Source organism: Oryctolagus cuniculus, chromosome 15, assembly GCF_964237555.1.
Source record: "Oryctolagus cuniculus chromosome 15, mOryCun1.1, whole genome shotgun sequence".
NCBI classification, from domain to species: Eukaryota; Metazoa; Chordata; class Mammalia; order Lagomorpha; family Leporidae; genus Oryctolagus; species Oryctolagus cuniculus.
In genome coordinates this window covers 80,146,387-80,215,489 of record NC_091446.1, presented here as the reverse complement: position 1 = coordinate 80,215,489, position 69,103 = coordinate 80,146,387, and the positions used below count along the sequence as shown (strand labels likewise).

Sequence of the window (69,103 nt, the reverse complement as noted above, 5' to 3'; positions counted from 1 at the left end):
TACCCTCTTGGTTGGGGTAGGGGCCAAGGCAGTCACTCAGTGACCAGAGTTGTCCATCCCCTCCTCATGCAGAAGAGGCCCTGTTGGTGTTTGCTTTCCCCGGCTGCCCCAACATCTGCTTGGGGATGGTGGCATTCCCCTGGTGAAGCTCACAGATGCCTCGGGAGGGTATGTGAGGGGGCCTGGCTGTGAGTGATGGAGCCTGGCTAATTGGCAGAGCAGCCCGTGTCACCTGTTGATGTCATGATTTAAACAGTCTTCACATACACTCGGCTCTGTGCAGTCTCACTACACCAACTTAGTTCAGGCTGGAAGTTGAGCAAAAAGTTTAACATACCTTAGGATTTTTTGGGTGCAAGCAATGGAAACTTAACTGAGAGAGAGAGAGAGAGAAAATGAATCAATCAATCATGTTTTCCCTCCTCATGGAATGCAAACTTAAGGCTAGGGTTGGGCTTCAGGAGTGGAAGGGGAGCCTGGGGCACTGCAGAGCCCCATCCAGTCCTTGCTGGTGACCTCTCTGCTCTCTTTCTTCTGCACCATTTGCCTCATTTCCTGCAGAATAGCTCCTCCATGCTCTAGTTAGTCTGGCAAATCAGACCTGTAGCTAGCAGGTCACAGCCCAGTGCCCCCAGGAAGTGGAATTAACTTTCTCTGGTTCCTAGTGCCCGGCGCTGGAGCATGGGACCCACTGGTGGCTCAGGTCAGGTTCTCTGACAGGGCTGGGTCAGCAGAGGGAGGGCCTGGGATATCCAGGTGATGTGAGAGTTTCCATTTCTGCACCTGGGCAGAATTAATAGGTAACTAATGTCTGGGACAATGCCCCAGGGGACTTTCTGCCCTCACTCTCTCTTGTGCCCTACACGACTCTCCAAGTGCTCCTCTGCTTCTACACCCAGCTGGCCTCATTTGCAGAAAAGAGGTTTCCTACCCCCTCAGTACTAGCAGCAGAGGAGGCTAAGCATCTTACCTCCTCTGGCCAGGGACCCCCACCGCTCTCCTTTTGTGTTTGCTCTTTGGCTCGGGCTTTGCACAAAATGCTCTTTTCTCCCACCTTTTCTGTGCTCAATTTGCAGACACCCAGCTCAGACACACCTGCTCAGGCACAGCCCACCCCAGGGACAGGAGCTGCCTCCGCCCTCTGCCACCTGTTGTCCCACCTGACAAGGTCCAGATGGCTCCAGAGTGCCGCCTGGTGTCCAGGTGTCTCTCTCCTGCAGCGGAACTTGCTGAGCCCCCACAGGAGCTGATGGGCTGTGCCCCTTGGGAAACGTCGACTGACTTTGTGGGAGGACAAATGTAGGAGCTATGGTGTCGCTGGTGGTCCTGGGTGACAACAGGGGATGAGGAGAGGAAGGGACAGTCCTGCTTTCCCACGCTCTGGGTCCCGTCCTCTGGGACCCCTGCACTCAGGCCAATAGGGGCTGTGGGGGGATTTTTGGTGCCTCCAGTGGGCTCCTTTCAGGCCACCTGGCCATTCGGAGGCTGTGCTGCTGAGTGCCGCAGACCGGCTGGGGCGGGGAGGCTCGGACTCAGGCTGCTGCGGTGCTGTGTCCTGGGGAATTCAGGTGAAAGGAGAGGGAAGAACTGCAGGGCAGGGGCAGCAGACCCAGCTGCCCACGCGGGTCATTGGGTTTTTCCTGGTGCTCGCTCCTCCCACCCCCAGGTGCCTGGCAGGCTCTGTGGAATGAGAACACGGCCACCCTGCAGCCCCACACCCTTTGAAGTGCACAGGAAATGGGCAACTGTGCAGGGTGCAAGCCAAAGCCGGGCTTTCAGTGTTTTTGCCCTTCTTTGCAAAGCGATGCATGGCTTTTATGGAAAATTGTGAGATACAGAAAAGTCAAAAGAAGAACAAAACAGACAAGCAGTAGCCCATCATCCAGAAATAACCATGGCTAGCAGTTGGTGACTTTCCTTTCTGGCTTTTTCTCCACGGACTTCTTTTTTTCTCATTTCTGATCATGTGCTATGCATGTTAAAACTCTGCCCTTTATTATTTGTTTTACACACATACATTTAATTCTATGGCCATAAAATATGATTTTAAGGGCTCCATAATCTTTTATTTCAAAGGAGCTACTGTTGGCTGAATGTTAACTGATTGGGATTTTTTCAGGGTGTCAGTGCCACCACCACACTCAGGCCTTGAAGAATGGGGAGGTGACCAGGACCCGCTGGGTCAGGAACGGTGTGCAGCGGGGATGTGGAGAGAATGGCTGAGGTCCTGCAGCCACAGGCCATGTCCTGGTGGTGACCCTGAATGAGACCAGCCAGGAGAGCTGACACAGAGGAAAGAGCACAAGTCTGAGTTGCAGGCAGAGGTAGGTTTGCATTCTGTCTGTCACTGTTACTGGATGTTACCCATACCTTCTGGGCCTCAGTATTCTCATCTGAAATATGGGCTGATAAAAAAGGGCCTCCAAGCACTGCACTGAAAACATCAAGTAAGGCACCATGGAACAGATAGCATAGATGGTGTAAAAAGTAAATATACAGGGCCAGCACTGTGGCACAGCCCATATGGGCACCGGTTCAAGTCCCGGCTATTCCACTTCCGATCCAGCTCTCTGCTATGGCCTGGGAAAGCAGTAGAAGATGGCCCAACTCCTTGGGCCCCTGCACCTGCGTGGCAGGCCTGGAAGAAGCTTCTGCTTCCTGGCTTCAGATCAGCACAGCTCTGGCCATTGTGGCCAACTGGGGAGTGAACCAGCAGATGGAAGACCTCTCTCTCTGTCTCTACCTCTCTCTGCCTCTCCTCTCTCTGTGTAACTCTGACTTTCAAATAAATAAATAAATCTTAAAAAAAGAGTAAATATACATGAAATGTGTAATATGTGCTATAGGATATAATTTTATCCTATATTCTATAGAATATGGGAAACATGATATTAAGAAGTGGCAGAATATGAAGGCATCTTAGCAAGTTGGCAGAAAAATGAAACTAAAAGATAAGTGTATGACTGGCATTTTGGCTGCTCCACTTCCAATCCAGCTCCCTGCTAATGGCTTGGGAAGGGCAGCGGAGGATGGCCCAGGGGCTTGGACCCCTGCTACCTACATGGGAGACATGGAGGAAGCTCCTGGTTCCTGGCTTCATGACCTGGCTCAGCCTTGTCCTTTGTGGCCATCTGGGGAGTGAGCTAGTGGATGGAAGAGCTCTCTATGTAACTCTTTCAAATAAGTAAATAAATCTTTTTTTAAAAAAAGTCAGTCTAGGGGCAACATTTGGCCCACACCCTGTATGGGAGTGCCTGAGTGCAATTCTCAGCTCCAGCTCCCAAGTCTGGCTTCCTGCCAATGCAGACCCTGGGAGGCAGCAGGTGTTGGCTCAACCAATTGGATTCCTGCCATCTACAAAGGAGATCCAGATTGAGTTTGCGGCTCCCAGCTTCAGCCCCAGCCCCAGCCCAGCCCTGAGCATTGCAGAGAACATTTTGGGAATGAACCAGAAGATGAATGATCCCTCCCACCCTCCCTTCCTTCCTTCCTTCATCTCTCAGGCTCTCAAATAAAATAAGGGAAAAATAATCAGTTCATTTTAGTGCAATACATTTTGAAATCCACGCATCATCTTTTATAACAGACATTTTCTGTGAACTTTTGGAAGATTTGTCGTATGCTTGGATTTCAATTTTTTTTGCATTCAAATTATCTTTTTTAAAAAACTCTTATTTAGTAAATATAAATTTCCAAAGTACAGTTTATGGATTACAATGGCTTCCCCCATCCCATAACTTCCCTCCCACCTGTACCCCTCCCATCTCCTGCTCCCTCTCCCATTCCATTCACATCAAGGTTCATTTTCAAATTGACTTTTAACTCCACTTCCATGAGCAGTTTGGAGACCCCTCCCACTGAAGGCCTTGTAACAGCACCTGGCATGGGAAATACTTGCTACTCCTTGCTAGGCCATGGGGGGCTCCTGCTGGACTTGGTGAATGGCTGCGGGCTGGGCTGGGCTGGGCTGGCAGCAGCACTGTTCAGTGGAGCAGACACAGAGAGGAGAGTCAGAGGGCCCCGGCAGTGAGCGTGGCAGAGCCTCATGTGCAGAGCTCAGTCAAGCCCCCAGCAGCCTCCATGAGCAGGAAGGGGTCTGGGGGTTTCCCGGTGTCCTCACCCCTGCCTCCCAGTTCATCTCCCACTAGGCCCTCTACAGACTGGACCTGTGTTTTGCTATGGGCTCTCTGAAAGGCTGGGAAAGTGCTGGCACACGTATTTTCTTCTGTCTAATGGCAGAGGGGCAGGGTTGCCCTGGTGCATGCTGGAGGGACTGTCCACACAAATAAACACTCACCAGTGTTCTCCCTATGGAATGAGGGCACTCGGGGTCGGCGAGGCTCCAGCACAGAGCTGGGCTTCCAGGCTCCTCATTTGCCCAGCACCAGCTTCCTGCAGAGGGGACTGTGGAGAAGATTGGTCTGAACCAGGGCTGTGTCCGCCATTCCTGGTGTGTCCCTGGCCAGTTCACTTACCTTTCTGTCAAATGGGTGCAACCCCACATAGGTGGCAAGGTTTTTGTGTCGACCAAATAAAAATAAAATATCTTGGACAATCATTTTCTCTCCTGCTTCTTACTGTCTCTGTCCAAGAGATACATTGTTGCCCCATAACCCTTAGGCTGTCACATAAGCACACATGTGCACAAAATGCATCTGGAAGCATGTCCCACACTGTTGCTCCCCCTCTTCATGGAGGAGCGACACTGAACCCTGCCTAGGCTTCATATCCGAGTCACGGCACCATTATGTCGCTCCCCCTCTTCGTGGAGGAACGACACAGGACCCTGCGCTGTTCTTTTGTCTGCTCGGCCCTCCCCGGGTTTGCTGCTGGTTCTTCCTGGGTTGGCTACCGTCCCTTCCACCTCTGTGGAAGGGCGGTTCCCCCTGCCACTTTCCCCACTTCCGCAGGGGAGCGGCACACCGCCGGCCAGCTCTCTCGGGGGCTGCTCAGGTGTTCCTCATAGATGTTCCTGGTGCATGTTGTCTCTCTCCTCCTTTATAGTCCTCTTCCACCAATCCCAACTCTGCTACCCACATGCTGAGTACGCTGCTCTCCTCCAATCAGGAGCAGGTCCTACAGTTTATTGGTTGAACTGGAGGCAGCTGTGTAGAAGCTGTTTCCTCCTCTCCCAGCGCCATATTGTGGGAGAGCAGATGCATAGAATAAGTCTTAATTCCAGTAACTTAGTCTAGTCCGAGTTGCTCCCAGTTGCTCCCCACACCACACATGGTCACACATATCAAAGCCCGTGTGCACACACACAAGCACGCAAGGTACTCAGTGCACGGATGCCCAGACATGCACACACATGGGTACTTCACAGAGTTGGTGGGAAAATGAAATCAAAAGACAAGTTTGCTTTGGTGTAAAAAGTTTTTGAAGTCCCTGCAGTGCTTTCTTAGTATGCAATTTTCATGAACCTTTTGAGGACTTCTTGTATGCATGGGTTTCAATTTTTTTTGCACGAAAACAAACTTATCTTTTAACTTATTTTCCATGAACTTTTTGAAGTCCCTTCAGCACATGCGTGCACATCCATAGCCATGTTCACAGACACACATGCAAAGACACAAGCTTGCACACACAGGCAAACACATGCATGCATGTGCACACCCACATACAAACTCACACATGCATGCCCACACACACGCACACACGCACCTCCATTGGCCTACTCAGCTCCCTAATCACGTCATGTGTTTTCTCACTTGTGAGCTTTGGAAGCCTCTCTCTCCCCCCTCCTTCACCCCATAAACCCTTTCTCCTCCTGCAGGACCCAAGTCAAATGTCACATCGTCCGTGGGGAATTTCCTGATGTCCCAGGCAGACCTGCTGCTTCTCCATGTCCCCAGGAAACCATAAGTGGACTGGGGGATTTGTCTTACTCCACTTTGATCTCTCTTTTTTTATAAAAATATTTATTTTATTTATTTGAAGAGTAACAGAGAGAGGTAGAGACAGAGAGATCAGTCTTCCATCCACTGGTTCACTCCCCAGAAAGCTGCAATGGCTGCAGCTGTGCCCATCCAGAGCCAGGAGCTTCCTCTGGGTCTCCCAAGTGTATGCAGGGGCCTAAGGACTTGGGCCATCTTCTACTGGTTTCCCAGGCCATAGCACAGAGCTGGATCGGAAGTGGAGCAGCTGGGACTAGAACCGGCACCCAAAGGGAATGCCAGTGCCACATGCAGAGGCTTAACCTATTAGGCCACAGTTCTGGCCCCTCTCTTTACACTCTTAAAATTTACTGGCGCCCACCAAAAGTTTTGTTTATGTGAGTTCTGTTAATATTTACCACGTTAGAAATTAGAGTAGAGGCATTTCCTGTGTATTTATTTATGAACTCAGTAAAAATAAAATAAGCCCATTACTTCTCCCTACAAGCCTTTTTAATAACTATTTTCTCATGCAAAAATTTCATAAGCATGGCATTGCTTTAGGTTTTTGCTCCTTCCCCTAATGCCTGGCTGGCGGAGGACAGCAGGGCTCTCCCCTCTGCCTCTGTAATCATAGCAGCAGATTCGATAGGATAAAGCGTTCACCTGCACTGTCAATGCTCAGCTCTATTCTGCACCAAGTCACTCCCGGAAAACCCACTGCATGCTCAAGTGATAGCAAGCATGATGGAGCCAGGTTGTCCCTGAGTGATGTGATGAGAGAGTTGTGAGTTCACAGGTCCCCGTGTGAGAGGCGGTGGATGAAATCACGCAGGAGTCTTGGTGTTGGATTGTTTCTCCCTCCATGGAGCCTGACAGCCACCTTAGCCTTGACCTTGACCCTCCAACACTGTGGGCTCATTGTTCTCTGAGGGGCTGATGAAGCTGCAGGCCCTTGCTGTGCTGTGAGGCCCCCGAGGACTGCAGGGTGAATGTCCTCCCAGCCTTGTCCTGCTCGCACTGTTCTGGTTACTTCCTCTTAAATACATCTGGATCACGTGATGCCCAGCAACTGAGCAAAGCTGGTATCCTTGGTCTGGCATTCGAGGCTCTCTGCCTTTCCAATAGCGTCCACTTCTCACCTTCTCTGGGCCCCCCCACTCTGGGCTCTCCCCAAACCAACCATGCACACCCTTCTCTTGTGCTGGAGGTCCCAGGCTAAGCCCTCCTCTCTGTACTGAGTCTGCTGTGCAAGGCCTGGGAATGTGGACTTGCGTGTTACCACCTTGCCTTTGGGACAACTCCCAAGCATTCTTTAGATTTTGGACCCCACAGCACTTCTCATCCTTGGGCTGCAGGACCCTGCCTCCTCTTTCCCACCACAGCCATTAAACACATCCAGAGTGGTGCTTTGCCCATCTTGCACAATAATTATGCGATGCTTGTTAATGCCCCTAGTATCACACCTGAGTATTAGCTGACTGGCTTGAGCCTGTGCTGGGAGCCACTGCCCCTGGCAGAGCTGGTTCTGCACTGCCCTGTGATGCTTGGGGCAGGTGGAATTGCAGACCACAAGATGTCAGTGTTGTCTCAGCTACAGAGGAGTGGCCAGGGCCGTGGCTCCCATGCCTTGCCTTGCCTGGTCCTAGCAGAGCTGAGTGCTGCTGGGAGCTGATGGGGTTAGACAAACATTCCTCCAGCCGCTGTCACTCAGGAGGGAAGAGAACCATAGGGTGAGGGTGGAACTGCATCAAGAGGGAGGCACCTGTAGGGGCTGAGCCGGTGCATGGTCTCAGGCTGCACTCCATGTGACAGATGGACTAACCAAGTTGGAACAGGTACAGAAAGGCCACTTATCCTGCCAGACGTCCAGCTGAAAGCACCGTGGGGTCAGCAAGGGCCATTCAGTGGATTTGGCAGAGCCAAATTTAAACAAAATGTATGTGTCCACGCATAGTCTTTTGTCCGAGCTGTAAGCTAGCATCCGGCAGAGTAGGAGCCACTGAATACTTTCCTCTGTTGTCTCAGGTACCCATGGGAAACCGCAGGGGCTTGGTCTGTCCCGGCTCTGCACCTCCGTGGTGGCCGGAAAGCTGAGGGGTGTCCCAGGCTTGTCCCAGCCTCCAAGCCTCATACTCCACATTTCCCCTGGCTGAGCTGCCTCAAGGAACACTGAGCCACCTGCTTCCCAGGTGCAGCTTCTGCCCTGTGATCTGTGTCTGCTGCAAGGCTGCCTACAGGTGTTTCTTCTCACCCTACACGGGAGACCCAGATGGAGCTCCTGGCTCCTGGCTTCTGCCTGCTCCATCCTCGGCCTTTGTGTGCATCTGGGGAGTGAATCAGCAGATGGAAGATCTCTGTGTCTCCACCTCTCTCTGTAACTCTGCCTTTGAAATAAATGAATCTTTTTTAAAAAGTTAAAATTGCTTTGAAAGAGGTTTTAAATTTTGAATGGCAAAAATCAATGCCCAATAAATCTAATTTTCCTCAAAATTTTTTTTAGGCAAAACTTTTGCTGGCCTGGATGCCGTCCGTGGACCTCTTCCCTTCTATTCCAGATCCTAACGTGATATTTCCCAGAAGGCCCCTCACCTCAAGGTCTCACAGGTGCTGTGATTTTGTGTGGATCCTGTTGAAAACACCATTTCTGCAATAAAGTCTGGGGTGATTGTGTTATTTAAGATCTTCTAAAGGCATCACAGAAGCAGGGGAAGCATCCGAGATTTCACTGAACCGTGCAGCTAAGGCTGGGACTGGCAGTGAGGAGGGTGGGGACAGCAGAGGCAGAGGGACAGGGGTCCAGTGCCCATTGTCCCGGGGACTGGGCCAGGCACGCCAGAGTCACGGCTGTTCCCCTGTGCTTGAAATGTGAACACACGGACTTACCTCTGTGGCTGCGGCCCTAAGCTCTTCCCACCTAGCTGGGTAGACCCCCAGAGATGAGCCCAGGAGGCTCGCATGGTGTTGGAGTACAGCCCACAGCACCACAGCGGTGCTCACGTGTCACCCCCTCGCCTGCCAGGGCTTTCTCAGAACCAGAGCAGTTGTCATGCGTCTATAAAGGCCCACAGGGACAGGGACAGGACAACCAGTGATGTCACACTGGGCAGAGCATGGCCACTCAGAGAGCTTAAGTCCCACAGGGTCACATGGCTGGTAGGTGTAGCAGCAGAGCCGGGAGTTGAACCCGCAGGGTATGGCTCTGGAGACTGTGCCCCTGACTCTGTGCTATACTGAGTGGTGACGGCACCATCGTCTCTGTGGGTGTGCACCTGGATCCTGAGGAGTGAAGATTTTCCAAGGAGGAAACATCAGGGTTTTTCTTTCTGCCGGGCATGCAGTGCCCAGGAGGAGCTGGGTTACACCCTTCACAGGGGAAGGGCCAGGTGTTTGCCTGAGCCTCTGTACATGCCCATGGGGCCCACCCTCATCCATCCTTTATGGCTCTATTTCTGGTTGGGCCCACAAAACCTAGAGAGGACACTGTGTGTTACAGAGATGTGTGAGCGTGTGGGTGCACACAAGCGTGTGTGTGTGTGCATCTGTGTCTGGGGGTTGTCGGGAGAGGCTCCCTGATAGCTGACATTTAGCTTAGCAGACAGAGATGAGCAGGAGACAACCTCCAGCATAAATTTGGGTCCAGGTGGTGAGGCCAGAGGGTGGGACTGGGAAAGGACATGTCGTGTCATCAAATGGAGCAAATCTTTCAGAATTGCTAGACAGTGAAATAGTCGCATGTGAAGAGTTCAGGGTCACAGCCTCACATTCAGAGTCAAAGACTGGTGAAAAGCATGCAAGGAGGCAGCAGTGGAACCAGAGAGCCGGGGCGGAGGAGGGTCTGCCAGCCTAAGCGAGCCAGCAGTGATGTGCTGCTGGAGTGAGTGTGCAGATCCACACAGCCGAACCCTCCATCCTCTTTTCATCCGGGATAAATTCTTCCTACCAGATAAAAGTCATTTACAACGTGTCAGTATGCTAAAGTTAACATCTACCTTGACAAAGCCCCACTCTTCCTCGGTCGTCAGCGGTGAGTCCAGTGAAATAGCTTTTCCCTTGAAGGGAAAGAGGTCTTGAGGCAGGCTTGCTAGACAGTGAGCTAGCGTGATACTGAGAGACACTAGAAGCTTTAGTTGACTGTATAATAGATTCAAGTTTACAAATCATCTCATTTATATTTCCAGTTATTTTATGGGGTTTCTTTGTTTTGTGCTCCTTTCTCGGCTTTGTAACTGACAAATTTTTTAAAAAAGATTTATTTGAAAGGCAGAATTACAGACACACACAGAGAGAGAGAGAGAGAGAGAGAGAGAGAGAGAGAGATCTTCCATCCACTGGTTCACTCCTCAAATGGCTGCAACATCCAAGGCTGGGCCAGGCCACAGATAGGAAACAGGAGCTTCATCTAGGTCTCCCATATGGGTGCCAGGGGCCCAAGCACTTGGGGGCATCTCCTGCTGCCTTCCCCGGGCACATTAGCAGGAAGCTGGATCACAAGTGGAGCAGCCAGGATATAAACTAGAGCCCATAAGGATGCTGGTATCACAGGCAGTGGCCTAATCCTCTATGCCACAACACCAGCCCAGTAGAATTTTTCTTAAGAGATTTGAAGGCAGGGTTTAGCCTGATGCAGCAGATTAAATGATGTTTCAGAGACCTGCATCCCACATTCTAGCACTGTTTCAAGCTCTGGCTACTCCTCTTTTATCCAGCTCCCTGCTAATACATCTGAAAAAGCAACAGAAGATGGCCCAAGTACTTGGGCCTCTGTACCCATGTGGGAGACCCTGATGGAGTTCCTGTCTCCTGGCTTTGGCCTGGCCCAGCCCTAGCTGTTATGGCCATTTGGGGAATAAGCCAGTGGATGGAAGATATTCTCAATCTCTCTCTCTCTTTCACTGTCTTTCTGTGTGTATGTCTCTCTGCCCTTCAAAATACAATAAGTGTTTAAAAAGAATAGACTTACTGGGAAAATGATTTATATCCAAGATCTTAAGTGAACTTAAATTTTTAGCAATATTTTCACATTTTTTCCCTGTATGTTAATGTTGTCAGATTTTCTCACTTAATTTTGGATCAGTGTTGTTCATTTATGCCTTTATATTTCTAAGTACATATATATGGACTTTTAAAAAATGTAATTTTCTATTAAAAAATCCTCTGCCTCTCATTCTCTGTCTTCACTATTTTTAACGTTGTGCAGGTGTGCTCACTTTCTCTGCTTGTATTTCCTATCTTACATTTTCACTTCTGCGTGGAATTTTCCAGGCAGGAGGGTTGACACTTCTCCACCCTGCCTTTATCAGCTTCTAGGCTGTTGTGATGCATCATAGTTTACCTGCTCCCGGCAAGGTCGATGTGAAGATAATGTTCTGGCTTTAACAAAACTCATTCCTCCCAAATGGAAAAGAGGATTATAAAGATTCTTGCAAAATGATCCGAGATAGAAGATGATCCTAATGAGGTGAGCACTAGTACACAAAGCAAAGCAGGAGAGCGATGCTTCTCTCAGCACCAGGTGGGTCTTCCCCACTCGGGCCTGGGAAGCAGAAGGTGCCAGGTGCACCTGCTGCCCTTGGAACACTGCCTGCAGGCAGCAAAGCCTCAGGACAGCAGGGCCTCGTGAGCCTGAACCATCAGGCCCCCAAAATAAGCGTTTGTCACTTTCTCAGCCACGACTAAGCCCCATAAGCTTTAACATAAATCTATTAGAATACATAAAACATTCAGAGATTTTGTTTTGTATAGTGAAAAACCAAATGCCACCCATCATAAGGGACATTTATTTTTCCTTTAATGGCAACAGTCTTTGAATTTATACAGAAAGCCCTATCTTGACAGAGTAAAAGGGCATTTCTTTGTCAGTAAAACGTATTTGAAGGCAGGTAAGATCTGTCCTATATTTGAAGAAACAAGTTTCAGAATAGATTCTTTGATAGGGAAGGTTTGCTCTGTCGTTGGACGGAAGATGGGTGTTTCCGAGGTGTTTCCTGTTAGACCAGGATAGACAGCAATTCACTGCCCAATGCACCGTGTGGGTGTGAGAGCGCGTGCACACGTGCATATGTGTGCGTGTGTGCTTGAGCATGTACATGTGCACATGGATGTGCGTATGTGTGTGTGCACACGTGTGTATATGCATATGCATGAGTGTGCATGTGTGTATACATGCATGTGTGTGCATGAATGCTGAACCACTCTAATGCACTAGAGAAGACGGTCTGTCAACAGCCCATCACTTCTTTAATAGTGATTTTTAAAACCCCGCTGTTTCATGGGGTGCAGGGCAGGAAACTGCATCAGTGCAGCCACAGAGAGAACAGGGGCTGCTGGGGGAGTAAAAGGGAGCAGGAGTAGTCAGGGGTTACACCAGGTGTGAAAGCCTTCCATTATCTCTTCTCAGGTAAGGACACACCCCAACTAAGGTGTGTCCAGAAGGGTCATTGGCAGCAGATAGAAAGCCGATGGGCTCTTCTGCCCCTGGTAGAGGGCAAAGGGTTGCCCTTCCTGGAAGACAGCCGGGTGTCTCCAGCAAGGGTTTCAAAGATTCCTCAGCTTCAGAGAGACACATTGTCTTCCCATCAGAAGGAAGGTCCAGGGCCAGCGAAGTGGTGTAGCAGGCTAAGCCCCAGCCTGCAACACAGAGGCACAGGGTTGAGTCCTGCCTGCTCCACTTCTGATTCACCTTCCAGCTAATGCACCTGGGAAAGCAGAAAAATGTCTCAAGTGCTTGGGCCCCTATACCCATGTGGGAGGCCTGGATGGAGTTCCAGGCTCCTGACTTCAGCCTGGCCCAGCCCTGGCTGTTGTGCCATTTGGGTAGTGACCCAATGGCTGGAAGATCTCTAAGTAAATAAATAAATCTTTTTCTTTAAAAGTAAGATATCCCAAAATCGATGACTTCCTTTCATCCAAGCAGGTATTTTTAAAGAAACAAACACATTTAATCTGTCTGTTTAAGGCAAAGATAATAATTTAACAAGTGAGAAACTGCTTTCTGACAAAAGGCTGTGCTAAGGAAGAGTGCATTTTGAAAACAGATGTCTGAAATGTTTCATTGTTACATGATTTTCCTGCTGAAAACAATATATGCCTCTTAAAATATTTCTCGAATATGCATACCCTCCCCCAAACCTTAGAAAAACAAAAAAAGTCTTAACTCATTTTAAAAACTGTTCCAAAGAACACTGTTGTTTTTGAGCTTCTTTAGCTAAAAAAAAATCAAAACACATTACCTTCCAATTACTTATCAATCGCTGATTGACAACTGGGATATGGAAATTTGCTAACAGAATTTCAGCACAAAAGCCTTTGCGTGGTGAGCTCAGAATGTGCACCCAGCCACACGTCTCTCCCCTGCGTGCGGGCTGCAGGGGTTTCTGGGGTCTTGCTGGATACAAAGAGACACTAAAGCTAAATTCTGACCTCTCCCGAGGTTGGACCTGGCTTTCAGAGTGGTGTCATGGGGTTTGTAAAATACAACACAGAACTGGGCCCCACTGCTGTCTCATGGCTGTCCTCACCAAAAGGCAAGGTCAGGGACAAGTGACCCAGGCAGGGAGGGGTCTGAGCTTGGCCTTCTGTTGTCTTTCCTTGGCCCTCCCCCTGGCTGCTCCTTGGACAGTTTGAAGACTAAGACTTGAGAGCTTCATTTCTTTAACTCTTCTATTTTGTCTTTTACAGACGTTAAGTGGTGCAGAATGTAACAGAATGTAATGTCGCATTTTTGAAAGTCTCTTTTATTCCCAACAGATTTTGCTTCATTCTATTTGAGGCTATGTTATTTGGTGTATAAACTTTTTTCCTGAATATCAGCGCATCCTTATAGAATGTACTGCCACCAAAGGCAGGATAATTGTCTTCATTCAGGTTAACCATTTGTGTTGCCTCGGAATGTACGTTGGTGGCAATCGAGCAGGTTGGGAATTTATGTCTGGATTCATGCTGGTGTAGAAATAGAAGCGTCACACCTCTGATCCTGCTGGCTGGGGGACCCTGGGCCAGTCCTAGCCTTTCTGTGTTACTTTGTTGTACAGTTTTGAAAACAGCTTGAAACTACACTTTCGAGGCAGAGAGCAAGTGGTCTTCTTGGTTTAGGATGGTAATTTAGTGATTTATACTTGTCAGGTTCATTCAACCTAATTTTTTTCATTTTGTTTTTGCTTTGCCAAAAGTCTTCCCACTCCTATTCCTTTGCTACATGTACTGTCTTATTTGATTCTCTCTTTCCCTTGTCATGATTTACAGATTCAAAATGCCTTTTGAATTCTACAACTGAAAGGATTTAAGTGAAAATGCCTCATTGGGAGGTAGGCCTTGTGGTGCGGCTGGTTTGGCTGCTCCCTGGGAGGCCTGCATCTCATATGGTAGTGCCTGGGATCCAGTCTGACCTCTGCTTTCCTTTTGGCTTCCTGTTAATATGAGTAGGGGAGCCACAGAGGATGGTCCAAATACTTGAGTCCTGGCTCCTGGCTTTGTCCTGGCCCAGTTCTGACTGTTACAGGCATTTAGGGAGTGAGCCAATAAATGGAAATCAATCTCTCTCTCCCTCTTCCTCTCACTCTTCCTCTCTCTCTGTCACTTTAATTAAATAAATAAAAACTTAAAAAAAAACCCTTACTATAGTTTCCTTTAATCATCAGCATGAAAAATTAAATATAAGAACACACATTTCCTTTCCCTTAAGTTTCATATTCTTCAAAAAAACTTTATGATATCATGTTTTATTCATTTTTACCTCCTGGTTTTTTCTCAAGATTTATTTATTTATTTGAAAGAGTAACAGAGAAGCAGAGGCAGAGAGAATGAGAGAGAGAGAGAGGTCTTCTATTCACTGGTTCACTCCTGAAATGGCTGCAATGGCTGCAGTTTAGCTATCTGAAGCCAGGAGCCAGGAGTTCTTCTGGGTCTCCCACATGGGTGCAGGAGCCCAAGCACTTGGGCCATCTTCTGCTGCTTTCCCAGGTCACAGCAGTGTAGAACCCCAAAAGCAGTGTCCTCTTGTGACGACCCCAGAAACACAGACTCCAGACCAGACGATGCAATAGAACAGGAGGTAATTTTATTTCATTTGTGCAAATGGGCCCTCTACTGCTGCAAGCAGCGAGCAAGAGAGAGGAGCCCCGAGCAGCTATCTCACACAGCTTTTAAGGGGCAAAACCACAAAATTAACATACCATAGGGTGGCGTAAGTTTATTGGGTAACTACAATGGGAGGAGGTCGTCGAGGAGGAGGAGAAACGGGGGCTACGTGCCCTACGTGTCTAAGCTTGGACAAGGGGAGGTTGTCCTTGAAGAGCAGAAAGGGATGGCTACGTGCCCTACGTGCCTCACGGTTTCTTTGTTAAGCTTGAACAAGCACAGGGGAGGGGGCTTAGGTGCATACCAGGATGTTCTGTCACCCTTATCTCTGGGTAGTAGCCCTTATCTCTGGGTAGTAGCTATCTGCTTTCTCTGTGAACTTAGTTTACTCCCCATTTCCCAGGACTGTTTTATTAAGGCCATTTTATGGCGGCTCTTGGCCGCTCCTTTCAGCAGAGAGCTAGATTGGAAGAGGGGCAGCCAAGTCTTGAACCTGCACCCATATGGGATGCTGGCACTGCAGGCAGCAGCTTTACCCTCTACACCATAGCACCAGCCCCCATCCTGTTTAATAATAGATTTTGGTATTTCTTAGAACCATATTTACAACAATTTTTTGAAGATCTACTTATTTGAAAGGGTGAGAGAGAGAGAGCAAGCAAGCTCCCTTCTGCTGGGTCATTCCCCAAATGGCTGCACAGTCAGTAATGAGCCCGGCTGAAGCCAGGAGCCTGGAGCACCATTGGGTCTCCCATGTGGCCTGCAGGGACCCAAACATTTAAGCCATCTTCTGCTGTCTTCTTAGGTGCCCTGGCAGGGTGCTGGATCAGAAGCTGAGCAGCCAGGACTCAAAGCAGCACTCTGATATGGGATGCTGACATCACCAGTGGTGACTTGTCCCACAGCGCCACAACTCTGAGCTCTACAACAAATATTTAGACCAATCTGTACTTACAGAATCTCATTATTCACTACCAGATTTCCTGGTTTCCTTTGTCTCTGGATCAGCTCCAGTGCATTTAAGTCTGGTGTTCTGCCAGGGAGACACCGGTCATCCAGGGAAAGTCTGCATTTCCCCTACTCCCACCCCCACTTCCACTCCCTCCCCATGCTGTTTGTCCCCTGATTCATGCATACAGGATTCTCTTTATTCTTGTTACATTTAGACTTGCCAGAAGAGTTTGTTGTCGCTCCTTTTCATGAATATTGTTTGCCTGTTGGAGAGCACTCTGTCTCTCTGATGACTGCTTATCTGCCCTGTGCCCCCACCCCTCAGGTGCAGTGCCCCCAACCCTGTACCCTTCATTCCACAGCATCAGCAGTTGCTGTATGTTTATAGCTTTATTCTTCTCAGCATTGAGAGATGAGCTCTTGAGCTTTTCTTCCTCTTCACTGATTTTCTCCTCTGCAATTTGTTAACACTTTTCTTCTCTTAACCAGGTCCCTGTCCCTGTGTCTCTTGGTTTGCAGACCCTGTGTTTCTCTTAATTTAAGTGAGAAGCTGAAGCCTGCAGTTTATGAATATATTTTTCCTGCTACCCTTGAAGTAACACCTTGACAGTAGAGACTCTGTTTTCGAGCACCTGAGATTCCATCTTGAGAAAGCACCCCCTCCACTGTGATATTCTGGTCTGAAACTATTATCTAAAACTAGACAATAGCAGTACTCAGGCAATAATAGTTCACTGCATCCCACTTGGCAGAGCATAGAAGCTCCCTAGTATGATTCCTTAAGCATAAAACAAATAGGATGCACCTGGATTAATGTTAACATTGCAATTTGTTGTCAAGGTTGTAATTGATACTTCCCAAAGGCCTTAGGTCAGCTTGACCGTAGTAACCATGCATTCCCCCTCCCCCAACTTTGTGGGTTTTGCCTTTATAAACCCTGTTTCTTTGAGCCTTGGGGTCAAGAGTTCTTTGGGGCATGATCTCGGGCAATAAAGGACTCAAAAGTTGATCAGTGTGTGATGCTCCTGTGTTTGCAATCGCTCAGGTGGGACAACCTGCACACCGCTGCTTCCTTCTCTCTTTGGGTGGCCGTGTTTCTTGCTTGCCTCTCTCTTTAGAAGCTGAGGCTCCAGGTGCTCCTTCCTTCCCCACCCCAGAAGCCATGCTCATCATCTGCTGGATCCTTTAAGCCCATCCCATGTCTATTGCTGCCGTCTTGTAGCACAGGTGGACAGTTGAACACCAGACCCACTGAGACCTCTGGCTTACATGGCTGGGAATCAGCATTGCTGGATTCAGTTGCATGGGGAAAGGAAGCCTGCTGCTCCTTGTCTCAGTGTGACTGCCCCTCCAGCCTGCACAGCCAGCACAGGGTGCAGTGAGGGTGTGCGGGAGAGGGCTTCATCCTTTCTCTGGCTGGTGGACAGTCTCTGCCCATCAGGAAGATGGCCTGAGTTATCATCTCACTCCCTGCATCTTTAGAAATGGCTAGTAAACAGGTAGAGGAGAGCCTCAGACGTCTGGAGCTGCCTGTTGGCGTAATTCATTCAGCATTGCAGAGAGGAATGGTAAGCATTGCAAGAGCCTAATACGGCTGCCTCAGGGGAGAGCTTGCAAAGAGCCTCCTAGTGCCATGTGGAAGCTGTAGTTACTTAGGCACTGACTCAGGTAATAACCTGGAAAAAAATGAAGTTGAATTTCTACCTCTCTCTTTAAAGCAAAAAAAAAAAAAATTCTCGATATATTGAGTACTAAAATATTTTACAAATGAAAAAATGAAATAACCAAAAGTAAACATGAAGATACCTTTTCAATCTTAAAGTAGAAAAGGCATTTGAAAGGATTTCACAGAATCCAGCAGTCGTAAAGAGAAAAGATGGATAAATGTGACTGATAAATAAAATGATTTTTTCATGGATAAAGGTACCATTAACAAAGTGTCTCAGTCTGTTTGTTGTTGCTATTAAAAAATTCCTGAAGCTGAGAAATGTATAATGAGAAGTTTTTTGGCTCATGTTGGAAGCTGAAAGGGCAGGATCAGGTGACCCCATCTGTTCAGCCTCTGGTGCAGGGCTCACGGCAGATGGTATCAGAGTGGTGGCAGCAGGTGCAGAAGAGAGACCCGGCCAGCTGGGAAGACTGAGGGATTCAAGGCCCTGGCTTGCTCTCTTGATAACAAGCCCTCTCTGGGGAACTAACCAGGTGCCACCAGGACTACATTCCTCATTTCGAGGGTGAGGCTCCCAGTGATGTGATGACCTTGCACTGGGACCCCCATAGATAAAAGTTCCACTGCCTGGCAGTGTGATCCCATTGGAGAGGAACTTCCGGCATGTGAATGCTTTTTGTAAAAAAAAAAAAAAATTATTTATTTGAAAGGCAGAATGACAGAGAGAGGGAGAGATAGAGATGTTCTAACTGCTGTTTCATGCTCCAAACAGCTGTAAACAGCAGGGGCCCAGAACTCCATTTTGGTTTCCTATGTGGGTGGAAAGAGCCCAAGGATTTGGGCTACCTTCCATTGCTTTCTCAGGCACATTAACAGGGAGTTGGACCTGAAGTAGAGCAGCCAGGACTTGAACCAGGCACTTTGCTAGGGGATGTGTGTTTCCCAAGTGGTGACATAAGTACTGTGCCCAAAGCCTGCTCCATTCACTCTACCTTAGAAGTTTCGATTATGGGAATTTGTCCTAGGTGTATCCCCATGAAAAGCATAACATCATTTACTACAGCCCTGATTATTCTAGTAAAAGAATGCAAGCTATATAAAAGTCCGTCCATTGGGATCTTATCAAGTAAAATACGGTAAAGAAAATAATACACAGAAATACCAAGGAGTCACTTCTTTTATTTTTTAAAGATTTACTTACTTATTTGAGAGGCAGAGTTATAGAGAGGGAGAGACAAAGAGAGAGAGGTCTCCCATCTGTTCATTCACTGCATGGTCGAAACAGCTGGAGCTGCGCTGATCCAAAGCCAGGAGCCAGGAGCTTCTTCCCAGTCTCCCATGTGGGTGCAGGGGCCCAAGGACTTGGGCCATCTTCTACTGCTTTCCCAGGCCATAGCAGAGAGCTGGATCAGAAGTGGAGTAGCCAGGACTCGCACCATATGAGGCGCCAGCTCTGCAGGCAGAAGCTTAGCCTACTGTGCCACAGTGCCGGCCCCCATGGAATATTTCAAAATGAGAGGCAGTCTACCCACACAGAGAGAAAACACTCTCATGCCGTATTCAGGGGAAGAGCAAGGAGTGGTACAGTGTATACAGAAGGAGGGCTGCACAACTAGGTCACTGTGCATCTACGGCCACCTCTGGAGGGAGCAGCAAGAGACTCGGGACCATGGCTTCAAAATTTTTTACTTTTTTTTTTAAAGATATATTTATTTATTTGAAAAGCAGAGTTAGAGAGAGAAGGATAGAAAGAGATCTATCTGCTAGCTCACAGGTGGTAGCTTAATCTGCTATGCCATGTAGCTCCTGAATTTTTATTTTAAATTTTATTGAAATGCAGTGAGAGAGAGAGAGAGAGAGAGAGAGAGAGAGAGAGAGAGATCCTAACTATTAGTTTACTCCTCAAATGCCCACAGCAGCCAGGGATGGGCCAGGCTGAAAACCAGGATCCCAGAACTCAATCCAGCTCTCCCAACTAGTGGAGCCATTGCCGGCTGCCTTCCAGGAAGCTAGAATTGAGAATGGAGCTGGGACTCGGACCCAGATGTTCTGATCTGGGATGTGGGTATCCCAAGTGGTGTCCTAGCCATGGTGCTGGATGCCAACCCCAGTATCAGTGCTTTAAATGCAGAGTGGGAGAGGGGAAGATTCACTTTTTACCACCCACCCCTCTGTGCTCTGTTTTCTAAGACAGTCATATATATGTATTAGCTATTCAAAAAGAGAAAAACACGATACATATATGCACTGAAGGGTGTCACTCATTTAAGTTATTGTGGCTGGTAAGGAAAAAAAAATCACATTTTTCTTTGAAAGAAATAAAATATTTAGCTTGTTTTTAAAAATAGAGGAGTCATAAACCTGTTGTCAAGAGATGGAATCATTTTACTTCCATCAGCTGAATTATCGTGGCAATATTGGACATGGTATCTCACAGTGGAGACAAATGCAGAGTCAGCACTGATCTTTCCAGTTCCAGCTTGGTTTTTCCTGCAGAGACAGTGCTGTCTGGTCGGAGCTCCCGAATCACCATCCTCAGTCTGCACTGCCGACGTCACCTCCGTTGATCCACCAGCCCCCTTTTCTTGGGGAGCATGGTTGAAAATGAGGTTTTCCTTAAAATGCTCTAATCTCTTCCCTTGTTAATTCTCCACCCCCTGCCTGACTCTGTTCCCTCTTCCCTGTACCCCAGGCAGCTGCCCCAGCCAGTCCTGCTGACCTTGTGGCCCATGTCCCTGGCAGCATCTGCTTCTGTTCAGCTCCTGCAATGCCACATGTATGGGTGGTTGGCTCAGCAACACCCACTGACGCCTTGGTGGGGGGAGTGGCTGAGCTCTGGGTGGCATTTGAGAGCTTCACACTCTTGACCTCAGCTTTGTTTCACCCCTGCCCCCCTGCCCTATGCACCCACATCCTCTGGGTTTTGAGGGAAGAACTGGGCTGGAGCCTGCTTATGCAAAACAGGGCTGTATTGGAAGGATCCCTGGGGAGGCTTGGCTGTAGTGGCCTCGGGAACCCTCGGGAGAGGCTGGGCACCCACCTCTGGTTCCTGTTCTTCCCTGGGCACCAGCTCCCTGCGTTCCTTTCTTTGGCTCTGTTCTCCACGATGGACATGGACAGTGCCTGAGCTTTCTGCCTGCGATCTCAGCCACTAAAAATGAATGGGCTTCTAAGACCCCAGTTCCAGGGAAGAGTCTCAATGGCCCAGAGTGGTCTAGGTAGGAGGGATCAGGCAAGAACATGGCAGCTCCCCCTACAGATGCCTGGATACAGGTGTGGACGTGCAGTTCCCAGCAGCTCCATGGACGCTGTCCCCTGCAGTCCCCGTGTGGAGGGGACTCGGAGGCAGGAGGTGGACTGGGAGACACGGAACAGAGAGGAATGAGGTTCTCACAGGAAGAATCCAGTGCACCAGGGCCCTGGGGGCTTCTCCAGCATGTCCTCCACACGAGGTCGTGGTTTCTGCTGGAGTCGCCCCTGGCTCCCGGAAGTTGGGCCGCTGAGGGAAGGAGTTCCTTCTCCACCTTCATGGGAGAGACTGCATGCTGGAAATGCTGCCTGCTGCCAGTTTAGCCTTTGCCAGCCCCCCTTCAGCCTCGGTGAAGTGCCTGCCCAGGAGAGCATTGCCTGAGACTGTGTGTCTGTGCTGCCCAGGGGCTTCTGGGAATGGCTCAGTCCCTGCTGAGAAGCCACTGGGCAAGTAAAGTGATTGCACTTTTGAGGGTAGAGGCCATTGCAGGGGTAGGATGCTGTCATACCCGGCTCTGGTCCAAAGCAGAGGTGGTGGTGGGGGGTGGTTGGTGCTGAGGAACAGGCTGACATCGGCTTCAGAAGGGCTCTTCTGATTCCTGACAGGGCTGATTCTGAAGGGAGGTCCAGGGTTGTGTGGTGAGACCATTGCGATTCACGGTACCCCTGACAGCTGGAGACTGCAGAACTGGGGTGGGGCAGGAACACCTGAGGCCACCCTCAGGGGGTCTTAGCTCCTCTGGCCTCCAGGGGGCTCCCTGCTCTTCTGGCCTCTGGCCTCTGTGTTCTCCTATGAGGGCCAGGTGCCTGGGAAGGGACTCTGAGAGCCCGCTGGGGTTCAGGCTATGGGCTGCAGCCCCCCTGTCTTGGCTGGAGACTATGTGTCCCCAGGAACTAGTGCTCAGGGTAATTTGAGTCCCCAGTTTGCATAACCAATAGGGCCATTCTGGCACCCTGCACCCCCTTCCCTGTTGTAACCCCTCCCAGTGAGTGATGCCCGAGGCCCCAGACACAGTCCCAAGTGCCACCCAGCTCACTTCCCTTCTGGATGCTTTGAAGCAGCCACTGAGCCATTGGTTCCATCTGACCTATAACGTGCGCCCAGAACCCACCCTGTTGCAGGTGCGCCTCTGATTCTCTCTTCTAGGGCAGTGCCAGATCCTCTGTTCACCCACCTTCAGCGTCCATTTCTCCCCATCCACCACTCTGCTGAGGGCCACAGAGTTCATCCTTGGGCCACACGGGACTTCCCTCCTAGGAATCCTCGCACTGCCTCAGCACCGGGGTGGGGAGGGGTGGAGGCAATGGAGCACATCTCCCAGTGGCTGCAGGGGCTGCAGGCCTCTCAGGGCTTCCATGTGCCTGTGGAAGTCTGGGCATCACGTGACCTGGGTCTGGACCTGACTATGTGAGTCTGAGGCTGGGGGTGGGGTGGCCCCAGTGTGTGGACACTGACCTGAGTCTGCATTGCCCGGGGATTTGTGTGCACCATGTATGTGTGTGTGTGTGAGTTTCCAGGTGCATCGTGCATGCTTTCCGTCCCATGTGGCTCAGAGGGCACAGAGGACTCCCCCTACACCTCTGAGCGGACATCTGGGAGGATTTTTGTAACCTGTATGGAGCCACCCCAGGTTTATCCCCAAAGCAATATTGTGGAGAAAGGGACACAGCGTCACTCACAGCCTAATCTGCATTCTTTGCTTGTGTTTCTGCAAGCCCACGGAGGGGCGTGGTCCCTGGAGATGCTGTTCAAATTGGCCTTTTTTCGCCCTCCCTGCAGCTCCTGGAGAAAACCATACAGAGTTTGATATTTGCACAGCAACCTTGGCTGGACTTCTTATCACCGAACCCTCACTGCTGCCTGCTCGTTGACTCCCTCTGCCCTCACAGCAAGCCTTCACCTCTTCTTCTCTGTTCACCTACAAGCATCTGTTAACTTTCTCCACTCCTGTCTGGTGTCCACTCACAGCAGCCCAAGGATCTACTGCACAAAGAAGGCCTTTTGCTGGCGGGGTGTGGGTGGAGAGGCAAGACAAAGTCATTAGTGAACTCTGGAAGAGGCCAAGCTGGGCATGAGACAGGTGGGCAGTGGAGTGTCAGTGACTTTCCTCTAGAGCTGGCTGCTCTCCTCTCTCTCTCTCTCTCTCTCTCTCTCTCTCCCTCTCCCCTCACCCTCCCTCCCTCTCCCTCTCTCTTCCCTCTCTCCCTCCCCCCCCTCTCTCCCTCACCCTCCTTCCCTCCCCCCTCACCCTCCTTCCCTCTCCCTCTCTCTCTTCCTCTCTCTCTCTCTCTCTCTCTCTCTCTCTCTCTCTCTCTCTTCCTTTTCCTTCTCCTTTTGTCCTATGTGGTCTTAACAGAGCAGCTTACCTCTTATTCTCTGGTTTCTGCAATCTTGGGTCCTCACACACAATATCCTTTCAGTTAACAGTGGGGTCTTTGGGGCTGGCGCCATGGCTCACTAAGTTAATCCTCCACCTGCAGCACCGGCATCCCATATGGGTGCCGGGTTCTAGTCCCAGTTGCTCCTCTTCCAGTCCAGCTCTCTGCTGTGGCCTGTAAAAGCAGTGGAGGATGGCCCAAGTTCTTGGGCCCCTGCACCCACATGGGAGACTGGGAAAAGGCACCTGGCTCCTGGCTTCAGACCGGTGCAGCTCCAGCTGTTGCGACCACTTGGGAAGTGAAGACCTTTCTCTCTCTCTCTCTTTCTCTCTCTCTCTCTCTCTGTGACTCTGTCAAATAGATAAATAAAAATCTTAAAAAAAAGACCAATGGAGTCTTTGGGAGTATATTTTTCGCAGAAGGCAGCAGAAGGATTGTAACTAACAAAGTATGTCTCCCATCACCGTACGTGTTCTCTCCTGTCCGGACACACGCTGGAGCCTACACATCTCATCAGAGATGCTGGCCTCCCTGGGTCTCAGTCCACTCTAAGCTCCATGTGGTGCAGAGGGCACAATGCCCAGTAGCTCTGGGACAGATGAAGCTCCTCATGGTTGTTCACGAGGAGCTGAAGGTGGCATTGATGGTACTTGTGGCACATCATGACCCAGCCATCTTTCTGCACTGTTCTCTCCCTGGCACAGTGGGGAGGAAGCTTCTGGAAGAAATGAGAGGGAGTCTTTTGCTCTAGTTCTAGGTATAGCCCCATGGTGCTTAAATAATTCACGTGTTTGGAAAATAGCAAAATCAATGTTTTGTGTTTAAATTTCAGCCATGAGGAACACCCTTGAAGCACACAGATTAGGAGTTAGACTCCAGTCATAAACACCATTGCTCAGCCAGGTGTTGCTACCACTGGAGGCTCATAAGTTGGAGCCGATGGGACTCCATGCTCAGAGCCCAGCAATCCAGTCTGGTGGCTGGGCCTGGCCCTCCTGGGACTCCATATGAAAAGCAGAGTGACAGATAGATAGAGGGAGAGATAAGAAGCAATCTTCCATCCACTGGTTCACTCCTCAAATAGCCAGCTGGGCCAGGCTGAAGCAGGAGATGGGAACTCCATCCAGGTCTCCCACATGGCAGCAGGGGCCCAAGCACTTGGCCACCACCTGCTGCCTTCTCAGGTACATTAGCAGGGAGCTGGATTGGAAATGGAGCACCTGGGACTCAGACCAATGCTCATATGGGATGCTGGCATCCACAGGCTGAGGCTTAACCCACTGTGCTGCAATGCTGGTCCCATCCCACTTGTCTTTTTCTGGTGAGACACCAGAGGCCTGGATTTGGAAGGCTCATCAGCCAGGAGTTAGGGACAGAGCAACCATCCAGGAGTTTTAATCAGAAAGGAGTGGATTCAGGAAACTAGGAGGAAGAGCTGGGCAGGAGGCTGGGCTCAGGAGGTGCTGCTGACTTCTAGGGGCTCTGGGCAGGCTCAGAGAGCTGCTCTCCAGGAGATCAGAGACTGTCTCAGCAGCTGGCAGTGGGTACATGAGTGGTAGCTGGGATGAACCCTGGAAGCTGTTGGCACAGCCCCATATCTGCCACTTGGTGACACCTGTGGCTGCCATGGGAGGAGATCGTGGCTCCTCCCCCACTTCTGCCTTCCGGCTGTCATTGCAACCTCACAGTAGCTGCATCTCACACAAGTCCTGCAGGCAGGGGAGTCCTGGAAGTGTGGTTCCCAGGCTCTCAGCCCCACAGTCCTGGAAGGTGCTGAGAGGGCAGGGCTGTTCTGGGGACCACGGGTGTCCTTTTTATCATTAGACTTGACAAGGGGCAGAGCCCACTCCAGTGTCTCTATTAATAGAATAAGCTTATGATTCTTCACTCTGCTATGATTCCCACCTGCTGCACATTCAGAAGGGACTAGGGAGGCTAAAGTAATGGATAAAATCTCCTGGTGCCATGACACAAGCAAAACAACCCTTGCATTAAAATATATGAGAAACCAGGATGGAAATGCACCCATAACTTTGAATACTACTCATTTATTTCATGTTATCTCCTGAGGTTCTCCTATAATATCCATTATTTCAAATGTTCAAGTATTGCTTTCATCTTGAAAAATATGCTTAATAAACTTAAAAAAGTATTACTGCCGTGGAAAAAATCCAGAAGCACGATATCCATTTTGTTATATGTATAATATATAATCTATATGTATTTCAAAAACATTACTTTAATGGCTCTACATTATTTAGTCATATGGATTTAACATTTGTACATAAATCTTTGCCTCGACTTTAGTTAATTCCTTAGGATAGGTTTCTAGAAGTGGGCTGCTCATCCAGAACCATGAGTTAATTGCTTTGCCAGTGTTGAGAGTGATTACCTACCACTAGCCGCACACAAGGCTGCCCTTCTCGGTCACTTTGTGAACATGAGAGCAAACTGTTTATCTTATAAAAAACAAAAACAAAAAAGGGCCTTGTCATTTTTATGGACAAATAGTTTATGATGCTATAGTTTTGCTTTTTTAAAAAAATTGTTTTTATTTATTTGAAAGGTCTAGCAACCAAGAGTGAGTGAGTGAGAGAGAGAACTTCCATCCACTGGTTCACTTCCCCAGATGCCTGCAACAGCCAGGGTGTGTCAGGACAAAGTCAAGAAGAGCCAAGAACTCTGTCTGGATCTCCCACCTGGGTGGCAGGAGCTCAAGTACTTGAGACAGTCATCTGCTGCCTCCTAAGGGTGCACGTTAGTGAGAAACTGGATCAGAAGCCGAGGTGGGACTTGATCCCACGCATTCTGATGTGGGAGGCGGGCATCCAAGTGGCAGTTTAACCTGCTGTGCCACAACACCTGCACCATCATTTCTTTGATTTTCACCAGGGAGATTGAATTTTATGATTTTCATTATTTAGGTCCTGCATATGTCTTTTACAAAATACTTATTGTTATGTAGGTACTGTCAGCTTAAGGCACAACATTCAAAATGAACAGCATGACATATGGTGATGGTTAAGACTGCTTCCTGCCCTTCTGCTGGGTCAGGGTGCCCTGCCATGAGAACATGTGCCTATTTGTTAGAGTATACTCCAGAGTGTTGTACATCCATGTAAGCCACAACACACACGTGAACACATATGTAATGTATACACACTATTTTTAATTTTTACAAAAGGGTAGAATATTATGTACATCACTTTGAAACTTTTTATATCAATGTAAATTACAGCACTTTCCATGTAGTAGCACAAAAATTATGTCACATTTTTTTTAATGTCTGTAACACATTCTAATGTACTATCATTTATTTAACCAGTCTACTACCGATAGTCATTTTAGGTTATTTTTCATTATTATAAGCCATGCTGGAATCAATCACTTTGTATTAACTAATTTTTAAACATTTAGATTTATTGAATTGGAGTGCTTAAATGTAGATTATGTATATTTTAAATTTTAATACCTATAGCATAATGGATATTTTTGGTAACCTTAATAAGAAAAAAAATGCCTAATTCAGAAAGCTTAACATTTTATGAAATTTTTCTATACATTTTTCTACACATAGTTATATTTACATATAGTTTGATTACAAAGTGTTTGTGATTAGAAGAAAACAACTACCCTCTTCCTGAGCCATGCTGGGATTGCAGCCTGGGAGTGTGTTCCAATAGTAACATCTGTGCTGAGGAGCTGTGACTGGGACATGGGGTACCCTAAACATGATGTCTAGGGGCTGGCATTGTGGTGTAGTGGATGAGGCCACCGCCTGCTATACCGACATCCCATGTGAGTGCCAATGTGCATTTCTGCTACTCCTGATCCAGCTCCCTGCTGATGGCCTGGAAAAGTGGCAGAAGATGGCCCAAGTACTTGGGGCCTTGCCACCCATGTGGGTGACCTGGAAGAAGCTCCTGGCTCCTGGCTTCAGCTTGGCCCAGGCCTGGATGGTGCAGCCATTTGGGGAGTGAACCAGTGAATGGAAGATCTCTGTCTCTCTGTCTCTTCCTCTCTGTGTAACTCTGCCTTTCAAGTAAACAAATAAATCTTAAAATAAAATAAAACAAACCATAATGTGTAGGTGTGTTATGAGAGTGTTTCTGGATGAGTTTGTGTGAGTCAGGGGGCTCAGTGATGTAGAACCCCTCCCCAGGGTGAGTGGTGTCTCCTAACCCATTGATGGCCCAAACAGACCAAAACGCTGAGAAAGGACTTTACCCCCGTCTCCTGCCTCATCATCGAATTGGGACATCTAACCTCACTTTCTCCTGCCCTGGACCTGGAATTAACACCACTGGCTGCCTTGGTTCACAGGCCTTGGACTCAGATTCAGTTACAACAGCTGGCTTTCCTGTGACTTCAGCGTGCAGACTGCAGATGGAGGGACTTCGTAGCCTCACATTTCTTGGGAACCAGTTCTTCATAATATCTCTCCTTTTGTATACAAAGCTATTCAAAAAATTTGTGGAAATCAGAATTAAATGATGTTTATTGTAGTGCAAAAATATTTTAAATCTATGCATAGGAGGACTCTTCAAAAAGCTCATGAAAAATGCCTATTATGAAAAAACTCTTCATAGATTTTGAAATGTTTTGCACCAAAATAACTGTTTGAAGTCCCCTGGTGTATCTTCTATGGGTTGTTTCCCTGGAGAACCCCAACTAACATCAATGACTAATAATTACATATATGATCTGCAGTCACTGGTTTGATAACTTTACATAGAAACAACAGTTTATTTGTTTATTTGAAAGGCAGAGTTACATAGAGAGAGGGAGAGAGAATCTTTCATCTGCTGGTTCACTCCCCAATGGCCCCAATAGCCGGACCTGGGCTGATCCAAAGCCAGGAGCCAGGAGATTCTACTAGGTCTGCCATGCGGGTGCAGGGACCCAAAGTACTTGGGCCATCTTCCACTGCTTTCCCAGGCCATAGCAGAGAGCTGGGTGGGAAGTGGAGCAGCCAGGACTTGAACCGGAGCCCATATGGGATGCTGATGTTGCAGCTGGTGGCTTTACCTGCTATACCACACAGCACTGGCCTCTAGAAACGACTGTTGACTTCTTTTCATAACCATGTGCATTTGGTGTGGTTAGTAACACTTCCATTTGAGGGAACTGAGGCACGAGACTTTAAATAACACACCCAGGGCCATGGGACTGTGAGTGGGGCTGGGATCTGGGCTGTGCAGCCCCAGAGCACTGCAGCTGAGCCCTCTGTGTGACCAAACAGCGAGGTTTAGTCTCAGGAGTAGTGAGTCCAGCTCTTGGGCTGACAGCATTGCCTGGTACTTGTGAGATTCAGTGACAGGTCCCAGTCTAATTCTGGTGAGGAGGGGAGGGCACAAAGCTCTACTTTTTTTTTTTTTTTAACTAGCTGTGCCCTTGGTCTTTTCCCCAGAATGTTTTTATTTCCTTAAGTTTTTGAGGTGCACGACCATACAGCCTGTGAATACTGTTAATTCAATCTCTTCTTTCTTTTCCAGTTCTGCCCCCCACCCCACTTCATGTGTTGGTTCAGACTTCCAGGATGCTCTCTGGAATGCTGATGGCTTTTCCCCCTTCAGGTGAGTGCCTGTGTGGCCATAGCATTGGTTGTCTTTCTGGACAGATTAGTGACCCTGCTGAAGTTCTTGCCTTCCTGTTGTCACTTATTAAGGTCCTTGTGAAGGGATGGGAGTCTCATTCTGTTGGATGCCTGGGCAAGGGGTCTCCCACAGGAACATTAGCACTTATGGCTGCCTGTGTTCTGGTCATCTGTTTCATGTAACCAACTTTCCCAGGGCGATGGCTTGAAACAAGGGCCTCCATTTGTTTTACTCAGGAAGTGCAAGCTGGCATGGCTCAGGGGGCAGTGCTAGAGTGGAGCTCAGAGCCTCAGGTGTGGAGGTGTGGGGGAGTGGGGGCTGGCAGGGCCTGCTGTCTCTGCTACAGCTCTGAGGCCATCAGCTGGGATCAACCCAGCCAGCATGGGATGGGGGCTCCAAGTCGCTCTGATGCTGGTTAAAAAATAAATAAATACAAGCAACCTTGTGTTGGTAGCTAGATAGACATTAGCCTATGTGTGTGAGAGGCTGAAGAAAGTGGGAATTTTTCAAGAAAATGGAAACCTCTGTGCCTGTCCAGGAAGTCCATACCTAAAGCACTGCTTTGTTGGGTGGGTTTCGGCTTAGGGGACCATTTCCCGCCCTATACCCAGAGAGCTATCGGGTCCAGTAGTGCCCTGCTGAGAAGATCCTGGGGGGAATTTTAGGAATTCTACACCCAGGAAGCCCTCCACCCAGCAATATCCTGGAGAGGGAGCAGGGAGGAGAAACAGGGGCCCACACCCATGTTCTATGAAAACTGCCGTCTGAATGCAAACCAGGCCCTCAGTTCTTCCCCAGATGCCTGCCTGGCCTGGCAGGTGTATTCGATTCATGAAACATGCCTGGCTGCTTGCTGCTACACTGCCTCACACCCCCTACCCCCAACTCTGTTGTGCAAAGACAAGAACCTCCTGCAGTTACACCTGGAGTAGCCTTGGGGAAGAAACAGCCCAGATCCCCTGAGAGGCAGTCAGAGCTGGAGGGGAACCCACCCCTTAGTCCCCTCCAGGGAGCAAAGAAGCCCTGAGGCCAAGACACAGGGCTCTTGTCCAGGGAGAGGGGCTTCAGTCCTGGGGAAGCCAAAGGGACTGATGTAGACCATGCAAAAGGCTTAAATCTGGTGACACCCCGGCTGCTTGATCGATGGTGTCAGCCTTTGAGAGGGTCACACTTGGAATTCACTCCGAAGTCTGCACTGCGCATGCAGGGCGGGCAGCAGGATGTGGTTTTCAAGATAATGAGGCTGTGTAAGGCATAGACGCATGAATGAATACATGAAAGTCCTTGCCAATGGGAGCCCCGTGAGAGCTGGGTCCCTCTCTCCTGTGCACCTCCAAGAGCAAACTCCCCAACGTGCAAACCAAACGCTCAGCTCAAGTGGCAGCCATCCGGGCCCCATCCCAGTGCCATTGCTCAGCTGTGACCTTGAGCAAGTTGTTTCATCTGTCTCTGCTTGTTTGTAAAATGGGACAAAAATCATACCTACTACCTGGGAATGTAAGGCTGATTTTTATGTATTTAAAAATGATTTGAAATAGAGGGGTGGAGAGAGAGGGAGACAGAGAGAGAGAAAAAGAGAGAGAGAGAGAGAGAGATCCCAAATGGCCATGTTGGCCAGAGCTGGGCCAGGCCAAAGCCAGGAGCACACAGCAGGCAGAACCAGGGCACCTACAGAGCAGTGGCAGCAGGGCTGCTAGACACTGTGAGAGCCCCTCCCCTTGACCTTGAAGTGCTGGGGGAGTCTCTGTCTAGAGCAGCTCCTTAGTGAGTGCTGTTCTACCTGCACAGGGTCTCTCTCCAGCCTGGGTGTGGCTCCATGTCACTGTGTGCTCTCAGAATCTGGGAGCTGGGACCCTGGCTATCTCCTAGCACAGATTTTGCCATTTTCTTTCCCTTATGGGGTCTTAATGATGGGGGAGAGGAGCGATACGTGGACATCTGATGGTGTTTTACCCCTAACCCCCCAGCACTCTCCTCCTACCATCTGCACACACGATAGCATGCTCCCTAAGGCCCTGCCCAGGCCTCCCCAGCTCTGCGAGACTTCCCTTTCTGACCCCGGGCACAATTCCACTTCTTCCTCTACCACTTTATTTTCCCTTAAGGATCCTTTGCTTTTTGGATACATAGCATCATGTATTAGGACAAACACTATAATAAACATTGTTAAAATTTAATTTTTAAAAATATTTTTATTTATTTGAAAGTGACAGAGGGAGAGAGGGAGGGAGGGAGGGAGGGAGAGGCAGAGAGAAACCTTCCATTTCATGGTTCACTCCCCAAATGGCCACAACGGCTGAAGCTAGGAACCTGGAGCTCCATCCAGGTCTCCCACTTGGGAGGCAGGGGCCCAAGTACTCTGGCCATCATTGATGTCTTCCCAGGCGCATTCCCAGGGGGCTGGGTTGGAAGCAGAAGAGCGGCCACTCGGACCAGCACAGAAGCTGGCATCGCAGGCAGCGGCTTAACCCGCTGTGCCACAACACCAGCCTGTGTGTCTCTAGGATGCCTGCTCCAGGTGCTGCTGTCACTGACATTTCACAGGACAGCAAATGGAAGCTAGGAAGGTGAAGGGACTTTGCCAATGGCTCAGCTGTCCAGTGGCAGAGGCGCTGTGGAATCAGGTCTGTCTCTCTCTAGGTTTTCCTCTCCCCCACCATGCTGGACGCTGGACAAAACCTGGACACCTTGTGTCCCCTGCAAGCCTCCTGCAGGTGGGATTGCAGCCCTCTCACTCTCACCTGACCTGCTTGGCCTTTGTGAGATGGACAAGAGGATGTGGAAGGTGGCTTTGTGTCTGGGTGGGGGCAGGGTGAGTTTTAACCATATTTTCTTGGACTCTGCATTTTGTCTATTTGCTGTCTGTTCACCCCAGAGCCGCGTTCACTAACTGTGACTTTCACCTTTTGTATTCTTGATGCTCTGACACGTGAGCCCCTGAAGAACTGGGAACAGACCGTGCCTCCCAGGGCTGGCTGATTCCCAGAGACAGTAGCAATAGCCTCAGCCATGGCCTCGGGAGACACCACACAGCGTGGAAGAAGGCTGGGCCCCTGCCCTGAGCACCTGTGACAGGAGAAGCAGGTGGGGCCAGACACACAGAGCGAGTCCACGTCTCTGTGATGCAGCCTCTGCCTTGTGCTCACAAACGGGGTGTGGTACAGACGCACACTCCCATCCAGCACAGCTGAGGCCGGGGCCAGGGCTCACGTTCTAGGGGGCAAAGGCCACATCTCTCCCTCATCAGAATGCGGGCTCAGGTGGGCCTGGCTGGGACCCGAGGGCTCTGACCTACAGACCCAGAAGAGCACAGAGAAAGGCCCCGTCCCCATCCCTGAGGGCACCTGGAGTCACCAGGCAGCCAGCTCTGCAGGCAGCAGCAGACAGCTGTGGCACAGGAGGCCATGGGGAGCTGGGACAGGTGGGGGCAGAGGGGATGGGCTCAAAGCAGGTCGCTGTACTAGACCAGGGCCGGGCCTGGGGCAAGCGGGGCCAGCCCACAGCACCCATGGCAGCCCTCCCCCCAGCAACTCAGTGCAGACACCAGGGCTCAGCAGTACAGAAAGGCCCTGCTGGCATCCCCCTAGGACCCAGCCGAGCATGCTGGGGGCCCTCTCCCGGTGTCAGGGTGAAGAGGAGCTGGGTTCCAGAATATACAGGACAGAAGGGAGAGACATGTGGGGGCAAGCCAGGGATGCTGCACACGGCTGCCCAGGTCTACGAGAGCATAGAGGTGACTCAGGCCCTCCCACCACGACTGTTCCTATTGTGCCGATCTGTCCCAGAGGTCACGGGCACTCACAGCTGCTGCTCTCCCACCCTGACCCAGACCCTGATGGACACCAGGGTCACAAACTGGAGCAAACACGTTTCCTTGTAACCATTTAATACAGGGTCAGCACCACCTGAGGGTGGCAGGGGCAGGGGGCAGGGGTTAGTACAGTGGCTCCCAGCACTGCTGTTGTCTTGCAGTAACGGGGTATCCTGGCCCCAGGAAGAGCCTGGGGGGTCGGGGCTCAATCAAGTGTATAGGATGCCGTGAAGACACACGGAAGGCTGCTGCCCAGCCTGGGCAGGACACGTGGTGGGCTCGGCCTCTCTTCTAGGAGGCACCCATCATCCAGGTGCCCCATGGAGTAGGAGGTAAGGAGGCCTCGGGCCAGGGAGGGCACACGGGCCTGGTCTCCCAGCCCAGGGCTGGCTCTGGCCGGCTCCAGCCCATGACTGTCCAGAGTGCATGGGGCTGCCATGCCAGTAGTGGGGAGTCTTCAGCCATGGCCCCCAGGCTGGGACGGGCTGCATGGGCCCTGGTTCCAGGGGCTCCAAGGCCTGTGGAGGAGCCCACATCCACAGGCCCTCCCGGCTGCCAGCATCAGAAGAGTCGTCCTCCCTCTGTCCTGGCCCGCTCAGGTTAGGGAGACTGGCACACTGGCACAGCCCTCCCCTCCCCCATGAGCTCTCTGGAGTCTCCGTGGGGCTGGCCACACGTGGAGACTCTGCGGTCCACACAGGGGAGCCCAGGCCGAGGGGCTCTGGGCTGCCTTCGCAGCTCTCCTCCTCCTCGATGCCTTCCCTCACGGCAATGCGGAGGCCAAAGCTTTCTGGAGGATGGATCATCACTGCACGGGCAGCGGGACCCCTGGTCTGCTCCCACACTGCCACTGTGTCCTGAATGGCGATCTTGGCCTTCATGGCACTGGGGGCAGGAACATGCTTCTGGGGGACGCGTGCCTGCCCCAGGGGCCTGCCACACCGTTCGATGGCCTTGGCTGGAAGAAGAAGAGACGCGGTTTGCTTCTCCACAGCCCCCATCTGACCTGCAGGGTGCCTGCCTCGACCTCACCCTGGGGTCCCCATCATCCCATGTGACACTGAGGACTCTCCCAGGCTGCTGGCCCCAGAGGGGCGGTGTGTGCAGCCTGGGCCAGGGGAGCCCTGGGACAGCTCCGGCTCCTCCTGCACAGGCCCACAGGGTGGATGGCCCTGCCCTCCCCACCTCACTCTCTCTGGGGATCGAGGCACCAACTCAGGACCCCATCACCTACCCCACCTGACCTCCTGTGCCCTATCAGTGCATTGGCTGAGTTACCCGCATCTGAGTCCCTCCTAAATGGCTGGAAAGGAACTGAGCCTAAGATGATGGGGGTGAGAGCTGGGCTGTGGGGCAGACATGGGGTCTGATTCAGGCCCTTGGGGACAAGAATGCAGTTTCTAAAGAGGTGACAGGGGTGCCCTGTGTCCTCTGACCCTGGGCCACTGTCCCTTTCCTGGTGAGACAGCACCGCTTCTGTCCCACAAGCTCCCAGGGGAGGCAGAACCTGGAAGCACAGTGGGGCCTCCCCAGTGCCTCAACAGCCTGCACCTGGGTCCCCACTGCCAGCCTCTAGAGCTGGGACAAACCCATCTCTGCTCTTCATGGGGACCCAGGCACTCAGGTCCTTGATAGCAGCAGCAGCAGCAGGGACGAGTACGGGGACCCCTCCCCACCAGAGCCCAGAGGCCAGCGCTGCTCCAGGTTCCACTGACTTCAGTTGGCCCGAGGCTAGGACTGCAGAGCCCACACTCAGCTGCACTTGGGTTCTGCTGTGGGGGCCTGCAGTGCCTGCCTCTGTGCCCACCCTGCTCACAGGAGTGGACTCAGCCCCCACAACTGGGCTCAGGGCACCTGGGCCTTCTAGGGATCCTCAGATGTTTGAAGGGGATGCAGTGCTGGCTGGCTTTGGCCTTCACTGTGCAGGGTCTCCCACAGCCCCACCTTCCTCTAGCCCTGCCCACATGCAGGTGGGAGCCCCACCCACCCCTGTCCTAGGAGGGTCCTGTGTGCAGACAGCTGTGGTCATTGTGCCAGGAGCCTGTGTGGGGTCAGTCAGGGAGATGCACCCTGGGCAGGCAGGGCCACTTCTCATCTTGCTGGAGTGGGAGTCCAGCTGTGCTCCAGGCTCCTGGGGACACTGAGCCAGGGTACCTGCTCCAGACCTGGGCAGGGTAGCTCAAGGCGGGGCCTCAAATCCACTACAGAGTGGAGGTCAGCTGAGGAGCCAGAGCCACAGAGCCCTAGGACAGCTCCACATCCCAGCCCCAGAGTCATTGGGGGAGAGCCGTCCCCCACAGGAGGAATCAGGGCAGCTGCCTGACGCCCCACCAGGCCATGCTGTCAGAGCTTCTGAAAGCAGAACTGCTGAGCCCGGGGAGGACATGGAGGACAAGGAAGAGGTGAGACCCTGGGCAGGGCTGCCAGGGCTGGCACTCCCACTACTGACTCCCCCAAGGGAGCATGGGATGGGGCCGTGTGCTGGACTCACCTTCAGGAGGCAAGAGGCACTGGAGCTTCCCCAGCTCACGCATGGAGGCCCGCAGCTGCCTGATGACCGCATCCTCACTCAGTGACCAGGCCTGCTTCAGGGTCAGCTGCAGAAACCCATGGATGTGGTCCCTGGACATCTTCAGCAGGCACTCTAGACATGGGGGCGGGTGTCAGGCTAGGAGGGGCCCTAGAGATGGTGCAGCCACCATGGCTGCTCCAAGCCCTGTCCCAGCACCAGACATGGGCTGCAGACACCCTTGGACACCCTTGGGTGTCAAGCCAAGCACTGGAGGGACTGCTCAGGGGCCAATTTCCTGGGCAAGGACCCTGGCCACTTCTCCTTGTGGTCTGTGGGGGCCTGGGATTGGGGATGCAACAGGGGATTCTCAGTGCCCTCCTGAAGAGAACCCAGGACTCGCAAACCCCCTCATGCCTCCCTCAAGCCCTGCTCATGAGAGACAGGCAGGGGGACCCCCAGCTCCTCCGTCCCCAGCACCTGGGCCTCTGTGGGCCCTGAGGACTCACTGTGATGGATCTTGAGGGCCGTGTATGCCATGGTGGTGAGCACGTGCTCACCCGCAAGGATATAGATGTCCCACATCCTCAGAGCTGGGGGAAACAGCACCTGGGGGACAGAGGCATTGGAGGACCCTGCCCATCAGGGCCTCAGCAGGGCCCACAGGGGTGGGTGTGCAGTGTCACTATCCTAGGACAGAGGGAGACTCCAGGAGGCTGCATCACACAAGAAGGCCAGAGCTGCTCCTGGGAGGGGAGGTGAGGGTGGGGGACTGGTTTCATTGGGAGGTAAGGCCATTCCTCACAGCCACATCCCCGCCCACTCAGGGAACCAGACCCAGAGAGGATGACCATGTCCTGTCTTGGACCCTGGGGGTCTGCACACTTTGGAAGCCACACTGGAGATACCAGACACACCAGGGACCTGGGGGATGGGTCAGCCCTTGGGCTGTGCTGACACCAGCCTGTGCCACCCAAGGTCTATGGATCTTCTGCCTCTCACTGTAGGGCTCTGGCCTTTGCCAGGCTCTCAGGATGGGTCCTGGTGGGACCTGTCCCCTCCTTGCTGTCCCTGAGGCTCAGCCTCAGCTTGGACCACCTTTAGCAGGGCAGGGCCTGCCTGGTCTGCACAGCAGGCTCCCTCCTATGTCTGCTGGGGCTGGGGGTGCTCAGCCCTGATCAGAGTCATAGGCCACCAGGACAAGAGAGCCAGATACTGGGCAGGAGCTTCCCTGGGCAAGGGGTCCCCGGGGCACTTACCCCATCCAGGAAGCCCTGGATGCACCAGTGCACGGTGTAGTCCTCCAGGTACACACCCTCCTTCTCCTAAGAAGAGGCAGAGGGGGCTCAGGGCCCAGGGCCCAGGGCCCAGGCCTGACTCCCTCTAATCTGTGCCCTGTGGCAGAGCCCCTGGGTGCAGGAAGCCCAGCAGCAGGTGCATCCCCTCTCCCAGCCATGCAGATTCCTGAAGGGACACAGGTCCCTCAGTCCACTCTGCCCTGGGGACAGCGTTTCCCTTCAATCTACGCAAACTCTGGGGGACCAAGTGCAGGAAATCAAACCAGCACCCAAGCTGCCGTAGCCCCCAGTAACCAAGAAAAGCCTTGGTGAGGACGTAGCCTCCCCTGGCCCAGGAAGCAGTCAGGACCCCTCTCTGTCCTCCCCTCCCTGAGCACAGAGCCCCCAAGGGGAGAAAGGAGATGTTTACTTACCAGGTGTTTCTCCAGGGAGGGGAGCACGCGATGCATGATATCTCTCAGGTGGTGCTGGAATCGCTCCAGTTTTGGGGTGTTCGGTTTGTAGAAACCCGAATAGTATCAGCCACATCCCCATGTTAGAGCCTCCTCCTAGGAAGGCTGGAGAGCCCAAGGCCAGGGTGGGGTCTTTCTGAGCACTGAGAATCAGAGGAGGCTCGACCAGGGGCAGGTGGGAATGAATGTGTCCAGGGCAGAGGACCTGCTTGGGAGGTGGGTGCAGGTGGGTGACTGTGTGCAGCCCAGGCCAGGCTGCCCCCTGGATACTGCTGGGGTGAATGCTGTCAAACTGGGTGCCTCCTGACCATTCCAAGACTCAGGAGCGATGAAGGGGTGACTGTACAGGGGATGCTGCCTTCTGTAAGTTCCCTGGGTGTGGCTCTCTGCTTGAGAGTCTGCGTAGAGAAGTGTGAGGCAGAAGAGCCAGAAACAACCTGAGTCACTGGACAAGGACAGGACCCCTTGTTCTGAAGGTTCCCACACCCAGGATGGCCATGGCCAAGCTGCTGGGCCTTTGGATGGTGGTGAAAGAAGGGGGCTGGCTCAGTGTGGGAGGCCTCTGCCAGCCCTGGCTTCTAGGGAGAGCACCCCCCCCCCGCCAACAGGGACACTGTCCTGCACATTCAGGAGCCAGTGAGGGCTGTGCATGGACTTGCATGCACTGGGCCTCACACGCCATCCACCTACCGTGCATCGTGTGCTTACTGTTTTCCATGAGCTGGACCAGGGCCCAGAAAGAGTCCTCCTTGGGCATATACATGAGCAGAAGCGCCACCACATGGCTCAGGCCCTGGCTGTAGCCCACCTCCTGCAAGATCCCAGAATACCTTTAGACCTCCCCTGGCAAGAATAATATCCTGGGATGGCCCACCTCTCAGGGAGATCAAGGTCACCCACTGAAGGGTCTAGGAAGATTGGGGAGGGAGCCCCTGTGTCTGAATCCTGCCATTTGGTGTCAGCAGCCCAAGAATTGGAGCCCATCGAAGTTCTCCAAGTTCCTGGAGGGAATCCTGCAGGGCCTGAGCTTAGGCAGCACAGCGGGGAGACCTGAAGTATGGGGACCTGTTACCTACAAGATGTCAGGATGGGTCAGGTTGCTGTGGGAATCCAGACCCATGCCCATGGAAGCTTCTGGACCCCTGAGCTCTGCAGGTGACGTGGTGGCCCTTTCTCACATGAGGAAGAAGTAAGCCAGGAAGTGCTACCAGGACCAAAATAGGAGGTGTGCCTCTGTCATGGGTACAGGCCTGGGCTTCCTGAGTGCCAGGCCCCCTGGGAACCAGGGCACCAGGCAGGGTTGGCCAGTGGCAGGTCAGGGGATGGGGATGTCCAGGCCTTGCTGGGTCACCCATGGAGCCCTGCACCTGCTCCATGCATGGGAAAGGTCTGAGTGGGTGGTTGTGGCAGTGGTGCTGTGTGGAGTGGGATTCAGGCCCATGGGTCCAACCACATGTCTGGTGGGTGTAATGGCATCAGTGGGACCCAGACCCAACTTTGATGAGCAAAGTCATACACCTAATCTGTCCTGCCTTCGCCCCACACCCCACTGTGTGGAATGCTAGTCCTGGGAGGGGTGTCCCAACTCAGCCAAGCTCCTGGGGTCTGGAGGCCAGCCTAGGAGAAGGCTGCCTTTCTCCTCACAGAACTTGAGGTTGGGTCCAAGGAGGCCCAGAGCCTGGCCTCTACACCTCTGTCCCAGAGCTGTGGATGAGAGAGGCCCCCTCAACACAGGCTGGGATCTCTGTGACCAAGGGTGCCCTACAAGGACTGCCGGGATAGCACCTGCGATATGATCCCAGAATACTCACGGGATTGTAAACAGAATAGGCCATGAGCACTTGGAATAAGGTGCGTTGGCTGGAAGAGAGAGGACAGAGGCTGTGCGTCCTGTGCTGCTGAGGCTCTCAGTGTGGCTATGCCTAACAGAGTATGACAGCCATACGCAGGGCCTGTGACACTCTGCTCATGAGCAGTGATGTCATCAGGGCACCTGTGTGTTGTCCACCATGTGGGTGAGCACTGCCTGCAGGGACACTAACATCTCCCAGGGTGCAGTGACGTGCAGTTTCATCTCCCCAGGTGGGTGTTCGTTGCACAGGTGAGCGTCCCACTGTGGGAGGTGCAGTCCCGTGGGTCTAAGCTGTGGAGAGTCAGCCTCCCATGCACGTTCAGCCTGGTAGGGAGCAGCTCCTGTGGCCTATGTGTTCCCCATGAGCCCCTGTGGCCAAACTTCCCACCTCCCCCAGCCCATGGCCACCACTGCCCTGTTGTGTGTCCCAGGGTTTGGCCTCTTGCAGACGTCCTGTGAGTGGATCACAGCACGTGTAGCCTTTGAGGGATGCTTCCTCTCTTAGCAGAATGCACCTGAGATGCATCCAGGTGTGCCCAGGGCCGAGCCTCATCCTGCCTCTCACTGAATCCTGTTCTCGGATTCAGCTGTGACACGGGTTGCTTATCTGTGTCCCCACTGAGCATCGTGCAGGGTAGTCCTGCGTCCAGTGACTGTGAACATAACCCTGAATCTTGCGTGAGGGTTTTATGCACTCAGCTGTTCTGGTGCTTGTGTACATGTGCGTGTGTGCTGGGGGTTTGTGTGGAAGGTGTGTGTCTCTCATTGTGAGAAATGGCCCTGGGTGCTGCCGGGGGCCTGGGCCACTGTGCTCTGTTCCTGCAATGAACCAGAGTGGCGCTCGCCTCACGTTCTGCCCAGCACCCGGTGTCCTCGGTGGTTTTAGTTCCCCCATTCTCACAGCTGTGCACTGGTGCCCCGTTGTGGTTTAGGTGCTAAGCATGTGTTCATGCATTGAGTAGAATTGTGTGTGCCATCATGAAGGGGCCCTCCTGAGCCTGTGTCCCTGGGGTACTAGGAGGCTGCCCACTGCTTCCTTCTTACTGAGTTGAAGGGCTCCTTGAATATTCTGGAAATAATACCTTAATAAGGTAGATTGCTAATATTGTCTCCCCTTGTGTTTCTTTTCATTTCATTCTCTCCACAGTGTCTTTGGGAAAGTTTATATAATATAAAAAAGTTTATATAATATATAAAAGGCAATTTTGTTTTCTGTGCTAAGTGAACTGTTTCAGGTTTGCACCCAAGTCTTCCCTAGGGACCCCATGTGCCCCAGGACCCTTGCTCCTCCCACCCCCGGGTCCTCCCCAGCCCAGAGGCCTCACTTCATTCCGTAACATTCCTGGAACATCAGGTGGTTTCTGAAAGCCCATGTGATGGCGGAGTCGATGTGATGGAAGTGTCTGGCGCCCAGTCTGGCCTGCTCTTTTCATCTTCAGCAGAGAGCAGGTTAAAGCCTCTAGCACAAAACACACATGTCCAGTCCCAGCTGAGTCTGAGGAGACGTGGAGGAGGCACTGACTAGGATCTAGGGAGAGGAAGGCAGGATGGGGAGGACAAGGGGGAGGGGCCAGCCTCAGGACTAGCAAAAGCCCCATTGCCACACAAGGACCTCACGTCCACGTCAGCTCTTCTGGCTGACAGGGAGAGTTCCCTGCAGGGAGCTCATTCCCTTCTGGGTCCCACATTGAGGGGGGGTCATGGGCTCCCTACTTGCCTCAGCATCCATGTCACCCCCTTGCCAGCATCCCTGCTGAGGGGGCCACTGGGACCCCGATGGTCAGTATCAGACAGGGGCTCTGAAAGGTCCCTGTGCACTACCCCTGCCTGCCCTCAGCTCTCAGCATAGACGTGGTCTGACCCCAGCCAGGCTTCTGATCCTCCTCGCTGGCATCTCAGGCCCTGCCCTCCAGGAGTCAGCCAGAGCCTGACCACTGCTCCATGCTGCCCCGTGCAGGAGGGGCCCATCTCCATCTAGACGTTGGAAGCCACCCTTGGCTTGGAGCTGAGTCTGGGCAATGACTGTCTCCAGGCCCAGCTCCCAGGGTAGCCCCAAACTGCAGACTTGGGGGAGGCAGGGTGGGCCACACAGCTGGGCCCTGCTCCCTGATGGCAGCCAGGGACACGAGAGTCAGCTGCAGTTGCCAGCCCTCTGCTCACACCAGTCCTTGCTCCCTCCTTTCCCGGAAGCATTGAGAGCTGTCTGACCATCGGACCAGCCACTCCAGGCAAGGGCAATGCCAGGGGTGCGATTGCATGTGAAGGCAGGGCCAGCGAAGGGCAGGCCCTGTTAGCACAGAGCCTGTGGGGCTCCCGACCTCACACCATTGTGATATACTGGGAGACCCCCACCCATCATGGGCACAGCAATTCCTCTCTTCTGGCCTTATGCCAAGCTGCCCAGGTGAGTTCAGCAGAGAGCAGGTTAAAGCCTCTGGCACAAAACATACATGTCCAGTCCCAGCTGAGTCTGAGGAGACGTGGAGGAGGCACTGACTAGGATCTAGAGAGAGGAAGGCAGGATGGGGAGGAGGCTCCCGAGGGCAAAGTGAGGGACGGTCCTCCACGGAGACTCAGGCTCCTAACCAGACCCGAGCAGCTTGAGCCCCCTTGGGCTGAGTGCAGAGCCGTACCGCGTATTTGCCCAGATTCTGGGCCTTCTTCTTGTCCACCTCCAGCATCACGGCCCACACCTTCCCGCGCACCTGGGCAGGGATCCCCTTATAAATTCTGTGCTGAAACTACAGGAGAGAGGAGGCTCTGGTGAGTGGTGAACATGGCCGTTCAGGGAGGGACTGCAGGGTGAGACAGCAGGAGGGAGAAGCCAGGGGCTCCCTGTGTATTGGCAGAGGGAGGATCTGCCCAGATGGGGGCCTTATGACCCACAGTGACTGGGGGCCAAGGGCTCAGGGGCACCGGCTCTGCCCTGCACTGACTGCCCCCTACAGGGCACCTGGAAACCTGCCCTGCATCCGGGATTGTCTTCAGCAGTGACTTCAGATTTTCTACCAGGACAGTGTCCTGTGTGTATGGGGAAGGGGTGCAGATGACCTGTGTCTCTAAGGGCTGGACAGTTGCCCCTGGGCATTTGAGAGGCAGGTGGTGCCTGGCACAGGAATGGGCACTGCTCAAGCCCCAACTCAGCTCTCAGTGTTCCCGAGGGGCCCTCAGCTCCACGGTACCTTCTCGCTGCCACAATATTTGCTGTGGTTCTTTATCATCTTGATCCATTTCTGGATCCTGCGCACCTGTTTACACTGAAAAATGAGATAGGATGGCATGAGCCCAGCTTCAGGCTCTGAGAGTGGCTCTCAGATGCAGCTCAGGAGCTCTGTGTGTGCTCAAAGGAAGGAGCCAGAAAAGGCACAGACCGTGAGCCCCAGATATTCTGTCTGGGGAGAGTCGGCAGCCTGGCCTCTGATCCGAGCTGCCCTGTTGTAAAGGCAGAGCCCTGAGCTCCAGCCAGGTCACTCCCTAGCATGCCAATAAGTCAGGGCGGCCGACAGGCAGATGCCCCTGAGCTGTGGCTCAGTTCTGGCACAGGCAAGTATGTTAAGATGTTAGCAGGTGCCATGTAAGTATTCCATCACAGGGCCTTATGGTACTCCCACTAACCATTGCCGAGCCCCACATGCCCCCTCCACCCAGCTCTGCTTCCCAGATGACTGGCCCATGGCCAAGGACTTGTCCTTACCTTTGCCCCCAGGGTGCTGTCTTGGGGCAACTTCTGCTCACTGGAAAGCAAGGGAGGTGGAGAGGTGAGGACAGGACCACAACCAGCACCTCTACCTCCCTAATGGGCCAGGGAAGTACCAGCCTCAACTTCTCAGCCTAGGGGACTGAGACGGGAAGGGAGGGGCTGGTGACCATGAGCACAGGGAGCCCAGGGCCAGGCAGGGGCCCTTGCTGCCAGTGGGGGTCTCCAGGCCTGTCAGAGGTCCACCTTCCTGGGTGTGTGGCAGCACCCCCACAGCGGTTGGGGGTTGCTGTCCTGAGCAGGGCCAGGCTGCCCGGGGGGACGGAGCAGTGTCCCCACATCAACTCTCCCCAAGAAGTCACCCTGGAACTGAGTCCAGGTGGCCTGCCTGAGAGATGCTCAGTGCTGTGAGTGTGCACCTGGGGCTCCAGGCACCTGGGACCACCACACCTCCCAGGGTTCCCCCCTGCCCCCCCCTCCCCTGTGCACTGGCAGCCTGAGGTGCTGGCTCCACACCTACCCCTCCTCTGTCAGCCCAGACTGTGGCCATCTCTCCACCACTCTGCTCCTGTTATTCTCCAAGTTCTGGCACAGCATGAGCCGGAAACCCCTATCCTCATGCTAAGGTGGGCTGCTGAGTCATGCCAAAGATGGCCCGAGATGGCTCCATCCCCCTAGGTCACTGGAGCCCACCTGCCAGCCATGGGGCCTCTCTCCCCGACAACTGTGGGAACAGCCTCCAAGTCTGCCTCCTGCCCCCAGGCCCCACTCCTCCAAGCACAGACCCGGGGGCAGGGCCCTCAGCTGCAGCCTCCCTGTGGTCTGTACTATGGGAACCCACAAGCAGGTTCAGAGCCTCAGAGACCACACCCCTGGCCATCCCTCAGACTAGGTCTTCAAAAGCCTTGAGCCTGGACCCTAGACCCAGGCACCTCCTGGACAACTGCCAGATGCCAGGCTGGTGCCCCAACCCTGTGGCCGCAGCTCTGGAATGCTGATGGCCAGGCTGTGTTGCCTGGGAGCATGGGGACCCTGAAACCACCCCCTCTACTTAACAGAAACAGAGACCTCAGAGTAAGAGTACCCAGTGGTTGCCCCACGTCCAGCTCTGTCCCTGCCTGTAGTCCTCAGTCACAGGGACACTAGGCTCTGGCTAACTGCTGACCAGTGCCTGCCTGTGACCACAGCTGGGCTCAAGATGGGGGCCTGGGGACAGGTGTGGCACCTCATGTTGGGGTTTCTGACCCCAGTCCCTGCCTTGGGGTGGGCTGGGGTGTGGAGGACTCACTGCAGGAACCGAAGCCTGTCTGGGACAATTCAGCCGCCTTCATTGTCCTCTTCTTCAGGCTCCAACAGTGCCGCTCCTTGGTGTCCCTGCAGCCGAGAGGGGACCCAGATGAGAAGCCCGGGTGTCAGTCACTGGGGGACCTGAGCAGCCTGCCCCCTCTCCCCTTGTCCCCAGGGAGGTGGGGTCTGGCTCTCACAGGCACAGTACTTGAGGCAGGGTCCCACGTCCTCCCCCAGCACCCAGGCCGATACCTTCTCATACTTCATGATGATCACTGCTCGCTCCGGGGCTCTGCCGGACCTCAAGGTGTCCATATCCAATCTGTAATACACACATGCACATGTGAGCCAGCACAGGGAGCCCTCGGGAACTGCTGCCCTGAGGGCTGTCCCCCTGGTCAGCTGGGTCCCAGGAGGATGACTTATGCAGAGCACAGGGACTAGGGATGGTTGGGGAAGGACAGCCCCCACATTGTCTCCCCTGCCCTCAGAAAGGATGCTCCTCCCCCAGCCTGGCATCCATGTGTACTCCAGGGAGTCCAAGTCTAAGGGTCTCCCTGGCCCGCTCCCAGTCCCCGCATCTCTGGGGCTCTCAGAGGCGAACTCACTGCCCCACCTAATACCAGCTGATCTGACACCTAGTTTTGAACCCGTGTCTGACACAGAATCACACCAAGGCCCATTCGACACTGATGCCCAGCACAGCGGGAGGAATGGGACAACTGTATACATGCTTTGCACACAGGGGCCCACTGAGAGCTCAGCCACATCACTCATGGAACCTGGCATGGGAGACCAGTGCCACCCACCTGGCGTGACCTTCCCCACGTCACAGGTCATGCAGAGATCCAGTCCCACTCACATCCGTCGAGAATCCATTCAATTCTATCAAATGTGCCTCCTGCCTACGCTACCAACAGCTGGTCAGTTGGGCAGTAGATGCACTACTGGACACTAGTCGCCTCCCAGCCCAGAGTGCGCATCCTCAGTGACCGTAACATCACAGAAGCCTGCCAGTCAATCCCAAGTGGCTCTGTTGTGGCATGGGTCAGGGTCCTCAGCCCTGGCTTCATTAAAGGTCACCAGAAGTGGGGCCTGTGTTCTCCCCAGGGCCCAGGTGAAGAGGGCAGGGCTCTGGCAGAACTGCCCCAGAACCAGGGGTGCCAGGGCCTTCTGCCGCCTGCCATAACGGTCCCAAGTCCCAGGCAACCTGCACCTTCTGCCCCTCCTTTATTCCTCTGCAATGTTATTGCAGCACAACTGTGAAGGCCTTTTTCTATGAACACAAGGTGGCACAGGGAGCCCCATCATGACCAGTCCTTCTTCCTGAGGTCCCCACACTCGGGGCTCCCCCTGCAATGACCTGAACGGAGACTCCCAGGGCTGCAGCCTCCTGTCCTACCACAGGCCCCACCCCAGCACTCCCAACCCCTGCTAACCCCCCCTGCTCTGTTCCAGCCCCTCTTCCCAGGAGTTGTAGGAGGTGGACACAGGGGGTCCTCCTGGGATGGAGGGCAGGGGAGCCGCCCGCTGAGCACCACCTGCATAGGACCTCAAGCCGGTGTGGCCCAGACTTTCCAGAGCAGGAGCCAGGGCCCTGTTCTGACACTGACCAGGGCTTCAGTCACAGAGCACTGAGAACTCCTGGGCACCAGCTCCTGAGCCGCATGCTGGTAACACCGAGCTGCTGCTGACCATAAGGACAGGGACAGCACGCATTGGTCAGGAACAGTCACAGGCCCGCAGCTCCCCGGGGTGCTGTTCTCCGGGACACACACCCCTGAGGGATGCAGGGGTCACTGCCAGCAGCAGCTCAGCCCTTCCAGCCCCTGGGCTGCTCATGGTCACCACGGGCTCTGCAGAGCCCAGGGACCCCAGCAGGGTTGGCCCAGCCTCAAGGGTTCCAGCTTAGGCTGCCTTCCTGCTGCTTCCTCACTGCCTACTCCGGGGAGGGGGAGCTGTCTTCTACTGTGGGGTGCGCATGTATTTCTCTGTGTGCATCACACGTGTGTGCCCAAGATGGGTGTGCTCCAGGCCTCCCCCGGGACTAGAAGCTCCACGCCTGAAGCACCCGGTCCTTGTCACTGTCACCTCATGGCATGCAGGCTACACTGAGATGGCACCAAGTGTCCCCCCATTTTCCCACCAAGCCTTGCTGGGCTGCTTTGGTACAGTGGAGGTGGGCTTGCAGTGGGCACAGCCCCATGGCAAGGCAGGAATCTACACTCCTTCAAGAACTCCTGTTGCCCTCAGTACAGTACTCACTGGTAAGGCTGAGACGATGGCCCCAGGCTGATGGGTTCAGGAGGCTCCTGGATGAATCCTGCTCTGGGTGACAAGGCAGCTGGCTGCACAGCCCCTGCCAACCTGGCCCAGCATGGAGGACGCCCGGGGAGAGGGATGAACTCACCTCTGCAACGTGGCTTCTGTCCCCTACTGTCAGGTGACGATCCCACCTGTTGGCCATCTCCTCTGTCAGGACCCTGGAGGTGGATAAGGAAAAAAAGATGCACCTGTCTCCAGCCCCTCCCTGCCCTGCCTCAGGCCCCAGGACAGCCTCTCCTGCTCACCCCATCATGGTCAGGGCAGTGACAACCCAAGTCTCATCTGCAGCCTGCCCGGTACCACAGAGTCCAGCGTCCCCATCCCCTGCACATGCACCACAGCACTCTCTGTTCCACTTCCTCATTGTAAGGAGCCCCTCCTGTGCCCAGGAACCCATGCAGGTGTCCCCCTCTGCTGTCCTGCCCTACCTTGACGCAGCACTCACCAACCCCTGGAGAAACTTCTCCCCAGACACGGGGGCAGGAGGCCTCCCTGCACCCCTTAAAGCCACGCGGCCATGGCGTTGTCCTGCCTGTCAGTTTCTTTCTAGTCCTCACAGCAACCTTGCTTGCCTCATCACCTGAAGGTCACGGACATGGGCAGTTTCTCTTTAGTCTCCCTGCCCTGCAGACTTGCTAGCAAACAGTAGAATGCAAATAAATACCAATAAATTGAAAAACATGGCATTCTCATACATTCGGTGTGGAGTTGAGGGCCTGCATGCCATGAGGGGTAGCCTGCATGCCATGAGGTGACAGTGACAAGGACCGGGTGCTTCAGGCACGGAGCTTCTAGTCCCAGGGGAGGCCTGGAGCACACCCATCTTGGGCACACATGTATGATGCATAGAGAAATACATGCGCACCCCACAGTAGAAGACAGCCAGGTGTTACCAGCATGCGGCTCAGGAGCTGGTGCCCAGGAGTTCTCAGCGCTCTGTGCCTGAAGCCCTGGTCAGTGTCAGGACAGGGCCCTGGCTCCTGCTCTGGACAGTCGGCCACACTGGCTTGAGGTCCTATGCAGGTGGTGCTCAGCGGGTGGCTTCCCTGCCCTCCATCCCAGGAGGACCCCGTGTCCACCTCCTACAACTCCTGGGAAGAGGGGCTGGAACAGAGCAGGGGGGGTTAGCAGGGGTTGGGAGTGCTGGGGTGGGGCCTGTGGTAGGACAGGAGGCTGCAGCCCTGGGAGTCTCCATTCAGGTCATTGCAGGGGCAGCCCCCGAGTGTGGGAACAGGTCTATGTGGGGCTCGCTGTGCCACCTAGTGTTCAAATAGAGACCTTCACAGTTGTGCTGCAATAACATTGCAGAGGAATAAAGGAGGGGCAGAAGGTGCAGGTTGCCTGGGACTTGGGACCGTTATGGCAGGCGGCAGAAGGCCCTGGCACCCCTGGTTCTGGGGCAGTTCTGCCAGAGCCCTGCCCTCTTCACCTCGGGCCTAGGGAGAACACAGGCTCCATTTTTGGTGACTTTTGATGAAGCCGATATGAGGACCCTGACCCATGCCACAGCTGTGCATCACTTGGGATTGGCTGGCAGCCCCATTATGTCACAGTCAGTGAGAACTGTGCACTCTGGGTTGTCGGCAACCAGTGGTCAGTAATGCATCTACTGCCCAACTGACCAGCTGTTGGTAGTGTAGGCAGGAGGCACATTTGATAGAATTGAATGGATTCTCGATGGAGGTGCGTGGGACTTGCTCTCTGCATGACCTGTGACGTGGGGAAGGTCACGCCAGGTGGGTGGCACTGGTCTCCCATGCCAGGTTCCATGAGTGATGTGGCTGAGCTCTCAGTGGGCCCCTGTGTGCAAAGCGTGTATACAGTCGTCTCATTCCTCCCATTCTGCTGGGCATCAGTGTCGAATGGGCCTTGGTGTGAGTCTGTGTCAGATCAGCTGGTGTCAGGTGGGGCAGTGAGTCCACCTCTGAGAGCCCTAGAGATGCGGGGGCTGGGAGCAGGCCAGGGAGACCCTTAGACTTGGACTCCCTGGAGTACACATGGATGCCAGGCTGGGGGAGGAGCATCCTTTCTGAGGGCAGGGGAGACAATGTGGGGGCTGTCCTTCCCCAACCATCCCTAGTCCCTGTGCTCTGCACAAGTCATCCTCCTGGGACCCGACCACCAGGTACCCGCCCACCTGGCTGTGTGACTGTCCCCCCTCTGACCAGGGGGACAGCCCTCAGGGCAGCAGTTCCCGTGGGCTCCCTGTGCTAGCGCACAAGTGTGTGTGTCTTACAGATTGGATATGGACACCCTGAGGTCCAGCAGGGGCCAGGAGCAAGCAGCGATCATCATGAAACATGAGCAGGTACGGGCCAGGGTGCTGGGGGAGGAGGTGGGGCCCTGCCTCAAGTACTGTGCCTGTGAGAGCCAGACCCTGCCTCCCTGGGGACATGGGGAGGGTGGCTCAGGTCCCCCAGTGACTGAGACCCAGGCTTCTCACCTGGGTCCACTCTCCCTGCAGGGTCCCCATAAAGAGGCCCAGTTTCATCTGGGAGAAGAGGATGATGAGAGTGGAGCGCTCGTCCCAGACAAACTTAGATTCCTGCAGTGAGTCCATTGCACTATGATACACCCAGGGGAGGGACCAGGGTCAGAAACCCTGCCATTAGGTAGCACACCTGTCCCCAGGCCCCCTCCTTGATCCAATCTGTTGTCACAGTACAGGCACTGGTCAGCGTGTGGCCAGAGCTGATGACCCAGTGAGTGAATCAAAACTGAAGGCAGGGGCCGGTGCCACGGCTCACTAGGCTAATCCTCTGCCTTGCGGTGCCGGCACACTGGGTTCTAGTCCCAGTCGGGGCACCGGATTCTGTCCCGGTTGCCACTCTTCCAGGCCAGCTCTCTGCTGTGGCCAGGGAGTGCAGTGGAGGATGGCCCAAGTCCTTGGGCCCTGCACCCCATGGGAGACCAGGATAAGCACCTGGCTCCTGCCATCGGATCAGCGCAGTGCGCTGGCTGCAGCGCGCTGGCCACAGCAGCCATTGGAGGGTGAACCAACGGCAAAAGGAAGACCTTTCTCTCTGTCTCTCTCTCTCACTGTCCACTCTGCCTGTCAAAAAAAAAAAAAAAAACTGTAGGCAGAGACAGAGCTGGACATGGGGCAAACACGGGGCACTCTGCTTCTGAGGCCTCTGTTCATGCTAAGTAGAGGGGGTGGCTTGAGGGTCCTGCCCTGCTCCTAGGGGACACAACCAGGCCATCAGCATTCCAGAGCTATGTCCACAGGGTTGGAGCACCATCCTAGAAGGTGGGCAGTTGTCCAGGAGGTACTTGGGTCTCAGGAGCCAAGCTAAAGGCTTAAAGAACTGGCCTGAGGGACGGCCAGGGGTGTGACCTCAAGGCTCCGAACCTGCCTGCAGGCTTCCCCAGTACAGACCAGGGCAGAGGGGTTTGCAGCGGAGGGCCCGGCCCCTGGGTCTATGCTGGGAGGAGTGGGCCTGGGGGCAGGAGGCAGACTTGGAGGCTGTTCCCACAGATGTCAGAGAGAGAGGCCCCATGGCTGGAAGGTGGGCTCCGGTGACCTAGAGGCATGGATCCATCTCAGGCCATCTCTGGCGTGACTCAGTAGCCCAACTTAGCTCGGGTATAGGGGTTTCTGCCTCCATGTTGTGCCAGAACCTGGAGAAAAAGCAGGAGCCGAGTGGTGGAGAGATGGCCACAGTTCGGGCTGACAGAGGAGGGTGAGGTGGGAATCAGGCAACTCAGGTGGCCAGTACATGGTGGGGAGGGTGGGTGCAGGGGACCCTGGGGGTGTGGTGGTCCCAGGTGCCTTGAGCCCCAGCTGCACACTCACAGCACTGGCAGCAAGGGCTCCTGCCTGGCCCTGGGCTCCCTGTGCTCACAGTCCAGCCCCTGCTGGGTGTCTGCCTGCAGCATGGCTGCCCCCTCCCTGCACTTCTCTGTGCCCTGGGCTGTGCCTCAGCAGGGTAAGGAGGACACAGGTCCTGTCCCAGCCTTGCTGGGAAGTGGACCGTGCGAGGTTCAGTGCCCATTCTCATGGTGTTGTCTCTCTTGCCTTTCAGTAAGCAGAAGCCACCCAGGCCTGGATGCCTGGCAATGCAAGGGGTAAGCTGACCTTGGCCATGGACTCTTCAACTAGGAGGCAGAACTAGCAGGCCTCTGGGTATGGGCAGTGGTTAGGGGAGTGCCATATGGTCCTCCAGGGACAGCAGTCCCCAGGAGATCTGTTGAGGCCCACATGCCCCAGTGTAGGCCTGCAGCTCTGGGGTCCCCGCCTGTGGGCCACTATGGCCCACTTGCTGGATGAGATGGGACTGGCTTGAGGATGGCTTGTCCTGTGGGCAGAGCCCAAGCCCCTGAGGCTCCCCTAGTTGGAAGGTCTGGGTGCTGTGGTCTGCCCCTTTGCTGGCTCCTCCCAGCTGAGTTGTCCACAGGCTCCTGAGCTGCATCTGTGGCCTCTCCAGAGGACACTGCTGGGCTCACACCATCCTGTCTCCATTCCCAGTGTAAACATCAGGAGGGCCGCCGACTGCAAAAATGGAACAAGATGCTGCGAAATTTCACCAAGTACCGCAGCAGCGAGAAGGTGCCTGGACCTGAGGGCCCCTGGGGACCACTGGGGGTGGAGCTACAATGGATGGTGCCCATCGCTGTGCCTCTCAGACACAACTGTCCTGCCCTGAAAGGACACAGGTCATCTCAGCCCAATGCCCTTACACCCAGGACACTGTCGCAGAAGATCCAAAGTCTCCCCCAGGGCCACTCCCAGATGCAGGGCAGGCACAGTTCCTGGTGCCCTGTGGGGGCAGTGAGCACACAACAGAGACTGCACTGAGCCCTCGGCCCCCCTCTCACTGTTGGGTCAGGAGGCCCAGGTCCAGGCAGATCTGGGGACACAGCACAGAGCCCAGGGCTCCCCTTCCTGCTGTCTCACCCTACGCTCCCCCCCAACAGAGGGCCTGAGGCGGGTCTCACCAGACCCTCCTCTCTCCTGTAGTTCCACCGGAGAATTGAGAAAGGCATCCCCACCCAGGTGCGCGGCAAGGTGTGGGCCATGATGCTCTCCGTGGATACCAGGAAGGCCCAGAACCCTGGCAAATTCGAGGTATGGCTCTGCACGCAACCCGAGGCAGCCCAACCTGCTCAGGCCTGGTCAGGAGCCCGAGGCTCCCGCGTGGTGGACAAGTAATGCCAAGGAGGAGTGGTCATTTGGTTGGGGCCCCCACCCGGCCCTCCCCTCTGCCTCATCCATGTCTCCCCAGAGGCCTCCTCCATGTCTCCCCACACACAAATGGGCCTGGACACAAGGATCCGGTCAGGGCCACAGCCCTCATCCCTGTGGTTCCGCCTTGCCTCTAGGCCCAGGACTGCCCAGTGCCATTGTGCTGGGTTCTGAATGCATAGAGAAGGCCTGGAATGAGGTGGAAGTCCTGTGAGCTAGGGCCCTCAGCTGGCTCTGTCCCAAACGGCCCTCCCCACACCTGCTTGCGTGTTTCTTATGCTCACCGGGCCCTGCCCTCACCTGGGCCTTCTCATGCCTGGCCTGGCCTCAGCTCACCCAGCCCCCACCTGGCCTGCTGGTTCCATCGGTCAGAGTCAGCTCTCAACTGCTTCTGGGAATGAGGGCTGATCCATCAGAGGGCTGGCCCCGGGCTGACTGTCACCTCCCTGGCTGACATCAGGGAGCAAGGAGCAACTGAGCCACCAGCCCCGCCCTCCCCCAAGTCTTCAAGTGGGGGCTGCCCCTGGGGCCAGCTCCAAGTCCAAGAAGGGTGTCCACTCTCTTGATGGAGCTGGGGCTCTCCTGCAGGGGGCAGCCCTGAAGACTGGTCAGGGTGAGGCTGACTCCTGTCCTGTGGGGCCTGAGAGCCCAGTGAGGAGGCTCGGAGGCCTGATTCAGTCTCTCCTGCTCTGGGAAGGCAGAGGTAGCACAGAAGGACATTGGCAGAGGCCCTGGCCTCAGGCTGACTGTAGCGGGTCCGCAGTGGCCCCTCTGCTGGGCACTGGGGGTGGCGTGGGCCCTAAGGTGAGTGGGGAACCCCTGACCTTCCCTGGATCAGGGGAATGAGCTGCCCCCAGAAAAACTCTCCCTGCCAACCAGAAGGGCTGATGTGGATTTGGGGTGCTTGTGTGGCAGTGGGGGTTGGCTCATCCTGAGGCTGCCCCCTCCCCCTCGGCCCTGCCCTGCAGGAGATGAAGGAACGGGCCAGGTTGTGCTCAGATCAAGTCCAACAGATCGATGAAGAGGTAGCACGCACGTTCAGAAGTCACATCATGTTTCGAGAGCGATACGGAGCCAAGTGAGGCCTCTGGGCTGCAGGGGTCCCGGGGGAGGGAGGTACAAGGGTCCTGGTACACATGGGGTCCTAGGAGAGACTTGGGCTCAAACCTAAAGCGTAATTGCTCTAGGACAGAAAAAAATGGATCCATGGCCTTCTATTTATACTGAACAGTTTGCTTTCCCAAAGACACTTTGGTGAGAATGAAATGAAAAGGAACACAAGGGGAGACAGTATTTACAAAATATATAAAATGAAGTTTGTAAATCTAAATAACAAGAAAGCAAATCAGGGTTCCCTGCCCTGACATGGGCCAAGGCTCAGGAGGGCCCCTGCATGACGGCACACACAATTCTACTCAACGCATGAACACACACTTAGCACCTAAAGCACAACGGGGCACCAGTGCACAGCTGTGAGAATGGGGGAACTAAGACCACTGAGGACCCCGGGTGCTGGGGACAATGTGAGGTGAGCACCACTCTGGTTCATTGCAGGAACAGAGCACAGCGCCCAGGCCCCCGGCAGCACCCAGGGCCATTTCTCACAATGAGAAACACACACATTCCACACGAACCCCCAGCACACACGCACATGTAAACAACCACCAGAACAGCTGAGTGCACAGAAAACCCTCACGCAAGATTCAGGGTTGTGTTCACAGTCACTGGACACAGGACTAGCCTGCATGATGCTCAGTGGGGACACGGATAAGCAACCCGTGTCACAGCTGAATCCGAGAATGGGATTCAGTGAGAGGCAGGACGAGACTCGGCCCTGGGCTCACCTGGATGCATCTCAGGTGCATTCTGCTAAGAGAGGACGCGTCCCTCAAAGGATACACGTGCTGTGATCCACTCACAGGACGTCTGCAAGAGGCCAAACCCTGGGACACACAACAGGGCAGTGGTGGCCACGGGCTGGGGGAGGTGGGGAGTTTGGCCACAGAGGCTCATGGGGAACACATAGGCCACAGGAGCTGCTCCCTACCAGAATGAACGTGCATGGGAGGCTGACTCTCCACAGCTTAGACCCACGGGACTGCACCTCCCACAGTGGGACGCTCACCTGTGCAATGAACACCCACCTGGGGAAATGAAACTGCACGTGACTGCACCATGGGAGATGTTAGTGTCCCTGCAGGCAGCACTCACCCACACGGTGGACAACACGCAGGTGCCCTGATGATGTCACTGCTCATGAGCAGAGTATCACGGGCCCTGCGTGTAGCTGTCAGGCTGTGTTAGGCAGAGCCACACGGATAGCCTCTGTCCTTTCTCTTCCAGACAACGCTCCTTATTCGAGGTGCTCCTCACATATTCGATGTACAACCCCGTGAATATTCTGGGATCATATCGCAGGTGCTATCCCGGCAGTCCCTGCAGGGCACCCTTGGCCACAGAGATCCCAGCCTGTGTTGAGGGGGCCTCTCTAATCCACAAGGCAGAGACTGAGGGGTAGAGTTCAGGCTCATGGCCTCCTTGGCCCCAACCTCAATTCTGGGGGCAGAACGGAAGCCTTCTCCTGGGCTGGGCTCTGTTCTGGCCCAGGCAGGCCTTACTATGGTGCTTCTTCCTCACATCTGCAGTGGGGCCCAGCAGGGCACCTGTGCAGCAGAGAGCTCCAGAGGCCATCACGGGTGTGCAGTCTGCACTCCCACAACAGTCTTCCCCTTCCTGACATCTGGGGTGGGGCTCATACCTCTTCTTAACCCTGCACAGGCTGCGCTCAGTCCCTGCAGGATTCTCTCCAGGAACTTTGAGAGCTGGCATGTGCTCCAGTCCCTGAGATCCTGACACCCAAGGGGCAGCAGTGGGGCCTGGTAGTAACGCTCAGCCCTCCCAGGAGAGGTCACCTTTGCCATGTGAGATCATCCCAGCTGGGGAAGTCCCTCTGATGTGTTTTGTGTTCTTCCAGGAATTGGGCTACAGCCAAGGCCTAAGCCATGTGGCAGCCCTGCTGCTGATGTGGCTGAGTGAAGAGGATGCTTTCTGGGCCCTAGTCCAGCTCATGGAGGACAGCCAGCACGCGATGATGCATGGTGGGTGATGGGTGTGGTGGGCGTGGTCCGTGCAAGTGCAGGGATGGGCATGCAGACAAGTGACTGGGACATTGTCCCTCGCTGGCTGCTGCGTGCATAGGGCAGTCTCCCTCAGAATACTTCCTTAGAAGCCAGGGCCGGCAGAGGGCCCAATACCAAGCCATACCCCTCACTTCCCATCACACAAAGGTCCTGTGCCTTGTCTTTGACAAATGACCCTTAGGTCCGTACTGGCCTTACTGCTTTACATCTCTCTACCGAGACTTCCACCCAGTGAGCCACACACCTGCAGAAGGAGCATCCATTCTATGGTGACCCCTCCACACCTCAAGTGACCAGATGGCCCTTAGGCACCCAGTGTGACTGCAGTCAGCCCAGCAGTCAACTAAGGCACACTGCCCTGGGCTGTCAGCTGTACCCCCCTTCCCCTGATGCTCCCCTGCCTGTTAGAGCCTCCCCTGACCCTCCGTGTTCAGAAAGACCCCACCCCAAGCCTTTGGCTCTCCAGCTTTCTTGGGAATACACCCTGAATGAGGGCTGGGGGGTTGCTATTACTCAGATTTCTACACACCAGACTCCCCAAAACTGGAGCGATTCCAGCACCACCTGAGAGATATCATGCATCGCGTGCTCCTCTCCCTGGAGAAACACCTGGTAAGTAAACATCTCCTTTCTCCTCTCGGGGCTCTGCGTTCAGGCAGGGGAGGACAGAGAGGGGTCCTGACTGCTTCCTGGGCCAGGGGAAGCTACGTCCTCACCAAGGCTTTTCTTCGTTACTGGAGACTGCGGCAGCTTGGGTGCTGGTTTGATTTCCTGCACTTGGTCCCCCAGAGTTTGCGTAGATTGAAGGGAAACGCTGTCCCCAGGGCAGAGTGGACTGAGGGACCTGTGTCCCTTCAGGAATCTGCATGGCTGGGAGAGGGGATGTACCTGCTGCTGGGCTTCCTGCACCCAGGGGCTCTGCCACAGGGCACAGATTAGAGGGAGTCAGGCCTGGGCCCTGGGCCCTGGGCCCTGAGTCCCCTCTGCCTCTTCTTAGGAGAAGGAGGGTGTGTACCTGGAGGACTACACCGTGCACTGGTGCATCCAGGGCTTCCTGGATGGGGTAAGTGCCCCGGGGACCCCTTGCCCAGGGAAGCTCCTGCCCCAGTACCTGGCTCTGTTGACCTGGTGGCCTCTGACTCTGAGCTCCCCCAGCCCCAACAGACACAGGAGGGAGCCTGCTGTGCAGACCAGGCAGGCCCTGTCCTGCTGAGGGTGGTCCAAGCTGAGGCTGAGCCTCAGGGACAGCAAGGAGGGGACAGGTCCCACCAGGACCCATCCTGAGAGCCTGGCAAAGGCCAGAGCCCTGCAGTGAGAGGCAGGAGATTCATGGACCCCCAGTGGCAGAGGCTGGTGTCAGCACAGCCCAAGGGCTGACCCATCCCCCAGGTCCCTGGTGTGTCTGGCATCTCCAGTGTGGCTTTCAAAGTGTGCAGAGCAGTCTGGGTGGCTCCGGGGTCCTGGATAGGTCTTGGTGCTCTTTCTCTCTGGGCTTCTAGGGCACAGCTAGGATGCCCTGTAACACTGCACACTCACCCACTGTGGGCCCTGCTGAGGCCCTGACACACGGGGTCCTCCAATGCCTCTGTCCCCAGTTGCCGTTCCCCCTGGCACTTAGGATGTGGGACATCTACATCCTTGAGGGCACGCACGTACTCACCATCATGGCATACACTGTCCTCAAGGTCCATCGAAGTAAGTCCTCAGGGCCATCAGAGGCCATGGTGCTGGGGATGGAGGACTTGGGGGGGTCTCATACTTGGCCTGGGTGAGCAGAACCTGGGGGAGGGACGAGTTTTCTGAGTTCTTGGTCAGCTTAGGGGGCATTGCAAATCCCATTTCATTTCCAACCCCAAAAACTCCAAAGTCCACTGGGAGAAGTGGCCAAGGTCATTGCCCAGGAAAAGTGGCCCCTGATCAGTCTCCTCTAGGGCTTGACACTCATGGGTGTCCAAGGGGGTCTGCAGACCATGTCTGGTGCAGGGACAGGGATGGAGCAGCCACCATGGCTGCACCATCCCTATGACGCCTCCCAGCCTGACACCCACCACCATGTCCAGAGCCCGTGTTGAAGATGCCCCGGGACCACATCCAGGAGTTCCTGCATGTGTTCCTTTCCCAGTGCCTGGCTCTCTTGACCTGGTGTCCTGTGACTCTGAGCAGGGCTGAGCTTCCCCAGGCCCAGCAGACACAAGAGGGAGCCTGCTGTGCAGACCAGGCAGGCCCTGTCCTGCTGGGGGTGGTCCAAGCTGAGGCTGAGCCTCAGGGCCAGCAAGTGGGGGACAGGGCCAGGGTCAGGGTTTGGAGCAGGAACAAGGATTGGAGCAGCCATGGTGGCTGCACCATCCCTAGGGCTCCACCTAGCCTGATGCCCGCCCCCATGTCTAGAGCGCCTGCTGAAGATGTCCAGGGACCACATCCGGGAGTTCCTGCAGGTGACCCTGAAGCAGGCCTGGTCACTGAGCGAGGATGCGGTCATCAGGCAGCTGCAGGCCTCCATGCGTGAGCTGGGGAAGCTCCAGTGCCTCCTGCCTCCCGAAGGTGAGTCCAGCACACGGCCCCGTCCCATGCTCCCTTGGGGGAGTCAGTAGTGGGAGTGCCAGCCCTGGCAGCCCTGCCCAGGGTCTCACCTCTTCCTAGTCCTCCTTGACCTCCCCAGGCTCAGCAGTTCTGCTTTCAGGAGCTTCTGACAGCATGGCCTGGTGGGGCCTCGGGCAGCTTCCCTGGATCCTCCTGCGGGATGGTCCAGCTGGCACTGGATCTCCTTCAGCCATCTGAGGACCCCTGGAAGGCCCAGGTGCCCTGAGCCCAGTTGTGGGGGCTGAGTCCACTCCTGTGAGCAGGGTGGGTGCAGAGGCAGGCGCTGGGGGCCCCCACGGCAGAACCCAAGTGCAGCTGAGTGTGGGCTCTGCAGTCCTAGCCTTGGGCCAACAGAAGTCAGTGGGATCCGGAGCAGCACTGGCCTCTGGGCTCTGGTGGGCAGGGGTCCCCGTACTCGTCCCTGCTGCTGCTGCTGCCATCAAGGACCTGAGCGCCTGGGTCCCCATGAAGAGCAGAGATGGGTCTGTCCCAGCTCTAGAGGCTGGCAGTGGGGGCCCAGGTGCAGGTTGTTCAGGCACTGGGGAGGCCCCACTGTGCTTCTAGGTACTGCCTACCCTGGTGCTCATGGGACAGAAGCAGTGACAGCCCAATCTCACCAGGAAAGGCACAGTGGCCCAGGGGCAGATAACACAGGGCACTCCTGCCACCTCTTTAGAAACTGCATTCCCTGTCCCTGAGGGCCTGAACCAGACTCCATGTCTGCCCCACAGCCCAGCTCTCACCCCCATCATCTTAGGCTCAGTTCCCTTCCTACAATTCAGGAGGGACTCAGATGCGGGTAACTCAGCCAATGCACTGTTAGGGCCCAGGATTTCAGGTGGGGTAGGTGATGGGGTCCTGAGTTGGTGCCAGCGGTCCCCAGAGATGAGAGAGTGAGGAGGGGGGCTCAAGGAGTGTCCAGCATGTGGGGCCTTGCAGGAAGAACCAGAAGTGTCCCCGTCATTCCCATGGCCCAGGCTGCAAGCACTTTTCCTTTTGTGGCCAGAAGGCTGGAGGTGTCCTGAGCGTCACACCAAGTGATGGGGACCCCAAGGGTCACGTCAGGGCAGGCACCCTGCAGGCCAGATGGTGGCCATACAGAAGCAAAACCCATCTGTTCTTCCAGCAAAACCAATGGAAGATGGCAGCCCGGCCCTGTAGGTGCCACCTGGCTCTCAGGAGCACGCTCCCCCATCAGTGTCCCTCAAGCGCAAGACCATCATTGAGGAGAGCAAAGGGTGCCACCCCGCTGCTGCAACTCCCCAGGAGCCAGCATGGGCTTCAGCTTCTGTCCCCGAGGGGACCAGTCCTCTCGGATCTGCCGTTCAGCCCGACTTCAAGCAACACGCCAAGGAGGAGAAGGGCAGTCATGGCAAGAGCAGCACCCAGCCCCATGTCCCAGGCTCCTCCATGGGGGCCTCAGGGTCAGGGGGCACCACCAGCCTCTCGGGCCCACAGTGCTCCTGGGTAGATGAGCTAGGCCCCCTCCAGCGCTGGACTTCCCTGACCAAACTCAACGTGACCTTCAAAGATGATGACTCCGACTCTGACGACGAGGAGTACTACAGCGGCCTGGAGGAGAAGTAAGAGGAAGAGGAGGAGGAGGAAGAGGAGAAAGACCAGGCTGCTGAGTGCCCTGCATCTCCCTGGCCAAAGCTGCTGCGAAACCTGTGATTCCTCCTGCTGGTGACGATTTTTGAAGAGCATGATGAGGGAGGCCGTTAAAGAGGGTGCCTCCCCGGAGCCCTCATCCCCAGCCTTGTCTGTGAAGCCCTCAGAGTCTCTGCGTGGCCCGGGCCTCTTGGCCCCACAGAGCTTGCATAGCAGGGGAGACCTGTCCCAATGGGGGGGCCTCCCACATCTCAGCCCGCCTGTCAAAGGCGCTGATTTCTGGCCCCTGGAGCTGGGTGGCCAGCAGGATCTCAGGGCCCTTCCCCCACCTGCCTCAGAGCCCCTGGATCCCGGGCCCATGCAGGCTGTGCCAGCCCTGGGAGCAGGGCTGAAGACGCCTACCCTGCTTGGGAGCCCCATGCACTCTGGGGACACTCACGGGCTGGAGCCTGCAGGAGCCAGCTCTGCACTGGGAGACCAGGCCTGTGTGCCCTCCCTGGCTCGAGGCCTCCTTGCTGCCCATTCCATGGAGGAGCTGGATGTGTGTGGGCACCTGGAGGGGAAGAAGAGCCCACCAGGTGTCCAGCTCAGACGGGCCAGAAGCCTAGCCTGTCTGAGCACAGCAGCCTCCCCCATGGACAAGGCTCCTCTCTGGAGCTCCTCTCCACCTCCCTGAACAGCCTCACCCTAGCTCAACTCGGCCAGAATCTAGCTTCTCTATGCCCAGTGGACTCCCTGATTGACAAGGTTCCTCTCTGGAGCTCCTCTCCCACTCCCTGAGTGGCCTCACCCTAGCCTATCTCAGCCAAGGATCCAACCCACTGCCACAGTTGCTATGGGCACCCTCAGAGCAGGAGATGAGATAGGACACAGACCCAGGCTCCTGTGGGCTGCCACATACCCCTCTGGCCTTTGTGAGGGAACCCGGGAACTTCTGCCCCCTTGTTGATTGTATACTAAATTGTTTATTTCAGAATGTATTTGATTTTGTGACCCCTGGAGCCGAGCTGCCACACAGGGTCCCTGCAAGAGGCTGGAGGTGCCACAGCCTCCAGATGCAGGCAGAGACCTGGCTCAGGGTGCTCCATCAGTTCCTGAGATTGACCTGTGCCCAGCGTGGACCAGGAGAGCACTGGAGGAGCAGCAATGGCTGGGTACATGTGGCCTTTGGGACAGTTCAGGAGTGTGGGCCCAATCAAGGGACCAGGCCCATGATCACCTCTGTGCACTGTCCTGGGTGTGTGGGCACCAGGTTCCCACTCTTCTTCCCTCTTTGCTTCCATCCTCTCTGCCCCTTCTCACAATCCAGCATCTCATGGCCTGAGCCCGTGAGAGGACCCCCAGGGCACTTCTGACCACAGACCAGGATGCCAGTGGGTGGAGGCAGCCCCAGAATGTCCAGGTGGTCCTGGTGGCACACCTGGCTGGCCAGATGCCCACATGCCCTCTGGCAGCTCAGGCCTCCTGGGCTGCTGTCACAGTGGGTTCAGCTTCTCCAGGTCATGCTGTCACTAGGGGTCATTAGCATGGAGAATGTGTCCCCTGACGTTGGGAGAAGAGACTCCTGGCTCAGAGGCTCCTGGCCTGGAGGCTCCACAGGGAAGGAGTCTGGAACCCTACCTTGGGCAGAGAGAGCATCCCAGTTCTCCAAGGGTCCCTGACACTTGTAGCCTCTTCCTCAACCCACACGACCTCCAAAAGGCGACTAGGCCCTGTTCATCAGAAGCCACCTGGGTCATCCCAATGGGGCAGGTTAGGCCATAGCCATTTTCCCCTGGGTCTGGAAGGCCCAGGATTCTCTAGCTGTTGAGTCTGGTTTGGAGTGACCACTCTACTCCGTTCTTGAATGAGCCATGGCTGTGTCAGTGGCAGGACCCCAAGGGCTCAGAATCGCTGGTCCCCACAGGGTGCTTTTTGCAGAATCACGCTGAGGCCAGAAGCTGACAAGATAGAGGGTGACAAGTGGCTACTGTGCTGATGACTCATCTCTCCAGGCTGGAGAGCCACAGCCATGGGCCAGTCCTGAGCCTGCTCCTGTTCTCCAGTGCTCAGGGCTGGTCCTCTTGTTCCTGGGAACCATAAGGCCATATTTTGGAGTCTTCACCTGCTTCTTCTGCTCCTTATCTGGGGGAAGATGTGAGCCCGATGATGAGCTTGCAGGCAAGGTTGCTACAGGGCAGCCAAAGTGGATGGGAAGGCCCCTGTCCAGGTCAAGGCTGTCCTGTGCTCCCTGCTCTGCCCTGGCTTCCTGGGTGGACCACAGTGTACTCAGAGATGTGCAGGCAGTCCACCTGTCCAGGCGCATGCCCTAAACAGTGTTACTAATGGGAACGCACACCTAGAGACTTTCCTGGTGCCTATGGCCTCGAACCATCCACCCCTGGTCAGCCATGTGCAGGGTGACCCGCAGGCATCTGTCTCCATTGAAAGCCACCTGCCTTTGGACAGTCCTTTGCCCTCCCTGGAATGGAGATTTCACAAAGCTGGTGTTCTTTCTTAAGAAGACTTTCTCCATTGTATCACTTTGCTTTCTTGTCAAAAGTCTGTATTCGTGAAGGTCTCTTCCGGGGTTACCATTCTGACACTCACTAATCCCACATTGCCATGATTGGCTGTCTCATAAGTTAGTGAAGCTGTGACACGTCAGTCCTCCAGTGTGTTCATCTTCAATTATGGGCAGTGGGATCTTCAGGGTATCTTCATCCCCACATACATTTTAAAATCAGTTTGGTAACTGTAAAACATCTTGATAGGATTTTTTGAAGATTTATTTATTTCAAAGAGTTACACAGAGAAGAAGAGGAAGAGTGAGAGAGCAAGAGAGAGGTCTTCCATCTGCTGACTCACTCCCCAATTGGCCACAACAGCTGGAACTGTGCTGATCTGAAGCCAGGAGCCCTGACCTTCATCTGATTCTCCCATACGGATGGTAGGGGCCCAAGCACTTGGGCCACCATCTACTGCTTCCCAGGCCAGAGTAGAGAGCTAGATTGGAAGAGGAGCAGCCAGGACTCAAAGCAACGTCTATATGGAATGTCAGCACCTGCTACACCACAGTGCTGGCCACATTGATAGGATTTTGATTAAGACTGTGTTGGTCTATTCAGTGAAGAAATACAGATATCTGGGCTAGATTGAGTCTTCCAATCCATGACCATAGAATGTGTCTCCAAATGTTTAGTTCTTCCTTGAGACTTTTTTAGGAGCTTTGTGGTGATCCACATAGAGATTTTGCATATTTTGTTGGAAGTATACCCAGATGTTTCATTTGTTTTGCTACAGAACACTTTTTTTTTAAAATTTCCATGCATAGTTTTCTCATTAGATTCATTTTCCAAGAGCCCTCATATGTTAGTGTAGTTCTTTTCTTACATGCTGCTCTACACATCTCTAGTTCTGACTTGGTCTTGCTCATGCACTTGCTCATCTTTTTCTCGACACACACACACACACACACACACACACACATCCTCTTTCCTTCCTCTAGATTCACCATGGTGCCTCCCTGCATCGTAAGTAAAACAAAACAAAAGTGTCCTAGAAGGCTCTGGTATGCTTCCTAGGACACTACCCCAGTACAAAGGAGGAGAGGTGTCTCATTACTGCAATGAGTGGCTTGCTTTGGGGTGAACACACAGGAGTTCCATATGGCCTCCACTGACAACAAGCCAGGTCTCTCTAAAGACAAGTGAAGATGAAAAATCTAAGTTCCCTATTGGGCCTTGACACCATCCCAAGGAGGGTGCTGCGGTTCTTCGTTTCTGAATCAAGAAGCTGGAAGTGTAGGCTCCACACTTGGCCTTGTCTTGTGATAGGGTGGGACTAACTAGGGTCTTTATGTGCAATCCAATGACTGTTGACTAAGTGATTTCTGTCTTGCTTGGCTGTACTTTTCTTGATTCTTTGACAAGAGAAAGCAGGCTTTGGTTATGGCTTATTTTGTCTACACTTGTTGGGACTTCTGAAATGCTGGCTTCTTGAGTTCTCAGTCTGAAATATGTAAGAACACAGAAAAGCCAGGAAATTCACCACTGTGTGATTTCTTGGGTGCTAAAGTCCCTAGTTGGTCTGCCTTCATTTCTATACCTTTCAGTATTCTTATCCTTGTTTTCTAAATAATAGCCAATTTTTTCAGTGATCATTAGTGGGAGCAATAGAGAAATACCTATTCCACATTCCAGAATCAGGAGCTCTAAAAAGATATTTTTAAACAAAACATGTACTACTTTATTACTTACTGAGGAGTTGACTCTACTTTTGCTTGGGTAGGAGAAAATATGCATGATATAGCTTCAGATACAAGTTATGGTATCTCCCCAGCATGCAGTCCATCAGAGGAACTGGCCTTTAAGAGACTGCTCACTCTAGTGACAAAGTTGGATGGTTCCATTTCAGTGTTAGCAAAGCTGACTTTAAAAAAATCTTATATCAATGATTCATGAACCCTCATTTTAACTATCCGACCTCCCCACAAATGCTCCCAGGGTTGTCTTGAGATGAATTGGCTTAGTGGCTCTTGTCCCTACAGTGAATACCTAGGCTGTGACAGTCTTCTGCATTAATCTACCTGCCCCACCACCACCGCACACACACCTCTGAACAACCCTTCCTCTCTGAGGACTGCACACATCTCTCCTATAATGTTCTCATTTTCTAAAAGAACACATTGGAGCATTTTGATCTTAGTTCCTTCATGAACTCACTTCCATGATACCTGACATTTTCACAGGAAACTGGTCCCAGTCCCCAGGGAAAAGAAAGCTTGCTTGGTAGGAGACTGCAATGACCTTGCTGCCTGCTTCTCCATTCCCTTAACTCTTTGCTTCTGATGTTTCAAACTCCAGTGAATGATGAGTCAGCCACAGTTACATACATATTAACTTGGGTAACCCTACAGCAGAAATAGCACCAAAATGAGTTACTAATTCTGGTGAGTCAATAAGTAGAAAGAAAGGTAGGGAGTGGAGTGGGTGGATGTGAGGGCAGATGCTTAAATGGAAGACTGTGGCTGCAGGTGACTCTTGGAGAATTCTAGAAAGGTGACCTGATGAACAGAGAAATTGCTTCAATTTATGTTAGAGGACATTTCATTTCTAAACCAACATGCTTGCACAAAGTGACTTTCCATCTTGACATGAGCACAGACAATATTTGGAAAGGCAGATTTCAGGGAAATGTGATTTAATTGTTCATCAGATTAGGCCAGCCTCCAAAATGTCATTTGCTGCTCTCTTCTGCCAACTGGACCTAGTTTCACACTAAGAGGACTTTAATATCAGGGCCCAGGAAGATTGGCACCTCCCGAGATCTAAAGTGGCTCAAAGGGGATTTTCTCCTTGACACTTGAACTTCATCAGTTAACCTGCCTCTCTGTAGTTCTCCAACACAGGCATCACATGATGTATTTATTTTCCTGCTTCTTGCACCCTCAGCCTCAGAGAAAATCAACCAAATAAACAAAGAGTTGAGCTGCATTTTAACAGCATTTCCAGAGAGATCTTTCAAAGTTTATTTGATACTGGCTGTGTTTATAACATCACCTGTTATTTTCTTTCTCCTGTTTAGTTCCCTGGTAGCCTTAGATTTAAATATCAGGCGAGGGACTTAACATCTACCTCTGTTCCTCATGTATAAATCACAGCCACAAAACCCTTCATCCTTCTGTTCACCCCACCTTGTAATGAGCTAAGAATGGGAAGGAGATGCAGCCTTCAGAGCCTGTCACGCTGTGACACATGAGCAGAAAATGCCATCTAGAGAGAGGCTGGGTTCTGTTCACAATAAACATTAATACAAAAGGAATACAAAGCCACAGTCTCGTGTCCTGTCTGCAAAGCGTGCCTTTGTTTAATGTGTCTTTTCCTGAGCAAAGCAAGCTAGGACATTTAAAGTCAAGTTCATGCAAATGTTTAAGCAATGTGGCTAGGGGTCCGTGTCATGGAGACATTGACCAAGCTGTTGTCACCAAGTATTCCCCAGGCACTGCGGCAGCAGATGTGACTTTGGGCTTCTGCAAAGAGCAATTCAGATGCGTCTTCCTCCATTGGAAAGCACAGAATCCAAGACTAAGTCATAGTGCTGGCATTAAAATAAAATAAAATAAAATTCAAACACATTATACATAAACAGAAGACTGTACTTAGGTAGAAAATGTCCAAGCCCCAAACATGCTTTGAGTAGAGTCAATAAAAATCTCACAGAGCATGCAAAATAAGGGGTCTTCATAAAAATTAAGTAGAAGGGGCTTGAACAGAATTTGTAGACATAAAAATCAGGTTAGGTTTTCATGCTTGTCTTGATCAGTTCAGGGAAAATTCATAGAGGGGTTATTATTTCTGGATTTGCTTTTAAACATTTTAATAACATGAAAGGCATGTTTAGGATAAGTTGCCATTTCAGATAAGCATTAAGTAAATTCACTGATGTGACTAGCCCGGGGTGGATTGTGGTTTAAGAGACATGGGGGATTAGGTGAAGATCTGACTGTGGATTGTAAACATGCTGGACTCAATAGAGACCCAGGAAACACAGCAAAAGTATTGGCAAACCTGCTTACGTGGTTCTCACGAGAGGTTTCTGAGAGACAGCTCACCTTGCACATGCCATTCAAAACCACCAAGTTTGACCAGAACCTATCCTAAATGGAAGGGACAGACAGGAAGCAAGTCCCTGGTGGATTGAGTTATTCCTGTTTTAACAGTCAAACCAGACTGGCTTAGAAGGCCAACAACAAGTTCTTGGACCCTGAAAATTTAGGGAGGAAGTGTTTGGACAACACTGAAATCATTCAGAATCAGTCATCCTCTGGAACAACATGGTAAAGTGAGAAAACTTGGAGTCTGAGGACCAGAGCGTAACCTCAGCTCTGTGGATTACCAGCTATGTATCCTTGGGAAAACCAATCTATGCCCAAGAATCTCAGTATCTAAACCCAGAAAATGTGGGACTTGTTCTATATTAGCATTTCCTAAACTGTGTTTCAAAAAATGTTCCTTGTGTAGTAGTAGATTGTACTCCAAGATGGCCATGGCACTTCCTTGTACCACTCTCAGTGACCTTCTGCAATGCGACTTCGGCCTCCCACCAAGAGGAACAGAAGTGTTCACATCCCTGGATTCCAGCCTGGCCTTGTGACTTGTTTTACCTGATATTATGCAACAGAAGTGCTGTTGTCCAACTTTCAGGAGTTAGGCCTTTGGCTGCCTAATGGTTCTGTTGTTGGCCCTACTGAAACACTGTCTTGAGCACACCTTTGTAAGAAAACCATCTGGAAACAAGAAATCATATGAGAGAGAAGTGGCACCCCAGACAGCACCAACTGCGACAGCATCTTCCACCTTCCAGCACAGGAAATACATGGGATTTTGAAATACACATCTTCACTGTTACCTGAAACCACTAAATGTGGGGGCAATCTGTTGTGTAGCATTAGATAACTCAAATGGTGCTCAGTAAACTATGCGGTTTTATTGTCAAGTAAGGTTGGGTGAAGACTGGCTAAACAATTGTAAATGAGTTTATCAAACTATGGAGTTGCATAGCTTTTAACATTCTAATGTGGACTTAAAACTCCAAAGCATGGGAAGGATTTGAATGTCATGTCTGCCAGACTTCTTTTGATCACAGGGTATTATTTTCCCTAGAAAACTGATGAATCATTGTGGATCACAATGTGGGAAATACTGATGTGTTAGAATTCCAAAGGCCCTGCCAGTCCTAGCATTCCAGAAGTCTGCAAATGGAGCAGAGTATTTTGGTCACTATTTCTTCTTGATTATCTTGATGACAAGCAAATTCACTCCATGGTTGGTTGCTATGAATTTCATTATTCACTTCCACTGAAAGTGTTTTTTACTCAAGTATAAGTAGTTTGCAGCACTTATTGTGTAGTATCAAATCTATACTTCCATTTCACACACATGTTCTTCTTTAATCTGCAGAGTTATGTGGACTGAATACTATTATGACCACTGAAATATTATGTCCATAGGCAAATGGATGAGGGAGAAGCTTGGCATCTGGACCCTGGATATATATCTGTGCAGATTCAGAAACACAGCTATGGAGAACCGACTCCAGAACCCATATCCTCAATAACTGCACTGCACTGGACACTGTTCTTCTCTTGCTCACAGAAAAGTGATGAGGTAATGTTGGCCAAGCCTGAATCCCAAGTCTTCCATCCTAGGAAAAGTTTCAGGTAGTCAAATGGGGAAAGGATCTTGGGTTAACCTTCAAGAGAGAATTAAAAGTGTACCAACATCTACCAAAGACCTATTTTAAACCACTTACTGTGATAGGATTTTTAAACCATTATTTATTTGAAAGGCATAGTGAAAGGGGGGGGGGGAGGGAGGGAGAGAGAGAGAGGGAGAAAGGGAGGGAGAAGGAGAGAGAGAATTGAGATTTTCCATTCATTGGTTCACTCTCCAAAGGTCCACAAGAGCTGAGCCTGGGACAGGCCAAATCAAGGAGCTAGGAATCCATCCAGGTCTCCCACATAGCTGGGAAGGATTCAAATCCTTGAATCATCAATTATCTCCCAGGCACATTAGCAGGAAGCTGGACTGGGAGCTGAAACAGGATTCCATCCCAGGCACTCTGATGGATGTAGGAGGCAGCTTAACCCATTGAGCCAAACACTGGCTCTGTGGCAGGATCTGAACACACCCCATGGTATCTGATGTTCAAGCAGCCATCTGGGGTAGGTAAGATCATCTCTATCTTATGACTGATGCTCAAAGGAAAATGGCTCCCAGGTAGAAGGAAAAGTCTGATACCAACATCAGTATATAATGTTTCCACTCTGTTTCTGCCTAATTCAGGCCATGATGTTGTTATTCAAATAATGGGTTTACAAAGATGGAATCCCCCCAAACAGCTGCATGCATAATATTTCACCAGCATGGAGGAACTCTGAAGTGTGTGGAAGATAAAAGGGCACACTCAGGAAGATGGAATTAGTGAAATAGGCTGGTCCAGCAGGAAAGGAAACCTGGTGGAACAACTGAACAGTGCATTAACAAAACCAGACTCAGAAAAGCCTCCTTTGGTGGGGGAGAGAGGAGTCTTGTTCCCTGAATCTAGTAAGCAAGGTAGAACCTGTGACAATCTCCCACCTTGTCTTGGTAAGACCAGGGAGAGTCAAGAGACTTTGAAGAAAAAAAACCCTTTGCAATAAGCCTCTAAAGGCTGCCTCTAACTTGATTTTGGACAGAGGACAGCTCCCCTGCTCAGTCCATATGTAGGACCCACAGGGGCACCTGGAAGTGTAACCTCTGCAAGAAGCCCACAGGGGCCGGCATAGCAGGTAAAGCTGCCACCTGCAGTGCTGACATCCCATATGGGTGCCGTTTCGAGTCCCAGCTGCTCCACTTCTGATCAAGCTCTCTGCTACGGCCTGGGAAAGCAGTAGAAGACGGTCCCAGTGCTTGGGCCATCTTAATTAGTAATGAGCTGAATAAATGCAGATATAATCACACAGCAGAATACTACATAGATGGCTAAAGTATTGAGGTTAGTTAGCATCGGGGCAAAGCACACAAATGAGGCTCAATATAAACAGAGTGGAGGGACCAGCAGAATTCCTTGTTGATCAGCAAGCTCTGGAAATTCTGTGTTCCTGGGGCCAGCGCTGTGGCATAGCGAGTGTTACAGTGCCAGCATCCCATATGGGTGCCAGTTTGAGACCCAGCTGCTCCACTTCTGATCCAGCTCTCTGCTATGGCCTGGGAAAGCAGCAGAAGACAGCCCAAGCCCTTGGACCCCCGCACCCATGTGGGAGACCCAGAGGAGGCTCCTGGCTCCTGGCTTTGGATTGGCCCAACTCTGGCCTTTGTGGCCATTTGGAGAGTGAACGAGTGGAGGGAAGATCTCTCTGTCTCTCTTTGCCTCTCTCTCTCACCTCTGCCTTTCTGTAACTCTTTCAAATAAATAAATAAATCTTAAAAAAAAAAAGCAAAGTGCACACTGTATCCTGGGTTTTTCCCTATGGTACGTAGGTCCTTCCTATGCTCTTTTGTCCAAGTGGGGAGTATATGGGGACTGGGATCAAGTAGGCAGACATCTAGATTCTGCCATTATCTTTCATCAAGTAATTATAATCCTACCTTCCACGTGAGGAAAAAGAAGGTTTTGAGAGATCACTAGCATGAAATTAGTGATGCCCTGGCTGCAGCCTGGGAAGTTGCTTGAGGAAAACAGACTGTAGGTTATCATTGCAGTCTCGAGATACCTACTGGGTCCTTCTGTGTGGGGACGCCACCATGAGTGCCCTGGGCAGGACGCACAATAAATCAGTGTTGCCCCTGCCCTCCAGGAGCTCCTGATCTAAGGAGAGAGACTCCTAGAGGGAAAAGAAAGCCAACTCTCAGAAGGGGCATAATAAAAGCTATTGCAGAGATTTATGAGCAGGAAAGACAATAAGTTCCTGGTCTCCTGGGAGGCATAGAAGAAAGTTTTATTGTGAAGGCTGCTCTCTGAAGGAAGGGCAATTTCAAGAAATGGCAATGTGTAGGCTTCCAAGCAGTGGGGACAATGTGAGCAATGGCAGCAAGG

The 69,103-nt window shown here is 53.1% G+C and overlaps 2 protein-coding genes and 1 long non-coding RNA gene across 8 annotated transcripts; 2 read left to right on the top strand and 1 right to left on the bottom strand.

Annotated features, from left to right (window-relative positions):
- Positions 1 to 31,041: 31,041 nt before the first annotated feature.
- Positions 31,042 to 41,464, bottom strand: LOC108175963 (uncharacterized). 3 transcript variants are annotated; one of them, XM_051830688.2, is made up of 7 exons: positions 41,355 to 41,464; positions 40,047 to 41,224; positions 37,560 to 37,680; positions 36,831 to 36,974; positions 36,379 to 36,444; positions 35,102 to 35,254; positions 31,045 to 33,568 (listed from the first exon to the last, which is right to left on the bottom strand). In XM_051830688.2, the coding sequence occupies exons 2-7, from the start codon at positions 40,317 to 40,319 to the stop codon at positions 32,916 to 32,918; spliced, it is 1,410 nt and encodes a 469-aa protein (XP_051686648.1). In that variant the 5' UTR covers positions 40,320 to 41,224; positions 41,355 to 41,464; the 3' UTR covers positions 31,045 to 32,915. The 3 variants fall into 3 exon arrangements, with proteins under 3 accessions (XP_051686663.2, XP_069914174.1, XP_051686648.1); XM_051830703.2 differs by lacking the exon at positions 41,355 to 41,464 and adding an exon at positions 35,629 to 35,728 and having other exon boundaries at positions 31,042 to 33,568; positions 36,831 to 37,680; positions 40,047 to 40,073; XM_070058073.1 differs by lacking the exons at positions 40,047 to 41,224; positions 41,355 to 41,464 and adding an exon at positions 38,681 to 40,039 and having other exon boundaries at positions 31,042 to 33,568.
- Positions 41,465 to 47,627: 6,163 nt separating this feature from the next.
- On the top strand, positions 47,628 to 54,992 carry LOC127482736 (USP6 N-terminal-like protein). 4 transcript variants are annotated; one of them, XR_011382558.1, is made up of 9 exons: positions 47,632 to 47,766; positions 48,269 to 48,338; positions 48,495 to 48,580; positions 50,056 to 50,098; positions 50,499 to 50,579; positions 50,991 to 51,098; positions 52,184 to 52,293; positions 54,190 to 54,313; positions 54,873 to 54,978. XR_011382558.1 is itself a non-coding variant. In XM_051830704.2 (8 exons), the coding sequence occupies exons 2-8, from the start codon at positions 48,276 to 48,278 to the stop codon at positions 53,731 to 53,733; spliced, it is 666 nt and encodes a 221-aa protein (XP_051686664.2). In that variant the 5' UTR covers positions 47,628 to 47,766; positions 48,269 to 48,275; the 3' UTR covers positions 53,734 to 54,143. The 4 variants fall into 4 exon arrangements, 3 of the variants coding, with proteins under 3 accessions (XP_051686664.2, XP_069914186.1, XP_069914185.1); XM_051830704.2 differs by lacking the exons at positions 54,190 to 54,313; positions 54,873 to 54,978 and adding an exon at positions 53,559 to 54,143 and having other exon boundaries at positions 47,628 to 47,766; XM_070058085.1 differs by having other exon boundaries at positions 47,631 to 47,766; positions 54,190 to 54,992.
- A 1,765-nt stretch (positions 54,993 to 56,757) lies between these two features.
- Positions 56,758 to 64,627, top strand: LOC138845416 (uncharacterized). The gene is made up of 2 exons (XR_011382559.1): positions 56,758 to 56,896; positions 58,062 to 64,627. It is a non-coding gene; the product is annotated as an uncharacterized lncRNA (long non-coding RNA).
- The last annotated feature ends 4,476 nt before the right edge of the window (positions 64,628 to 69,103 follow it).

Bases quoted from the DNA above. Each gene is read 5' to 3' on its own strand.
- LOC108175963 (XM_051830688.2), bottom strand. From the start codon at position 40,319: ATGGGGCTTTTGCTAGTCCTGAGGCTGGCCCCTCCCCCTTGTCCTCCC. The intron at 36,975-37,559 runs GTAGGTGGATGG...TGGGCTCTCCAG, and splicing joins CAGTAAGCACACGATGCACG to CCTTCCTAGGAGGAGGCTCT. The intron at 33,569-35,101 runs GTGAGTCCAGCA...TTCTTCTTCCAG, and splicing joins GTGCCTCTTGCCTCCTGAAG to CCAAGGCCATCGAACGGTGT.
- LOC127482736 (XM_051830704.2), top strand. From the start codon at position 48,276: ATGGACACCCTGAGGTCCAGCAGGGGCCAGGAGCAAGCAGCGATCATC. The intron at 50,099-50,498 runs GTAAGCTGACCT...CTCCATTCCCAG, and splicing joins GATGCCTGGCAATGCAAGGG to TGTAAACATCAGGAGGGCCG. The intron at 50,580-50,990 runs GTGCCTGGACCT...TCTCTCCTGTAG, and splicing joins AGTACCGCAGCAGCGAGAAG to TTCCACCGGAGAATTGAGAA.